Raw genomic sequence first — 60001 nt, 5'->3', positions numbered from 1 at the left:
ACAGCGCGCGGCTAAGCCACGAGGCGTACGTCTTTCAGCATGCTACCGGCGAGCTATTTGTAAACACCATTTACTTCTGCGTGCTTTCTTGATCACTAGCGAGATGGCCCAAAGGGCACGAGGAGGTGCACATTAAAGGTCGTCGCCCCACTCCTTGCGCGGCGCATTCCTGCGGCCTGCCTCGCCAGGTGCACTTTGCCCTATACAGGGCGTGGTCGCCTACGCGCGCGCTTAGCTCGTGAGGGGGTAGGTTTGTACGTCTTGTGCTTTCACCGCGATGTCCGCGCTGAATTTACAAAGCGTACGAAGGTCACTTCACTCGCAGTAGCGGCCGCGTTTGCGAGAGGAGTGCGCTGTTCAAACAGAAAGAAGTCACGACTCTTACACTTGTTAGTTCGGGCTCCTCCTGTGTATACCTCTGCGTTCGTTTTGTACGTCCTCCTTTGTGTTTCAGGGGCGCGCTTTAAGTGTCGAGCTGTGACACTTCATAGTTCGCACTCGTCCCGTGTGTGTACTTTTCGTGCGCCCTTTGTGCTTGAGCGACACGCTGCAAATTTCGAGCTGCTTTCAGTTCTTCGCGTTGCGTTCCAAGTTGTTTCCAACGCATTCATTGTTTCGCCGTTGCGGCGAAACTGTGACTTTTTGTTGGCCATGTTCATAACTGATGTTGAAACGCTTATTCGTCGAAACACTGTATGACAAAGAAAAATGCTTTGTGATCGTCTCTTCATTATTAAGAGCTAAAAAGAAAATCATAGCGTTCAAGTTCCAGCAAAAAACGCTACACAGCCCATCGTCTAAAGCAGTGTTTTGTTCTGGCCAGCGTTGCAGGCAGTCAGCCCCGAGAGTTAAAAGGCTTCTGAAGCAACAGTAATAGAACGTCAATGTACCCATCTATAACTAATTATAGTTGTGCTCCAGTGCGAAGTTTTCCACAAAAGGCGTCTGTGCGGAGTGACGCTACTTGATGTCGCAAAAAAGAAACAAATACAAAAACGCATGTTGTTCACGAAGTTGTAGGGTTTCCCAAAGCGTGCGAAATTTACAAAAAATTCGCGGGAAACTGTGACAGCGTTTTTGAGTGTGCAGATATTATTCGCGTACGCTTTGCATGCACTCACTCTAGCCGCCATCCTGTTTGCTGAGGAAAATGATCTACATCCGTTTATGAATTTAACAGTGCTTTCGCCGATTCGCCTTCAGTTGATCCCGTTACCAATATTGACGGGAAATTCACACACTGATAAGTTGTCCAGTTGGGCGTCTAACGATGCATACTTAAACACATTCGTATACCTTCGCGCAGTCTAGCGCTTATTTTCATTTCTTAGTTAGGACTTGTACCTTACAGAGGTGAGCCTTGCTGTGCGTGCATATAATTGGCTCAATGTAAGGGGACGAATTCATGCCCCTTGATGCGCTGCACATCAAGGGGTTTCCTAACTTTTTCTTCGGAGACAACATCACTTTCAGTGACCAGATTCGTAGTGACAAGGCGCGGTTATCAGGAGATATGGCACATACTCGTTGCCATGCTTGAAGCTTTGATGTCACGTTTGAATTCTGGACCACTATTTATCGAGATGTATACAAAAATCCGCTAAGAGGTGTTTAGAATCTGCATTTCTCCCATGCTTGGTTGTTGCAGAGGTGCTGTTATTGCTTTAATTTTTGTGATGTGCCGCTGATTAGAAAAAAACAAAAGCGATTAGCGAAATCCTCTATAGATGGCAATATGTATTTTAAATATATTCGTGCCATACAGTCGTGGCATGCTCAAGCAACGGCTAGTTGCGACAGTGTACGTTAGCTCGTATGATAAGAGGAGGCGGCATGCAGCAAATGTTGCACATAGACGTGCACGCTAATGCACTTTACAAACATTAGTGATATTCGTTTTCTATATAGAAAGCTGCAACCAAAGGAGAGCCATTTCAAGGTTTTTCAGTACTCGAAAGCAAAAGGTTTTACGCTTCTTTAGCGTTGGCATGAAACAGCCGCAGTGGGCCACAGAAATGTGAAAGCCGAAAACAAAGTCCATGTATAGAACGAAGACGCGAGGGAGTTCATCGGTGCCAAATGTGTCGTAGGATTTCAGAATATGTGCCGCGAAGGAATGAACACCTGCGGCCGTTTCAAACTCCCTTGGAATGAGTGCGTACTGCAAGTGCAGTTGCGAAGTAGCCTCTACAAATTAATTAATCATTTTCAGAAATAGCGAAGTAGCCACTACGCGTCTGTAAGGCAATACGTGCCCCTACGAAGCTCGACACTATTGTGATTCTGTTCCTCCGATAATCATTTATTAAGCCCGTTTGCTTTGTATTAAGTGGGCCTTTGTAATAAGTTGACATCCACCCACTCGTTGCGCAATTCACATGGTGTGACGCCTGGCGTGATTGCACCCTTCTGCCACGCAATGATACATATTCAAGACGGTGGTCTGCAAGGCCAGATAGCGCAAGATATTGAGAAAATATCAACGGAAAAATAGCAAGAAATAAACTAATTGACAGAGGTGATGTTAGATGAGCGTCTTTTCTGTAAATTCCTTTCTCTTCTTGCTGTTTTCGCCACTCATACTTTAAGAATTTTACATATTTTAGCTTGACTTCTTGCCTGACGCGAACCTTGCATAACAAATTTTTCCGGTGAAGTCTCAAGCGCTAGCGTTGCTCTGTGGCCGAATACTTGACCACCACGCACAATGCCTGAGTTCGATTCCGGATGAAACCTAGGTTTTTGTATCATTGGGCGCGATGATACGCTATGATACAGTTGCGACAGGAACCGGCGGTGGCTGTGGATGTCATTGCCTCTCAAATCGGCTGTTGTTTTCAGCTCATAACAGCCTACGCTGTAAAAACGTAAATGTTTATCCCGGTAGGTGAGACAATCAGCTTCTGTGTATATGTTAGCTTCGAAATCTTCCAATGCCAAGGCCTTTTTTTAACACGAAAGCGTTTTATGCCGGGGTACACCAAGATTTCACTGACGCATTTCCATCACGGAAATGACGTAGAAAAAGTGTACACAATCAGATTACAAAGAAATAAGTTCCGTCAACGGGCATCGAACCCACGACAGCTCGGTCCGTCCGCGCTATTCACTGCGCCACTCTCACAGACTCTAGAGGTTCTACAAACGCGCCTTTTATATGTACCACTCTCCCGGTCGGCGGGGTGGTGTTGCCCTCTGGGAGCGGAAAAGTAGAGTAATTCATTATTACTGTAGCTTCCGCGCTTAGTACCTGCAACGCGTTACACCTTCGTCCCATTCGATGCGTTTTCAATAGAAGTGCAATTTTGTCCATGCCTTAACACACTGCTAGGTGGCGACATTAATGCAAGCGTCGTAAAACCGTGGGCCTCGCTCACAGCATCACGCTAATGAAACAAAAAAATGCCCCCACCTCCCCGAAGGGAATCGTGAGTAAATGCGAATGCATTTCTTGCGCCGAGAGTACACGTCGTAGTAATTTTAATGGAGTAAATTAATGACGAGACGAGGAATTGTACCGTAACCATTTATTTACACATTCATCAGCACCTGTTTGTGTTGTCATTGTATCTGACAGCCATAATCTCAGCCTTGTGGTTGCCGTTGGCGTTTCACAGCGGCGTCTCGAGCACACATATCCGGATGTTCTTGAGAGGCGCCCAGCCAGCGAACAGTCGAGAGTGAGGCGCGAGCGGACGGGAGAGTGGGGCGCAGGGAGGAGAAAGAGCGAACGGCGAGAGAAGGAGCGGCGAAGCGCTGCACCTTCCCTCTCCTACCCTTTCTCGCACGACATGCTCCGGTTGCTAGCGGCGAGGATAAGCGCGCGTCCCGCAGCTGTTGCTATGGAAGAGGGAGCCCGGTGCTATAGGCTGCTATAGGCGGTTGCTAACGGTTGCTATAGGCGGGGAACCCGGTGTACAGCCAGGTGAGGCAGGCGCGCCTCACCTGGCTGTACACCGGGTTCCCCGCCTACGCGCTCGCCGCGAGAAAAATTGCTGCCGGGCATCCAGAACGGCACGACGCGCTTTGCGTTTCCCTCTAGTGCGTGGTGTTCAATCCCATTTTAACATGCCGCAGGATGGCGACCAAGTTCTGCGTCCAATATGCGATGCTCTGCTGGCTGTCACAACTCGTTCTCTGATTACGCTTTCACCGTTAACTACTACAGCTACCACAAAGGTTTGTTTAATCATTGAACATGGACGTTAGTCGTCGGCATAGAGATGTACCAGCAACCGTCAAAGTGGGTGCATCCACGTTAAACGGTGCTATAGCTGTCAGACATCAATATACATTGTGCAAACTCTCTTATATCAATGTACAGTAAACATTCAGTTACTTCTATACCAGCACGTTTTACTTTCGTGTTATTTCAATTCCTGACGGAGGGATCAAGCATGTTTTCAGCATTTATTTAGTTTTTAAAATTAATATTCAGAACGATACATCATGTTCGGTGTCCGGAAGAACACTCAAATTTCCGCGTTAGATTGGCCTTATATTGCTTACGCAATTAATCATATTTCTTAGCTTCATTATTACTTGTATGGTAATTTTCATCCTATGTGCACTGCAGGCACAAGCCCCCTCGGGATTAACAAAATCCACCCTACAATGAGCGAGCATCACGTAGCTTCCCTTCAGGAGGTGTCCTAACGTAGGATGGACAGCCGCATATAAGGAAAAAAAAGTGCAAAACTCTATTATTGTTTTTGTAGATAATGTAAGTTGTAAATAAAAGATCTAAGGTATTAACACTTTCACTCAGCCAGGCTGGTCTAGTGTCACCCTGCTGAAATACATTTCCAGTACCTGAAAAAAAAATATCAGTCTGAAAGTCACGCACCTACGGTCGTCCGGTAAGGTAACGAAGACGCACATTGCCTACATGATTCTGGCTCTATCCACATGTCAGAATAACCTGAAATTTTCGAATGGTACGGTTAAACGTAGAACATAAGCTTCCGCCCCAGAAGTGCACTTCTCCGGCACTCCACTTTTGGTCATTCAGGCTGGTTTTTAGATGCGCCGCATTGTATAGGAAAAGCTCAGTGAACAGGCGGCGCCACGGAGCAGTACTACTAGCGCCAATATGCGGCGGGAGCTCGAAACGGCGGGTCTGCCACGGAGTGGCGCGGCGTTTTGAGGCGGCGTATTTGAATGCAGCTGCCTGCATAGTTTCGGATGCCGCGAAATGTCAAAAATAGTTCTTTGCGGCTTCAAACCTGTGCAGCGCTTGGAGGAGTACTTCCGTCGGTCTGTGCTACTCAAAGGCGAGAAGTTGTACGATGCCGGACACGTTTATGACGTGAAGGAGACGGACGGCGTTGTTGTAAGCACGCGATGCCATTCTCAACAAGGGAAACAAATATACGTCGTCTCTTTGCGGGTTAGTACAGCACGCTTCCATTTCAATCCAAAAGCAAACATTTGCCGTTTCTTCGCGCCTTGGTGAAATGACTTCGCTTCCATTTGTTAGACAGCGCCGTTGCACAAGATGAGCGGTCGCAGCCGTGTAGGCGACTGCGCCGCACCGCCGTCCTCGCGGGCTGGCAAAGGAATCAAGTAGGACGGTGTTCTGTGGTTCAAACGAACTCGCCCAAAATCGCGCATTTATCACGCTGCATTCGAGCCCTAGCTTGCTGTTCGCTCAATGCAAAAAAAAAAGTCATGCATGCGCGGCTGCTGGCAAATGACCCGCGGGTGCAAATTGCCGCGTTTGAGTCGATCAGTACTGTACAGAAAGTACTTAAATCTCAGCGGCTGTGACGTTTAATACCCCGTGCTGCACTGTATGCACTACGGGGTATTTTGCACGTCGTAAAAATGGATTAAGTCTTTGGTGCAAAATATATGGGCGGTCGCTCTGTATGCGTACTTGGGTAATTCTTCTGATTTCGCGATCAGCAGTGAAATTGTTTTGCGTTATTGTGATTACAGCTGCACGAGGCCGACCGCTATGTCCTCGAAGGCTCATGCGACTGCAGGTACGGCGCAGCTGGCAACTGCAAGCATTGCGCTGCCGTTGCCGTTTATATGAACAGAAAAGAGGAGGCGTCATGCACCTCCCAACCGCAGACGTGGAGAATGCCGTCAAAAAAGGCGCGTTCGAGTGACAGGGCACCCATTCACGAACTTTTCGGCGGTAAGTTGGCGCACGAGGAAAGTGCATATGGTTGCATGCAGACGACAGTTGCTATCTGCGCGTTGCAGAAAAGTAATAGTGACATCAAGGCAAATTTCCCCGCGCACGCGTATGTGTACATCTCCAGGCACGCTGCGAAATCAGTATTGCGTCTGAATAGCACTTATATCAGCTGATAACTTTTAGTAGCAGCCAGGAATTTTTTTCGGCGTGGGGGTGTTCAGCCATACTTTAGGTATGTTCGTGCGTGCGTTTGTATGTGTGCGTGTATGTTCAATCTACACACGCAAAACTGAAAAATTTCGGGGGGGGGTACTCTACCCCTCCCCCACCCCCTGGTTACGCCACTGTGGCCCACCAGTCAGTGCTTGTGCACCTTAATTTTCGAAAAAGACCGGGCTGGCAATTCGGCTGCTTGATCAGACGGTAATGCACGTGCACGGGCCGCGCACGTTTAAGCAAGCGCGGTGAGCCACAAAACAAGCATGTGAACGCCTACCCTCCGAGGCGGCACGCCGGCGGGCACTGCTTCATTCAACTTAGCTCCCCACGGCCGGACTGAAGAAGCGCGAGGGCGTTCCTCGTCCGCGCGCCTGTCCTTTCTTCTCTCGATAAACACCTCCTCCCCCCCCCTCCCACTGCTGGCCGCACCTCAGGCGCGGCCAACGGGTCGTTACTCCTTTTGAAATTAACCACATCCTCCTCTCCCACCTTGATTAAAAAGTTCATTGAATTTTGCTTTGCTCTTAAGCCAATTTAGAGATCACTTTTTTTCAGCAACATGTCTTTTAGCACAGGTTCTTGATTTCGTTTTCAGAAAACACACACCCATATGTCACCGGCAGAGAGCCAGTGGTACATGAACCAGAATTCCTGCTTAAATACTTCCCGGACCTTCAATGTGCTGCAAACGCAATCTTGAAAAAAATTCATGAAGCTGGAAAAGATGCCTCCGCTGCGACACAGGATAACAATGCTGACATTGAAGACGACATTTCCACGCTTAAGAGCCTTTTAAGAGAACCACCACAGAGGCTTCACGCCTTAGCTGTTGTACAGACGCAGCCAAGCTTGATCATGAGAAGAAAGTACGATGATCATCATCTCAGCCCTGAGGAATCCTTATACTACAATGAAAATGTGTGTGCCGACACTTTTCGTCTGTGTGCATTGACGAAAGGTCAGTCAAGTAACTTAAGGTGAGTGCTATGAATCCAAAATAATTATTCATGGTTTACCTGTTGGTACAACATGCACCTTTTCCTATTGTGCGAGTGTCAACAGGTGGCATCAGGAAAGGCGCTTCCGCATTAACTGCTCCACTGCACACACAATTCTCAGAAGTAGGAAGAGCCCCCAGGAATTGGTTCGCACTCTCCTCTATGGACCTAAATTTTTTTCGACAGCCATGGCACATGGTATGTGCTTATCACGTTACAATATTTTTTTTATAGATGCACAACAGCCTTTTTTTTAGGAACAAAAATGGAACCAATAGCGAGGAAAGCGTTTGAAAACAAGCTCAGCACAAAAGTCTATGAGGTAATGATAATTTCAAAAACCACAGGCTGCTGTCACCTGTGCACATGGGCAATTCTTTTCATGTGAAGAAAATATGCTGCAAATCTTATGCTAAAAAAGAATGCTACATTTCAGGCAGGACTTCTGGTTCATCCTAGTCAGCCCTGGCTGTCAGGAAGTCCAGACGGTCTCTTCTCAACAGGTGAAGACACTTGTCTTCTTGAGATAAAGTGCCCTTATGCGAGGAGGGACGAAGAGATCATCAACCACCAAGAAGAAAAGTGTTTTGTGCCTTACCTGAAGTACATAAATGGAAGGCTTACCTTGTCAAAAACACACAGATACTACACACAGGTGCAGCTACTAATGTTCATATGTAATGTCCAAGAGTGTTTTTTTTTTGTGTACACACAGAAGCAGAACATCATTGTGTGCGTGCAGAGGGATGACGGCTTTCTCTCCGAGGCAGTTGGCGCCCTTGAAGATTTCTATTTTGCCTACTTACTGCCAGAATTGTCCAAATGGCAAGGACATTGACATTGCTTGTATGTATGAAAATAGGGGTTGTGACCACCTTCCCATTTTCTTTGTGATATTTTTATAATGTACCATCAGATCTTGTTTCAAGAGGTTTAGTATGAACCATGCAGCATGTTTTGAGTCACGAAAGCTTACTGCGTGAACTCATTGTCGTTCCCAAAGTAGTTTGAGCAAGTACAGCATTTGATGCTTTAAAGTCTGCTTCTAGCGTTTTGATTGTGTACATATGCGCGGTGCCATTTTTCACCAGTCCTTGAGCTAAGATGATAGTCAATTGCAGTGTGTTTGCCACTGATGTAAACCCTATGGGAAGTGAGGGCTAGTCAAGCTTTTTTCCTTACGTTTTTATCCTTACTCCTTGCAAGGTTGTATGAATATGCTTCTTTCAGTAATAAAGAAAACAGTCAAGCAATAACAGCCTGAGAGAGAGTTGAGTCTAATTAATCACGATGATTGTCAGTGCACTAAGTGAACAAAGGATGGGAGAAGTACGACAAGCGACACATCTTTTTCACTCAGTGTTCTGGCCATTTCCATGCCTATCAGTCAACATAATTACTGTATGTTGCACCTTGTTTTCTTTTCGGCATCCTGCAAATTCAGCATAGTACTCAAAGGCATGCCACAAGTTGCTTGCTCCACGTGTCATGATCAGTTTCTTGAAAGGTATTTATTTGTGGCTATAAAACACTTCAAATCGTGACAGAACAATTTACACAGAATAACACAGAGATGCTCATTTACTTCAAAAACACTTCACGAGCGAATTTCATAATTGTAAGCACATCTAGACCAAACAGCAATACACTTCGTAGCAACAGGAAGAATATTTCTCTCGAGCTTACTACCACTCACAGTTAAAAACTATATCTTAATCATAAACAAGCATCAATGATGTGACTAACTCGTACAATAACTCCAACATCACTATGAAAAAAAAAAACAAGAGGCAGAAAATAATTTCTCAACTTACACCATCTTCACAGCTTGATTTGTCCCTGGTTAAAAGATAATACTAGTACAAGAACTTGACCTACTATTCAAAAGGTTTTAATGAGGTTGCGCAGTGCACGCATCCATAACAGCTAAAGTGGGTAGTGCATCAAAGATAGAACATACTTTTGAAATATGAAAAGGCAAACATTATGGTATTCTATAGCCTCCTTTTCTTGTCAAGGAAAGATTTTTAGCAGTACAGATATACGCAATACAGCCCCATGTCTGACAGTGAACGACAGAGCTGAGAGTTTATATTTAACACTTCAAATAAAGCTAACTGAAATGCTCAAATTCAGCTGACTTGAGATGTCTGCAGTTGTCGGCTCTCTTATTATTGGATGCTAAATATTAGCTAGTACACAACAAACATGGAAAACATTGCACATGACAGGAATCAATTCAGTTGGCACACGTGTATTTAAAGCATTGTACAACTTGATCCGTTGAATCATATACTCCATATGCATTGGCACTCTGGCTTGATTTGTCCCTGGTTAAAAGCTAATACTAGTACAAGAGCTTGACCTACTATTCAAAAGGTTTTAATGAGGTTGCACAGCGCACGCATCCATAACACCTAAAGTGGATGGTGCATCAAAGATAGAACATACTTTTGAAATATGAAAAGGCAAACAATATTGTATTCTATAGCCTCCTTTTCTTGTCAAAGAAAAAGTTTTAGCAGTACACATACACGCGATACAGCCCCATGTCTGACAGTGAATAACAGAGCTGAGGGTTTATATTTAACACTTGAAATGAAGCTGACTGAAATACCCAAATTCGGCTGACTTAAGATTCTGCAGTCGTTGGCTCCTTTATTATTGGAGGCTGCATATTAGCCAGTACACAACACACATGGAAAACGTCGGACATGGCAGGAATCAATTCAATGGGCACACGTATATTTAACACATTGTACATCTTGATCCGCTGGATCATACGTTCCACATGAATTCGCACTCTTGCAATGTTATAACTCTGCTCTACATCGGCCTCCGAGAACTAACCCTGGCCTCTGAGAAAAGGAGGCATAACAAGTACAGCCCCTGCCTTCCCGAGATCCGTGGTAATGCCAGGAAACCCCTTATCAGCCATGATCATGTCGCCTGGTTCTACTTCTTTGAGGAAGTCGGAATGCACTGTGATGAAAGCATCAGAACACCTTCCACCATATGCCTTAGAATGAAAACAGACAGCTCCATTCGGTGTGATTGCTACAAGAAATTTCAGCGTGTAGCCACCCTTGTAGTTTGAATAGAGTGCCCTCTGCTGTGCTACAGAAGCTGGCTGCTCTGTGGGAACCTCCGTGCAATCTATAATCATGGTGCAATTTTGGTAGTGTACTTTGAAGCAATTGGGCATTAGAGACCTGATGATGTGTCTGGGTGGAACGAATATCCATTTCTGAGTTGCGGCAGCCAATGTGCGAAGCACGCTATTAAAATGCCTTGCAGCAGTCATTCTGCTTACAGAAAACAAAATGGCAAGTGATGAGTACGTAATGCCCAACTTTAGCTTCATTAAAAAAAGCAGGAGTCTGTCATGCATGGAAACATCACATGAGCGGTCAGCAGCGACAGGCAGCAGCGCAAATAAAACTGCATACATTTCCAATGTGACACCACAGAGATCTCTCATGGCAGAAGAGCATGATTTTACGCTTTCATAGCCACTGAAACAAGAAGTTCTCTGGCTTGGCCCACTGTGGCGTGAAGTGGTTGAGGGGCTGCACTGAACTTCTGCATCACGAACAGTTCTGTGTGACACCTGTGTGCTTGTGTTATGCCCATCTAATGAGCACAAAAACAAAACCAAACCTCCACAGGTGTCATTATCATCAGTCTGACAGGCCTGCATAAAAACAAGATAAAAAACTAATCAAGCAATGAGAGAAATTTATCCATGCAGTAGAAAATATAAATAGCAGGATTCTACAATGCATACAGGAAATCCCAAATTTCAACCCTCTTTCCCAATTATTTTCCTTGACCTAGTGACACAGTGAAAACATACTTACTGCAGCAGTAGCTTAATTACAATAAAAAGGTTCAAACACTGCTTACTGCATTTCGGCTATAAAGGTTTGAGCAAGTGATGACTGATTAAATGTGACAGAACAATATGGAGCCTCAAAATAAAGCCTGAAAATTGAGCTACTATTTGGGTAAGCATTGAATTTCAGAAAGTTGATCATCTTGCACTTTAAAAGTAGTAGTACTCCAAATACATGTTGATCACCAAAGTAATGGCGTTCCTGAATGTCCGTAGTCTCTTAGTGGAACCTTTTCCGCTGTGCATGAATCACAAGTTGCATGTGATATAAGATGCATTATTTTCACTGCCAGGTCATGCACCAAGTGCTTAATAGGAAAACTCATAGGAACAGGTGCAATTCCTTTTTCTTTCCCACCTGAAGCGTTAGCACCCTGCTCGTGCCTTGGTAACCAGCTCATGATATGATGCGACTGCGATTCTTGGGGGTATTTATGGCAGATGCAGTGCTATGCCTTCAGCTGAAGAGCATCTACTCATTCTGTTATTCCCAGTGAAGCGAGATGGAACAGTGGTGCCCAAGCAGTCCAAGAAACACATCATTGTGCGATTCAAAAATAAATGTCAGGTTAATGTATTTGATAAATCTCATAGCCACTTTTTGCCTTGATGCAAAGATGTAATCTACCATGGTAGTGTGGCTGAAGTCATTTTTTACTGAGCTTTTGTAATACGGGTATTTGTTGACTCCTTCATTAGTGAACATGCCAGAGGCAGTGCTGCTGCTACCACTGCACAAGAAAATCTCAATGGTGGGTAGAAAGATCTGCCTCATGTCACATACCCATTTCTGCATGCAATTCAAGGTGAAAACTTAGCTATCTGCCATGATCCATACATTTCAGCAACAATGAATGGTATGGTAATTCCAGCGTATGATACTGCTACAACCTTGCACACAATGAAGACTACTACCAAAATAAAAGAACAATGTTATGTTAGCTGCTGTTGTAATATATTTATTAACAAGTATATCGACTGAAATTAGCCCATAAAGTGCACAGCTGTCACTTTGTGTAAATACAAAAAGCAAATTCACAAGGCCCTACCTGGTCTGCAGTTCGTTCTTGTACCAATGCAGCGGCAGTGCAGAGAAGCTCCAAGCCATTCGCACAAGCACTGGAGGTAGCAGTGTCCTCACTGTCACCAAGATCTGCTTCACTCGTGCGGAGGGAACTTGTGTGTTGAGGATTTGCCGGCCTTGCAGCAGATGCCCTTCTGTTCCATCTAAAAATAAATTACAGTAACAGTAAAGCATATGATGTGCAATTTTACATGGCCTTTGTCAGGCCATCTCGTCTTGTATACCATGTACATCATTAAGGGAAATTGCACACCAACACCCCTTGGTTAGAACTTACCGTTCATATCTTGACAGTGCTCTTTCTGCGTCCACAGGACGGGACTTGTATGCATCTGGAAAAATGGTAGGGTAGTAGCCTGGATGTGCAGCAATGTTGCTCTTTTCGCCGTTGACGAAGTGCTTTGAGCACACCCTTGCTGCATCACTTGGGATCCAAGCAGAGCCGTCACACTCACTGAAAACGCGGTGTAAAGGTTACAAGGCATTAAGAAATAAGGTGCCACTGAGAACAACAAAAAAAGATGCAGCCGAAAAACATTGAAAATTTTTAACACTAAGCAAAACATAGCTTATTAAAGCAAAGAAAAGGGAAAGGTAGGGGGAGAGGCTAGTCAGTGCAAAATCGTGGTTGTATGCGCTTAGTTTTACACAGAGGGAAAGAGCAACAAGCTGATGGACAAAAAAAAAAGTACTTGCGTAGCTTTATTAACAGGGCATTTGTTAGAGCGTTTGCAAACATACAGGCATGCTTCAAAAACCATACCTATATTTTTTCCAAAACGCGGCTTCTTGTAATTATTACGGAGTGGTGAAATTCCAGGAATTTAACCGGCGAAACAAGCGCTGACGAGTGGAATTAGCAGACGACCAGAATGACGTCACTATTTGCTAGACGTACGCTATGCGTGCAATTATCGCAAGCGCAGCACGCACACCCACGAAGCAAAGTAGATACGCTAGCTCATTTTTCTCGTCTCTGGAGAGCATGGCAGTTGCGCTATCTTGGAATTTGGTTTTGCCGCCGCAACTGCTCAGATTTATTTAGTAAAAATTGCCCGCTTTCACTTTTAGGATATGTCAAAGTTGCAATGGTATTTTCGCAGGAAATGCTCCAATTATCCTATCTGACCCGACCGCCTGTCTCCACTCATTAATAATTTAATTTCCTTGATTACTACCGTAATTGACGTCTCTAGTAATCCTAAGATGTCTGTCGGTACAGAAAAAGTAATTATAAAGGCAACAAGCAAATATCACATTTCTCTTATTTTTCACGATTTTCACACACTTCTTAAAACAGTTCGCACGCTCACGAGGACGCGCGTTCAATGCACGTGTGCGTCCAGTGCGCTTTTGTGTTCGATGATTAAAGGCAGTAGAGGTAGTCGAAGCACAATTTGGTACTAATTACACAGATGCGACAGGTACTTACTTCACTCGCCGAACGGCAACAATCCATTTTCTCCGCCGTTCTTTCTCCCACGGCTGGCCGGGAAAACGGAACAATCGGATGCCAGGCTGTCCTTCACGGCTGTGGCAATCTTTGACGCAGCAGTAGCGGCGCTTGTTGGCTTTTGTCCCACTCGAGGTACCGGCGGTACCGGTGCCACGATCACTTGCCATGTGAGCACGGAATTGAGGCACTAACACGAGGCCGCAGGCACTGCTCTCGCTGAATGAAGCTAATTAAACCGCCGCCGCCGCCGTGCGCCACGCCGCTAAGGCCGACCCGCGGGTTTCACGTGGTGGCGACAGATGGCGCAAGCGCGTTCGCAAACTCCACTGAACGGAGCCTATAGCGGATTTCAATCCTGTGTGCGGCGTGACCACCGTTACTGCGCTTGTGCAAACCCTCTCCACACAACTTCTCGCCACGCCCCTTCTCTAGTCACCTCTCTCCCTCTCAACTTTCCACTCTCCCTCTCGCGCGTCTCTATCTTCTGCGACGAGTAGGCAGCAGCGATGCGTCCGGCGTCTTGACGTGGCAAGAGCGGCCGATATCCGCCTCTGCTTCTGTGGCTCTGGACGCGAGGCACTCGTGCTCTCCTTCCCTCGCTGAAGAATCCTACGACGACACCAATGGCATGGACTGCAGAGAGGCAGACGCACATGATCTTGCGACTTTGCGGGAGTGGAATACCTCGGACGCCGGCAGTTCCACGCAGCGGGAGCTGGATGGAGACTGGAAGACAGTCATGATTCTACGCCAGAGGCAAAGGCTCGAGAACGCAAGAAAAAAAAAATACACCATCTCCTGCTCAAGCTAACCATCTGCCCACTGCTTCGCATCCGCACATGGTTCCCTTTAGCGGGAGATGGTGTATTCGCTAAAAGCGTAAGTACAGTACATGGTGTAAATATACGCATTACAGAAATGGAAGCTAAAATTCCTCATTTCAGACTAAACATACTTGGACGGTCTTTTAAGCTTGACTCACAAGAGTAGATCGCGTTAGTGTAATTGCACCCCGTTCGCATCACCTTCCATTTGCTTGCCAAGCTGCGCTCTACCGTGGATACCTCAGCTGTACCGCGATAACAGGATCATATGGGCTCGTAACGTTGTTTGTTTTAAACTCTCTAAGAATGCATCGCTCAAGTGGAATTGCACAGTGACCGCTACGTGGATATTTTTCATTTTTGTAAGTGGGAAAGGACCCAGTACGCGTGCGCAAAGCAGTACGCGCACCAACGCCGCTGCACACTTTTTTGTTGTTGTAGATGATGATCAATGATGCGTGTACGCTCTGTAAATGGTGGTCCTCTAAAGAACCCACTCGTTGCCTAGTGCACGTGTTGTGATGTCTGCTGCGATTTTGCGCTTATGCCACGATATTTTATATGCGACTAGTTGTTGAAGGGTTTTATTTCTCCGAAGCAGTTTCAAGCGCTGGCGTGGTAGATCACGTGACTGACTGCCACGCGGAGTACTTGGGATCGGTGCCGGCTCGAACCTCTGATTTTTATTCCTTGCACCTGCCGCGATTTTTCCCTCAAAACGAACGCCGCCGGCGCTGAAGCTGGCAACGTATTTTCGGCGGCATGGCCCGTTTCGCGCCAACGCATTAAAACACACAGGGTTATTTTATCTATGCATTCACGTAAGATGACTCCAAGTGGAAAGCCATCTTCTTTTTCTCCTCATTCGATGTACTGGTGCCGCCTCGCCACCCTCCGAAATCTTTCTGCACCTAACGTGGTTTTCACTGCCTCCAGGATCAGATACACCTCACCTGATTTTGCACACCCTCAGTGATAGGGTCACCTTTACCAAGCTATGTTGTAATGTGATGTCATCATCATGTGACGTCACAGTAAGGTCATACTGATGTCATAAATACGTCACTAGCTTTGGCGATCTGTGACATCATGACGCCATATTAAGGTGAAGTCATCATGTGATTTTTAGGGGCGAAGTATTTCGTAGCAAACGCAAGGCACTTTCACCGTCTATCTATCTATCTATCTATCTATCTATCTATCTATCTATCTATCTATCTATGTATCTATCTATCTATCTATCTATCTATCTGTCTGTCTGTCTGTCTGTATCTATCTATCTATCTATCTATCTATCTATCTATCTATCTATCTATCTATCTATCTATCTGTCTGTCTGTCTGTCTGTCTGTATGTCTGTCTGTCTGTCTGTGTGTGTGTGTCTGTCTGTCTGTCTGGCTGTCTGTCTCTATCTATCTATCTATCTATCTATCTATCTATCTATCTATCTATCTATCTATCTATCTATCTATCTATTGTTACGACTCTAGTCCGGCGGGCCACGTCAACCGTGGCTCACCCCACAGTAGTACCCGCCAGCCTGTCTTTTGCGGAGAGAAAGGCGCTTTCGTACGAGAGAGAACAGTGGTTTATTTACATATTTAAGGCGGAAGTTGGAACTAGCTGGTATCTTGAATATTATGACATGTTTACTAGCGAAAAAGACGTGGACGAGAAGACGTGTCCTGTATTCCTTCTTCTCGTCCGCGTCGTTTTCGCTAGTAAACATGTCTATTATTATTTACATAGATGCATGAAGAGAGATATCGAGAGGGATGATACAAAAAAGTCTTCGGCCTATATAGCCTCAAGTCAGACCACCATGAGACGCTCTAATACCGGTGTTCGATGCTCCCATCAATTCGTTGAATTGCCGTCCTGGCTTCTGGCCTCCAGAAAGGAGGAAATGAATCACGCAATACACTCGTAGGTCGAGAAGTCAATTAGGGAACACCAGTGCACCACACAATTCACGCGCCACGCCTCAACGAATCCAATCCTGAACGCCAGCGAGGAGGAAGACCGAAATTAGATGGCGGAGCTGTCGTAGACCTCGGGGAATATGGCGACAGCTTACTTCACCTGGTCTTCGTAGCAAACACCCCGAGTACACAGGTTCATCTCAACCCCAGCTTGACGCCCTTATTACAGAACCAGAATTTCGTGCAGCCCTATTGAAATTACGCAATACAGCACCCGGTGATGACCAAATTACCAATGCTGCCATCCGCAATCTTGATGATGCTTCCATATCTCATCTAGTGAACAATTTAGCAAATGTTGGGAAGCTGGTACCCTCTCTGCCTCCTGGAAGCACGCAAAAATAATATTTATCCCCAAACCTCACAAACCCATCACCATCGACAATATTCGCCCCATTTCATTGACATCCTCTCTTGCCAAGGTATTCGAGCACATAATTCTTGCTCGCCTGACGACGTACATGGAAGACAATCACCTTTTCCCCCACAGTATGATTGGATTTCGTGCGCATCTTTCTGCGCAGGATGCCGTGCTCCAAATTACGCACGACGTGCTTGACGGTACCATACCCCACCTCACTAAAGCTATCCTAGCTGTAAACCTCACTAAGGCATTTGGCAGAATTAGACACGATGCCACCTTAAGGCAACTGCAGGCATTGCAGGTAGGTCCCGAAACTTATAACTACGTTCGTGCCTTTCTCTCTGGGCGCACTGCCTCCTTGCACATTGATAACTTGAGGACGGCCAATTATACGCTCGGCGAGGTCGGACCTCCTCAAGGCGCGGTCCTCTCCCTCTTTCTCTTTAATATTGCTCTCATCCCCTTAGCCCACAAACTCGATCTCATCCCACGCTTAAAGCATACCATGTACGCCGATGGCATTACCACATGGAATACTCATGGCTGTGACAGGGAAACTGAGGAAACTCTTCAATTAGCAGCCGACACCATCTCAGCTCACGCGTCATCTATTGGGCTCGAATGCTCACCCTCTAAATCCGCGCTCCTTCTCATGAGACCAAAATCAGGCGCTAACTCGCCCATTGAAATCACTTTAGAGGGAACCGCTATCCCCCTCACCCCCCACTGCGCATACTTGGCCTCTCCTTGCAGGATTCCGGACGAAATGGCCACACCCTAAAAACACTCAAGGTTTCCACGCAATCTGTGTTGCAGCTTTTACGTCTCGTATCCTCCATGCAGAACGGTTTAGACGAAGCGGACAACATGGAATTTGCACATGCTTTCACGCTTAGCCGAATTTTATACGCCACCCCATGTCTCATGCTGAACCCATGGAGGAAGGAAAAATAAGGAGAGGCCCTGACGTCACATTCGTGAAGCCTCCACATCGCAAACACCCGCATCGCCTCCTAGCGAAAGAGCCTCGAAACATTTCGCGATTTCCGTCGTGTCGTTTGCAAGCGCAAGCGCGATTCGAGCTTTTTTCGCGGCGCAGTCGATTGACGCATGCTGCTTCTGGTGTGCGCTCTTTAGGAAAGCTACGCAATGCCCAGCTGTTGCGTATGGTTGCGTATACCCGATGCAAATCGCGTGCACTGCGGAGAGTACCGGGTGTCACTTTTCATGTGTACGTACACGTTCGCTTCATTGCTGATCACTAATGCATGGTATTTGTATGCGAAGCTCTCGGATGTGCGCTCTGTTGCTTCTTACTCATTGTGTCAACTCAGAACACACGTGCACTTTTGTTTTTGGCGTCTGACGCGCCGTACATAACATGCGCCGAAGGCATCGTAGAGGCTGTGTCGCTCAACGAAAGGGCAACAAATTTATGTTGTTGTTATCGGACTACGTGATGTATGTATTGTGCGGTGTGCGCTCGCTGCGTGCTTGTTGTGTGTGTACTGGAATTACAAACTTTACGCGCACGATCGCGTATACAATACAGCGGTGTCCTCTTTTCGACGTGAAGTTGGCGTTGCGCCGAATAGCTACTACGCTCACTCCACATACACGAACAAAGAACCGCTAATCCGGCAACAGATCGGGAAATCGGGCTACGAGAAAGGGAAGGCCTAACGCCCAGCAGAACGCGTAAGTCACTGCTAGGTGAGTTCGAATACGATGATGCAGGGGCTGAACGTTTTTGATCACGGCACGTACCGGTATTCTGTACTGTTGCACAAAAACGCTCCACGAAGAATTTCAGCACGCCGCGCTCGGGCCTGCCACGCACGAACGCCCTTGTAAACGTCTGCTTACAACATTTTACTGCGTGCGAACTGCACAATACGCGCTAAGTTTACGCCGGGACTACAAGTCTGCGCAGAAGCTAACCACCGCGCAGAGCACGCCGCGGGGCGTCTGCTGTTTTGTTTGCCCCATACCGGTTTGTTTGCCCCATAAATCTGACGTCACTTCCGCCACACATTTCGCAATGCATTGAAATAGGATAGGGCCTCTCCTTAGTATTCCTTCCTCCATGGCTGAACCGCACAGAAACTGAACGCGGGGATGCCGGGATCCACCTCGCAACTAAGGCAGCCCTGAACCTTCCTTGCAGCACAAGCACAACCAAACTTCTTGAACTGGGCATGCATAATGACCTTCCTGAGCTAGTTGAGACACATCTTCAGGCGAGCGCCACTGGCCGCCATATTCTCGCTTCCATTCGCACAAACATACCCACTAATCAGCCAACCTTTATACCCATTCATCGACACATTCATGCCTCTCTAGTCGACACTCATGCCTTTCATCGGCATGAATGGCATGACACTCATGCCATTAATCGAAACTCATGCCTCGCGCAAATGCCCTTCACAAGAGTTACGGACAAGCTCACGATGCTATTTGGGTAGACGCTGCTTGTACAGCACAAGAAGCTGTAGCAGTTGCCCACAACCCTACTCTACCACATACCCTGATTCACCGCCTTCCTTTGGGCTCTACAGCTGAGGAGGCCGAGGAGACTGCCATCGCCCTAGCCCTTGCCCAATCAGACGCACAGTACATTTTCACTGACACAAAAACTGCTCTGTACGACTACGCCAGGGGCAGGATACACCCCGCTGCCCGGCAGTTGCTGAACACCCCCACGCAAAATTTACCATGCATGGTAGAGCTCCAGTGGGTGCTGGCTCAATCAGGGAACCCTGGAGACGAGGCTGCCTATAAATTGGCCCGAGGATTAATATGCCGGGCACAGAACAGCTTCTATTCGGGCTTCTCGAAGGAGCGGGCGCACAATTTTGCCGAGCTCACACAAATACCCCGTTTGAACCGTCGGACGTACCCTCCCCCAAATTCCTACCCCACCCACTCCCAACAAATCCTACGTGCCACGGTATACGTGTATGCACCACAACTTATTGACAGTTTATATCTACCCTGTAATGGCGAGAACAGACTCGTAATTTAAACGCAAGAACGTTAAGATAAACATCAGCAGCGTTGACCAGACGAACGAAAAATAAAAATGGGCGAAGCAATGAATGCGATAGCAAGGAATTGGATTGTGACACGAAAAACGAGAAGCAGCTCGATACTTCCAGCGGGACGCTGAAGCCAAAAGAAGAACGCCAGAAAAGAACGCACAGGCACGTACAGGGCAAGGGTGAACTAACAACTGCCGCAGTTGTTACGTCTTTATGCTTGAGTAACGCGCTGCAAGTGTCCACAATGGAGAATCGCATGCTCTTATTGTAGCGAAGCGTTGGAAGTCTATGTAATGGGTCGCCCTCTCGGGCGCTCTCTAGTGGGTCGTCCCCTTCGGCTCTTCTCTGACAGCACGCTCCTCGCGCTCAGAGTCCGCGCTCTGTCTTGACTGTCGCCGTTGTGCTTCGTCGACTAGTGGCGTCAATAAACGCCTTTATAATTTGGTGGAGAGTGCTGCGCCGTCCAACCAGCTTCGGTCCGTTCGATGCCCCTGGCGCTTCGATCCCGTACCGTGCCCTCTACCATGCCTCAAGACGCCGCCCAGCAAACGCTTCCCCCTGTACCGACACCATGCTCCGGTTCCCCCCGCATCCGCGACCCTCCTATATTCACCGGCGCGGATGGCACTGATGTGGAGGACTGGCTCGCGATATACGAGCGCGTGAGCGTACCCAACAAATGGGACGAGGCAGGAAAGCTGAGCAACCTGGTTTTCTACCTCGCGTGTGTGGCCAGCCTGTGGTACAACAACCACGCAACCGATTTCCTCACGTGGTCTGATTTCAAGACTGCCATCATCAACGTGTTTGGCCGATCTGCCGTACGTAAACTGCAAGCCGAACAGCGTTTACGTGAACGAGCTCAGCAGACCGGTGAGTCGTTTACCAGCTACATCGAAGACGTCCTCGACTTGTGCAAGAAGGCCGACGTAACCATGTCTGAGTCTGACAAGATCCGACACGTTATGAAAGGCATCGACGACGATGCCTTCACCATGCTGCTCGCCAAGAACCCTCGTACCGTGACAGAGGTGATCACGCTCTGTCAAAGCTACGAGGAGCTGCGCCGGCAGCGGTTGCTGACCCGTCGACCTCCATCACGCGACGCCGACCTCGCTGGCTTGTCGGCCATTTCTGATCACTCGGGCTTGCTCGCCGAGGTCAGGTCACTTGTACGCGAGGAAATTGCCCGCCAGCTTTCTCTACTGGCCTTGCCTCAGTCGAAGCATGTTGAACAGCCGTCGACCACACTGTTGCCTCCCTTACGCCGCGCTATTCAACAGGAAATCGCGGAGGTCATGCCGGAATACCACGAGCCACCTCCGGCGCTTGCGCCACTCAGTTACGCGCAAGTTGTAGCCAGGCCACCCCCAGCGCTCCCTGTGTCTGCCCCACATCCTTACGCCGGCGAATGTGCCAGCTGCGTACGCCGACGTCATTCCTAGGCCACGACTGCAGCCCACCATGCAGTCCTATCAGCCGCCGCCCCGTCCACCGCGTCTTGGGCCATGGATGGGACCCACCTCGGCGAACCGATGGCGCACTTCCGACAACCGCCCCATCTGCTTTGCGTGCGGTTGCGCCGGTCACGTCGCCCGCTATTGCAATCGCGTGCAGTCGCCTCCAGTCGCCTCAACCATGCCAAGCCAGTCGAGCCGCCCGTAGATTCACCGCAGCCTATGTCACCGCCGTCTCGCCCAGCTCCCTCTACCCGCCGTTCACCGTCACCACGACGCCGCTCACTGTCCCCGATGCGGCCACGTCTGGTCCCACGCGACCAGGAAAACTAGTCGTCGCAGTCCACGAGGCAAGGGCTGCGACGCGATCGAACTGCGAAAGCCCTCATCGAAGCCCATCGAACGTGATAGACGTGTTTGTAGACGGTGTTCGTGCATCTGCCCTTATCGACACTGGAGCCGCTGTATCCGTTATGGACGCAAAGCTTAGCCGAATACTGCGCAAAGTGACGACGCCACTTTCCGGGCTCTCCCTCCGTACAGCCAGCGCCCAACGTATTCACCCTACAGCGGTGTGCACAGCCCGCGTCATGATTAAGGACGCTATGTACGCCGTCGAACTGATCATAATTCCTGCCTGCTCTCACGACGTCATCCTCGGATGGGATTTTCTCTCCCGCCACGACGCCGTCATTCATTGCGCACCAGCCGAAATAGAGCTGTCACCATTCTCTAATTTGACGCCGGAAGACAGTCCATCGGCTGCGAGAAAGCTACTCGTGAAAGACGACATCAAATTGCCTGCAAACTCGTCAACGGCGGTGTCCGTCTACTGCACCAGTCTATCCGACACCGTTGCACTCCTCTCGCCATATGACCGTATTTGCACGAGGAAAGGCTTGCTGGTGCCTTTCGCGACCGTTCAAGTCACTCAGGGAAGCACCTCTATTTTTGTAATCAACCCCTCCCCGTACAGTGTTACGTTGGTGCGAGGGGAATGTCTCGGCAGCGTGGAACCCCTCGAAGACGCACAAGTTATGGACGAACCCGATGACACGCACTGCCACAGTTCCAGTACGCTCAGTGCTGTTTCGATGTCTGGTTCATCACCCGCTGACGTGTTTGGTTCCACCATAGCTGACAACCTTACGCGGGTCCAGCGTCCCCAGCTTCTGGACCTGTTGGAAGAATTTCGCTCTTCTTTCGATGTCGCTCAAACGCCTCTCGGCCGCACGTCGGCCGACACGCACGGCATCGATACTGGCGCCCACCTGCCACTGAGGCAACGTCCATATCGCGTATCTCCCACAGAACGCCGTGTAATCACCGAGCAAGTCGACGACATGCTTCGACGCGATGTTATTCGACCCTCCAACAGCCCCTGGGCGTCTCCTGTCGTTCTTGTTGCGAAGAAGGACGGTTCTGTGCGGTTCTGTGTCGACTACAGACGACTCAACAAGATCACTCGTAAAGACGTGTATCCACTGCCGCGAATAGACGATGCGATTGACAGCCTGCAAGGCGCCGAATTCTTTTCATCTCTCGATTTGCGCTCAGGGTACTGGCAAGTACCTATGGCTGACGACGCTCGACCGAAGACTGCCTTTGTCACGCCCGACGGCCTGTTCGAATTCAACGTCATGCCGTTTGGGCTGTGTAATGCGCCCGCCACCTTTGAGCGCATGATGGATACCGTTCTGCGCAGGGACGTAGCCAGGGGGGGGGGTTTGGGGGTTCAAACCCCCCCCGAAATTTTTCAGTTTTGCTTGCGTATATATACACGCGCACATACAAACGCACGCACGAACATACATAAAGTGTGGTTGAACCCCCCCCGAAAAAAATTTATGGCTACGGCCCTGGTTCTGCGCAACCTGAAATGGCACACGTGCTTGTGCTACCTCGACGACGTCGTCGTTTTTGCTCCGGACTTTTCCACCCATCTTCAACGCCTACGGCATGTTTTGACGCGTTTGAGCGACGCCGGTCTGCAACTGAACCTAAAGAAGTGCCGATTTGCAGCACGGCAGCTGACAATCCTCGGCTACGTCTTGTCCAAGGACGGAATTCTCCCCGATCCAGGCAAACTTCGCGCCGTGACCGAGTTCCCGAAACCTACGTCCGTCAAAGAACTGCGCAGTTTCGTAGGACTGTGTTCCTACTTTCGGCGCTTCATTCGAAATTTCGCGACTATCATATCGCCTCTGACGAAGCTCCTCGGAAGTAACGGGCCCCTCCATTCATGGTCGTCCGAGTGCGACGACGTTTTCGAAAAGAACTGAAGCAAGGTGTGTGACCGGGCTAGTTGGTATTCCATATTGACGTGAACAGCGCGTGTAATACACAAGGACGAAGAAACGACGAGGACTAGCGCTGGCTTCCAACTGAAATTTATTAACACAAACATAGAAAAACGAGAACAAGTAGGCACACGTGATCAACGCTCATTTGAATTGCGCATGACGGCAGGCATGGAGAGGGAATCGTTCTTCGTCCTTGTGTATTACACGCGCTGTTCACGTCAATACAGCTTTCGAAAAGCTCCGCCGTTTGTTGACGTCGCCTCCCATACTACGCCACTACGACCCTACGGCTCCTACAGAGGTACACACAGACGCTAGCGGTGTTGGCCTTGGCGCTGTCCTTGCGCAGCGCAAACCAGGGTTCCCTGAATATGTCGTGGCGTATGCAAGTCGTACGCTTACTAAAGCCGAGGCCAATTACACCGTCACCGAAAAGGAATGCCTGGCGATCATCTCGGCCCTTACGAAATTCCGACCTTATTTGTATGGTCGCCCATTTGATGTGATCACCGACCATCATGCACTATGCTGGTTGTCGTCACTGAAGGGTCCCTCAGGTCGCCTCGCCCGCTGGGCACTTCGCCTACAGGACTACGATATCCGCGTGCTGTACCGCAATGGACGCCAGCATGCTGACGCCGACGCACTCTCGTGCTCCCCCTTGCCTGACGACAATACCCATAGCTCAGTGTCTCACAGTGCCGTTTCTTCTATCGACATTCACACCATCGCTACTGAACAGCGCAAGGATCACTGGATCGCCTCATTGATAGACTTGCTGACTGATCCATCGGCAACACCATCCACTCGCGCGTTGCGTCGTCAAGCCCACCATTTCGCCGTTCGCGACGACCTCCTCCACCGACGCAATTACGGCGACGGCCGCCAGTGGCTACTCGTAATACCCCGCAGTCTGCGTTCTGACATATGCGAATCGTTCCACTCTGATCCGCAGTGCGCACACTCTGGGGTATCGAAAACCTACCACCGCATTCGGCAACGGTACTTTTGGCGAGGGATGTACCGCTACGTGCAGAAGTTCGTTCGCTCCTGCATCGATTGTCAGCGCCGCAAAACATCAACGCACCTGTCGCCGGCAGTTCTGCAACCTCTGCCTTGCCCTGACCGTCCGTTCGGGCGCGTTGGCATAGACTTGTATGGACCACTTCCTCTAACCTCGGCTGGTAACCGCTGGGCCATCGTCGCTGTTGACCACCTTACGCGATACACCGAAACTGCCGCCCTCCCAGCGGCTACAGCGCGCGATGTTGCTTCCTTCCTGCTGCACCGATTCATGCTGCGCCACGGTCCACCCCAGGAGCTGCTCAGCGATCGAGGTCATGTCTTCTTGTCGGAAGTCGTCGAAGCCATCCTGAAAGAGTGCAACGTTGTTCACCGGAAAACTACTGCTTACCACCCGCAGACGAATGGCCTCACCGAACGCTTTAACCGCACGCTCGGCGACATGCTCTCGATGTACGTCGCCGCCGATCACACCAATTGGGATGTCATTCTGCCTTTCGTCACCTACGCCTATAATACCGCCCCTCAGAGCACTACTGGTTTCTCCCCCTTTTTCTTATTGTACGGCAGACACCCGTCGCACACAATCGACACAATCCTTCCATACAAGCCGGATCCGTCTCAGTGTGCGCCTATTTCTGCCACAGCCAGACTTGCTGAGGAGTGTCGGGAGCTTGCCAAGACGTTTACTACGCATCACCAAGAGCGGCAAAAGAGCATTCGCGGTGACAACACCACTTCTGCGCCCACGTTCCGCCCTGGAGCACTCGTATGGCTCTCAGTCCCTACCACTGCACCTGGCCTCTCTTCCCAACTGCTGCCCAAGTACGACGGCCCCTACCGTGTCGTCGAACGCACATCCCCGGTCAACTACCTGATCGAGCCCATTGAACCATCTTCGGACATGCGCCGTCGAGGGCGCGACATTGTCAACGTGGAGCGCCTGAAGCCCTATCATGACCCGCTCATAGCGACAAGCAGTTAGGTCGCCAGGCGGCTCCCTTTATATATATTTCTTTTCCTTTTATATATTTCTATATATTTCTTTTCCTTTTAAACATTATGTATTTCTTTTCCTTTTAAACTGCGGCGCGTGGAGCGACCTCCTGCGTTTCCTGCCACACGGGGACTTCTGATGCAAGGTGTATTTTAGATGCAAAATCGTCTTATGCTCGGGGCAATGTTTGTTCTGCGGCGTCCGCACACATGCCGCGCATGCGCCAACTCGCGCATGCGCCAACGCGAGGAGGTGGGAAGAGGTGGGGTGGAAGACGTGGCGTGAGAGCCGCCTCCGCTTTTCAGTATCGAAGCTTGGGCGTGTTTGTTAGACATCGGAGGGTATACAGCGCAAGAGAAGGCGAGGACAAGGAAAGGCGACGCGCACAGTGCTCTGTGTGCGTCGCCCTTTCTTGTCTTTGTCTTCTCTTGGGCTGTATAGTATCCGATGCCTCCGCTCTGTTTCTCCTCTCCCCTTTTTCTCTATCCGCCACTGCTGTGCGCTCGTATATAATGCGGCGCGCGCTCGCTCCCGTTGCACTCTCCTTCGCAACGGCACTATGGACGTTCGCGAAGCTCAACGTAAACGGCAACGCACTCTGCTTCGCAGCGGCGCTATGGAAGCTCGCGAAGCTGAACGTAAACGGCAACGCCGGCAAGCGAATCTCGAAGCTGCGAGGCTGCGAAAGCGCGCGTTCGCTCTGCTTCCGTCATTCTCTTTCTGTGCAATGGTGTGCGAAACGCCATGAACAACGTCAACGTCGGTGCTAGTTGCAGCGGCAGCGCCACCGCCGCGGAGCAGAGGAAGGCTCGGGATGCCGAACGTAAACGTCAGCGTCGGCAAGTGGTAATTCAAACGCCTCGACAGCCACAGTCTGATAAGTCACATAAGAGAAGCGGAAACTCGATGCGCACCGCCCGCGATGCTTTCGCATTCCACCATGGTTGCCCGTAGGGGAGAGTATGTGAATTTTTTCAGGGACTTTAGGTGTGCCCGGTGTGCGTTTTTTTCTCCCACATAACGAGTGGGTATATAAAAGGGCCACGTTGTCCTGCACGTCCCAAGGGCAGTTTTCAAACTGAAAGAAAATTGGGAGCGTTGCAACTGCAAGTGTCGACAATTGAGAATCAGACGCTCTGAGATATTTATTTTTCTTTTAAACTGCGGCGCGTGGACTGGCCCCATGCGTCTCATGCCACACGGGGGCATCTGATGTAAGGTGTGCCCGGTGTTCTTTCTATTTTTCTTCCACATCACGAGTGGGTACAGAAAAGGGCCACTTTGTCGTACGCGACTCAAGCACAGTTTTCAAATCGAAAAAACTTAGAAGCGTTGCGTGATAGAAAACATGCTCAAGTTTCTCCGAGATTTGCTTACCACCAACGGTAAATGGTGTATATAAATAGCTCGCCGTTATTTTGCGGGCGCATGCGTGGGGCGTGGATGAGTTGTCCAATGCAGCGGGCTGGGGAGCTAGGGGTTGATGGTACGAATCCCTGGTGTTGTGCTTGCGAATTTTTTCTTCTGCTTTATTTTTCTTTAGGCCTTCTTATATATATATCTTATATATATATATATTGTAAAGGACGAGATAGAGACAACACCCGTTCCTGGGCCAAGCTGTTCTATTCTCCCGTCGTCTTTCTCTACCTCGCTCTAGCTGCGCGCGCGCCAGGGCCTCGGTGCCGCTCTTCGTCATCACACTCGGCCATGACTGCGAGCGCGCGGAACAGTCGACAATGTCTCTGGTGGGCGGTGTTGGCTGCATCGCGGTGGTCGGTACCGACCACGTTGCAAGTTGGTTGGGAGACCTGCCAGAAGTGCCTCTGGTGGGCGACACTCGTTGAATAGCGGTGGTCGCTCCTGACCACACTGCAACGTGGACTGGGGATCTGCGAGAAGCGTCTCCGGTGGGCGACACTGGCTTCCTCGCGCTGGTCGGTCTAGGCCACGCGGGGACTTGGCTTGAGAAGGTGCCTCAGCGTGCTCCGGCGGGCGACCCTGGTTGATATAATGTGGTCGTATGTAGTCCGCACGTTTATCCCGTCGCAGTTGGGAGACCCGGGCAGGACGTGGTGGGCCCTGTAACGCCACTTGCTTTACCGAACGAGGCCATCTGCGCTTTTTGCAGTGGTTCGAGGGGCATCTAGGTGTCTCACTAGACGTCTGTGGCAACGGGAACCTCAGTTCCCCCGTTGACCTGCGGCGCCGCTTGTGCGTTTGCAGCGTTTTCGCTGTGGAGCACCACCCCGCCGTTCTGAAGCCAGCTTTTCTTGAAGACGCGCTGCTCGCAGCCGGGGCATCCTCGCAAGAAGCCGTTCCAACAGCAGAAGACTTGTGCTTCACAGGCAGGTCAATCTCCGCCGTGTCAGACACATTGACGGCTTCTGGAGAGACGTCTCGCAGCAAGTTGGAAACATTCTCACGTTCTGCCAGTGCATGATGTGAGGTACGCAGATACGTCTGGTCCCAGAGGATCTCGTTTGAATCGACAGACAAGTACGGCTCATTGCATGACGGAGCGTCCAGTACAGCAAGTGCCGGTGCCTCCAAGTGCTCAAGCGATGACGAGCATGGGGTGGCTTTTCCGACAGCTGTGGACAGAAAATGATCTCGGTCACTGACACGGATGTTATGGCGTTGGATACCGACGCCGAGTCTGTGACCTGAGGTGGTAGGCCTGGTTTCAATTGTGTGTTTGTCCCAGGGCAGGTTGAGACACTCTCTGCAGGTAAGCTGCAATGAGCAGTTGCAGCCTCGAGGTGGTGCCCCTTCAGAGCTCCATCCTCGGTAGCGGTGAGGTTGGACTGGGTAGTGGCAGCGAGATGGTGGTCAATCGGTCCAAAGGCAGCTATGAGCCTGGTGCTCCACTCGGCCCAGGATTGCTGCCTCACGCCTTCGTACCTGTGCCACGCCGCGGCACCATTTCGAAGGCGGTCTATGGCCACTGACCACTTCTGCTGCTCCGTCCAGCACTCGCGAGCTCCCATTGCGTTCACGGTCGCCACCCAGTTGTCGGCGTCGTTCTGAAAACCGTGGAACTCCGGTAATTGGCAGATAGCCGGCGACGGTGGTGCGCCAGGCGAAAATCGGGAGTATGCCGACGCCAAGGAGTCCAGTTGGGATGCGAGCTGCGTCAGGGCACACCGGAGCTCTCTGCGGCTCTGGACTGAGCTGGACTCAAAGCCTTGTGAGGCAGCTGCAGCAAACATGGCATTCATTTCGCACAATAATGGTATAGCGGCAGGATACAACTCGGTGCACCGCGCTATCCAGGTGTTAGTCTCGACGCGGAGTTCTGCGATGGTACACAACAGCTCCGCGGCGCTGTCGGATGAGGCGCACAGAGAGCGAGGATTCACGTCCACGGAGTATGCGGTGGTAGCAGTACTCCCGACGGCAACATCCACGTCCAAGGAAGCCTGAACGGCGTACCTTTGATGCTCACTCGTTGCAAGAGTCCTGGGCATGGGATGCGTGTCACGGGCAGCGTACGCGACGTTCCCAGACGACAGGAGCCCGTGCACATTCTCAGACGAAAGTGGTTGCACGGTTCCTGCAAGTTCGTACGCTGGAACCACCGAAGAGGCATGGACGCCGTCCGCGGATGATTCGATGAGTAGCGGCAGCAGCGGTCGAGTCGTGGAGTCCATGATAGAGGAAGCGTGGACGGCGTTCCTTGGATGGATAGACCCGCGCTGCCGATGACCCTAGAGGACACGTGGCTTCCGCTTCAAGGTTCGATTGACGTCGGAGGCTGCGCCATTGTAAAGGACGAGATAGAGACAACACCCGTTCCTGGGCCAAGCTGTTCTATTCTCCCGTCGTCTTTCTCTACCTCGCTCTAGCTGCCCGCGCGCCAGGGCCTCGGTGCCGCTCTTCGTCATCACAATATATATATATATATATATATATATATATATATATATATATATATATATATATATATATATATATATATATATATATATATATATATATATATATATATATATATATGGGACATGACGGCGCCGGCAGAAATCAGCCGAGAGTGCTCAGTTAATTGTATCGCAATAAAAAATTCCCCGATTATTACGACACTGCGTAATGCGAATATGAGTGCAGCAATTTAGGTGTTTTGATGTTGCGATAAGCTGAGGTAATCAATTTGAGAGAGACAGCTATACATTGCAGTTGCATACCATGCTGTGAGTAGCGTGAGTAACGCGTACAGTCTCGTGCAGCCCATTTTAACATCTACCACCGCAGACAGAGCGCAGCGCGACTGCCTCGCTAACCGGGAGGCCACGGAAGGGAGCTCGCAGGCACGTTCCACAACAGCCGCCGCAGACAGGCCTCCATTCATGATGTGTTTGAAGTTTTGGCTATCGTAACTTGTAGCATTGTAACATTTGTTGCACATTGCCAGAGAAACTGCCAGCGCTCGAGCGCTACGCGCACTACTGTGTGCATTGCAGGCGTCGCGAACCAAGCAAAACGCCAGCAGCCCAATTGCGACAAGCGAAGCCAGCCGCAGTGCACCTGCCTGCCCTGCATGCGCACGAACTCCGATCGAGGGGCCAGCGCACGTGACGGAGGAAGAAAGCGACGTTAGAAGCCAGTGGCTCGTGATATCGACAGGCTATGCGTTCGCTCTCTTTCTTCTTCGTTCGTGCTGTATCGGTTGCGCCAAGGGCGACACCGCTCAACACAGGAACGGGCGCCAAAGAGCCTTGCACTAAAATTGGGATCTCAGCAAGAATCGGACCCAAGCATTCTGCGCGTAAGTACCACAGTGCCACAGTCTACCACAGCGCCACGCCTGGTCTAGAAACTGCTTCGATAAAAGATGTGCTGCTATGATACACCGGCATTATTTCGGGTCAACGTCAGTTGTGGGGCCAGGGCTGGCTCCGCTTTAATAGCAGCCTAATGAAGATTAGATTTGTATTCGTATGATTCAGCAAGCTATGTTCAGCGTTGCTCGACCCTGGAGGAATACGCTGAAGAAAGCAACTTATCATATTCACATCATTGCCCCGTAATGTGCACTTCATTTCACGAGGGGGGGGGGGTTGTATGTCTTGTGCTTTCACCGCGATGTCCGCACTGAAGTTACAGACCGTACGAAGGGCACTTCGGTCGCTTCAGCGGCCGCGTTTGCTAAAGGAGCGCGCTGTTCAAACAGAAAGAAGTCACAACTGTGGCCATTGTGAGTTCGTGCCTGTCCGGTGCATATCTGTGCGTTCGTTACGTGCGTCCTTCTTTGTATTTGAGCAGCGCGCTTTAAGTGTCAAGCTGTGACACCTGAGAGTTCGCACTCGTCCTCTGTGTGCTCTTTTCGTGCGTTCTTTGCACTTGAGTGACACGCTGGAAATTTCGAGCTGCTTTCCGTTCTTCGCGTTACATTGCAATTCGTTTCTATCGCATTCATTGCTTCGTCGTCCCGGCGAAACTGTGACTTTTTATTGGCCATGTTCATGATTGATGATGAAACATTTATTCGTCGCATCACTGTATGAGAACAAAAAAAATGCTTGATGGTCGTGTATTCATTATCAAGAGCTAGAAAAATGTAGTGCCTTAGCTCGGCTATGCCAGGATAATGTAGCGTTAGCAAAGGTTCAGCCGATTGTTGTTAGCTTTCATGATTGTCTAGGATTAGTTTGATTATCATGATTACTGCTGCTCGAATGACACACACATGGTGTACGTATTATGTGGCACATGTGTATTTATTCTGCCGGGCAACTTCTTCGGGATCCGATGAGTGAAGCTTCTCCGCTCTTCTGTGCCGTTGAGCAGCATTTGCGCTCTCTTTTTCCATGGCTAAACCACACTGGCAAACGTCAGTCACAGGCGCTATGAAGCGGCTCCAGCGCAGTGTGAGACGGCGACTGCACAGCGAAGGCGAATAGCTGCGCTCGCGCCGGCGCCAGTACCCCTACCTCGGTTACGACGTCACTCTACTGGAAAGCGCAGACCGGCGGCAGTGAGTCGCACGCGGCAGCGGTGGAGTGCGCGGGAGGTGCCGACTCCGATGTGCCAGCTGTATGACACCACTGATCCTCGCGCATGCGCAGCACGGCTCTTGGGGAGCCACGCGAAACTGGCTCGGCTAGGCCAGTGTAGCTACGCTACAAAAAGCGTTCAAGTTCCAGCAAGAAACGGTCGACAGCCCGTCCTCTTAAGCAGTGTTTTGTTATGGGAAGCGTTGCGGACAGTCAGCTCCGAGAGTTGAAAGGTATCCTGAAGCCACAATAATAGAATGTCAAGGTAGCCATCTGTAATTAATTATAGTTTTGCTCCAGTGCGAAGTTTTCTATAAAAGACGTCTCTGCAACGTGACGCTAGTTCATGTCGCAAAAAATTAAAAAAAAAACGCAGGTCTTTCACCGAGTTGTACGATTTTTCTAAGCGTGCGAAGTGTACTAAAAATTCGCGGCAAAGGTTGACAGCCTTTTTGAGTGTGCAGATATTCTTCATGTAGGCGTTCCATGCACTCACTTTCACTTCCATCCTGACTGCAGAGAAAAATTTTCTACATCGGAGTATGAATTAAACAGTGCATTCTCCAATTCGCCTTCAGTTTATGCCATTACCAATACTGAAGCAAAGTTTGAGATTGGGCTAGTTGGCAGTTTCGAAAAAAAAAGAAAGCTTTCGAAGGGGTTTCGAAGGGCTTTTGCCGCCATCCGGGCTCTGCTAAGCAAAGCTGGTCGCTGTTCTGGGTCAGAGCTGAATGGGACCTCACCCTATTTTACGATCGTAGCATTCTGCTTGGCTGATATTTTCAGATTCTGTTGGGCCGCAATGTGGTATAACTCCATTGACAAAAATACGTATATCAACCTCGCAACGCACGACTTAAAGCAACAAAAAGAAAAATAAAGGCTGATGCCTTCGTCATAGGAATCTGTGCAACACGAAAGTTGAACGTGTCTTCACAGAAGTAGTGCTTATTGTGTAGCGATATATGAGAGCTTGTACAATGTCTAATTTTGTTTTGCAGCTACAGCACCGTTTCACGTGGATGCACCCGCGCTTACGCCCAGTGGCAAATCTCCATCGCGAAGACTAACGCCCATGCATGATTTCGATTTAACCGTTGTTGTAGCTGAACCTTTACACCTGGACGCAGCGCTTCGTAAATCCCGCGCAAAGATGACACCAGCAAGCACAAAATAAACAATGGTACTTGATATGCGTTTCTTTAAAGCGTCGTCAATTAGGGAGAGTAGCATTCGGGTGACTTGCATTGTTCTGTCTTGTGTGGGAAAGTGTTTGTGTACGATACCTCAGTCGAGGTCTGTCAAGTAACGTCTGTATGTGTCGTGGGAGTCCTGCCGATACTGGGCATTTTCTTTTGACGCGTATCCTACTTAACCTACGTGAATAGCTTCCCAAAAGCATTCGGTTATTGGCTTACGTCCACAAAGTTCGCCAATGTTTTATGCGCAACTTGTTTCCACCTTGGGTGAACACCACGTTTCTTCAAGCAAATAGTCATATGGATGTTTCCTACTAAAAACATGCAGTGAAATACAGGCAGCAGAATTCGCGCAGCCAGCTCCAACATTCGATTAACACGAATCAAATGCAAGGCTAAAAATTTCCACCGTGCAGAGAGCATAACTCATTCATATCACAAACGCACCGAGAAAGTCGTGTAAGGGAAAATTGCATTTTAATACACTACTAGTGTCAGCTCTCTATTTCATTGGTACTTTTAGTCTCTGAATTCAAAGGGAAATAGAGAACAGAGGAAATAAGATGCATTGCATTAATATAAATGATCAGTGAACTATGTGGAGAAATGGCGTGCACGTGTTTTAATATTCCGCGCTTGGATGAACAACGCGAGACTCGTTCTTGTCCAACGTGATTGGACCGGGTTATGTACAGGTCTACAAAACCACATTCTTTTTAGGAAGAAAAATACATCAGGGTTCTGGTTCCTATTGTAGATTTGAACTTTTTCGTTTGTGCGTTTCAGCGGCTTTCGCTCAACTAGTCTTCGTCTTCGCACTCCACTTTCCATTCTGCCAACCGCAAGAGCCGAGGCATCCTGGGGAGGGCAGGTAGCGGGATAACAACTCTCAAGCACTCTAATTAACCCACTTCCTTTTCTCGCGCGGAACTCGGTCATCACGCTTCTAAACGTTGAAACTGCGCTTACGGTTTTGTTTGAGACGGCAGTGCCCAGCAGTGCGTTTTTCAATCAAGTATTTAAGGGTCCTTGTCAGTGTCGTCTGTTCTGGACTAACACTCATTAATTCTTTTTAATAAGTTTTTATGCACCCATTTATTTTTCTTTTGAGCAAAATGTATTAAGTAAACAAGGGCAAGGTCCACACGCCATAAGGCCGTCGCGATGGAAAATTAACTCTCACTTTTCATATTTATTTCACCTCATTTCAAGTTTCCGTTAACTGCGCCTTACATTGTGGAAATGCGTGAAGCTGTTGACGCGGAACGCATTGCTCAATGTTTTTGGAAATCAAGAGCAATAGCTCATGACGTGGCCGTAAGCACGTCAGAGTTACGGTGTTGCGCGTCGGTATACCCCGACAGAATGTTGAAAGCTTTCAGCACAAACTAAACGCTTTCTGGCTGCATATTATTTCTCATGAAGAAGTGAAAATACGGCCGTGTGATACGCTTCGCGAAGCGCGTAGTGAGAGAGCGTATTTATTCGGAGAGCCGACCTCCTCTTGGCAGCCTCGTTTAGTTTTCGGCGATTCTGAAAACTGACGAGCAATCACGGGTGAAACGGTAGGCGGTGTTTCGCAGTTTACGGACTATAGTCTAAACTATTCTTCCAAGCGTTTAGTTTAAAGCTTTCGCACTATGCTGTTGTTACTACGCATAAATTGTTTTCGCCATAATCATTACTGATGATAAAACATTTATTCGTCGATCTAGCATGACAAGGAAAAAATGCTTGGTAGTCCTGCATTCAGCGTCAAGAGCTATAAAAGTAAAGATAGCGTTCATGTTCTAGCAAGAAGCGCTACACAGCCGATCGTCCTACGCAGTGTTCTGTTCTGGCAAGCGTTGCAGACAGTCAGCCCCGAGAGGTGACAGGCATCCTGAAGCCATAATAATAGAACGTCAGTGTAGTCGCCTATTAATAGTTATACTTGTGCTCCAGTACGCAGTTTTTTTTTATAAAAGACGTCTCTGCGGCGGGATGCTCATTCATGTTGCAAGAAAGGAAGAAATAAAAAAAAATGTCTTTCACCCAGTTCCACGGTTTTTCTAAGCGTGCGAAATTTACTTAAATTCGCGAGAAAGCGCGACCGCGTTTTTGAGTATGCAGATATTCTTCACGTACGCTTCGCATGTGCTCACTCTAACCGCCATCCTTTCTGCAGCGGAAAATACTGTTCATTCGGTTTATGAATTTAACAGTGCGTTCTTCAATTCGCCTTCAGTTGATGTCGTTACCAATACTGGCACCAAATTTACACTCAAATAAGCTGTTCACTTGGGCGTCCTACGACGCATATTTAAAAACATTCGTACACCTTAGCAGAGTCTAGCGCTTATTTTCATTTCTTAGTTAGGACTTGTACGTGAAAGAGGTGAACTGTGCTATTCGTGCGTAAAAGTGGCTCAATGGGAGAGGACAAGTTCTTGCCCCTTGCTGCGCTACCAACAAGGTTCGTTGGTAAAAACCTTAGAGATAGTGCTCCAAAGCTTTCGCGGACCAGGCCTTAGGTCTCTCACGTGGGGACGTCGAGGCCTTGCCTCACCGCCGCCTCGCGGGCCTGCTGGGCAGCCCGATGTTGGTTCAACGTTCACCCTGTTGTCATTCACCACGCTGCATTTTGTCTGCTCAGGACACACAGGCGTCTAACTACGTTGCATGGCAAACAAACGAAACGTTCGCTCACCTCCCTCCCACGGATGTCATAGCGCCTCGTCAGGCAATCCACACTCCTACTCCGAGCAGTCGACGCGCTGGAAATGTTTGATAGCAACAAGGTAGTCACTTCGAGCATACGCTGGCGGTGCAAGCAGCTGCATGGCATGCGAGCAGCAGTTGTTGAAATTGTCGAGCATTGAACGCGCAGACATGCAGATATATGTATGCTTACAGCTTACGAACGATGCTTGCTTGAATAAAGGTTCATTCACCTTCAGTTGATGCCATTACCAATACTGGCGCCAAACTTCCACTCAAATGAGCTGTCCACTTGGGCGTCTAACGATGCATATTTAAACACATTCGTACACCTTAGCACAGTCTAGCGCTTATTTTCATTTCTTAGTTAGGACTTGTACGCCACAGAGGTGAACCTTGCTGTTCTTGCATAAAAGTGGCTCATTGGGAGAGGTGAAGTTCTTGCCCCTTGATGCGCTGCCAACAAGGTTGGTTGGTAACAACTTTATTGATAGTCCTGCAAAGCTTTTTACTGATAGTCCTGCAAAGCTTTCGCGGACGGGTCTTACGTCTCCCACGTGGAGACGTCGAGGCCTTGCCTCACCGCCGCCTCTCGGGCCTGCTGGACAGCCCAATGTTGGTCGCCGAGGCTGGGGCTGCGCAAGGCAGCGGCCCACGGCGGCGGAACAGTTCCGGAGTTAGCACCTTTCGGGTTTTTGTAACAGTCCCAGAGCATGTGAGTTAACGTGGCGACCTCAGTGTGGCAGACCTTGTATATATTTGTCGGGTGTGTATTCGGGTAGAGTCTGTTACACTGAGCAGGGTTGGGTGACGTGCGCGTCTGCAGTTGTCTGAAGGCCGACGCCTGCGTCCTGTTCAGATTGTAGCTGGGCAGGGGAAAGGTTTGGCGGGCCTGGCAGAGGGCCTCGGTAATTCAGTTTTATACATAGAAAGCGGCAACAAAAGTAGAGCGATTTTGAGATTTGTGAATACTCGAAAGCAAAATTTTACGTTCCTTTGCATTGGTCTGAAACTGCCGCAGTGGGACGTATAAAATGCGAAGGCCGAAAACGATGTCCACGAATAATTTGATGACGGGCGCTGCACGAAATCCGATGATCTCCCTCGCGGAAATACCCATGTTTCACGAGAACCCTTCCCATTTTGTGTCGTCTTCCGAGCGAACAATGTACGCCAGGCTCGGTCGTACATTGTAAAGCTTCGCCTTGTAAGAATTACAAACGGGCGGCCGGCTTGTGCCAACTTTGCTACAATGGTTTCTGATCACTAAGGTCACTTGCATCACGCCTTTGTCTTGAAAAGATCCAGGATAAAGTACGAAGAGCGATTCTGTTGGCAGAAGGACGGGCCATAAGAAGCCCTGCGACCCGTTTTAGTTCACCAATGAATCAGAACTTCGAGTTGCATCACGTCATTTCTGTGCATCAAACTCATGAATAGACTATATTCAGCTGGCAGGGGTTTTACTTATTTGTTCTATTCATGTTGGCGAGGTGGATGTTGAGTTTATTTAAGACAATATCAAGGCACCCCTTCTGGATTATTTGAAATGGAAAACGAAGGCAAGATTGTTTCATCAGCACCATTAATGCCGAAAACAATAAGGGAAAACAAAACATGGAGCACGGGGCGCATTCTACTCAACTATCACAGGATTTTGTTTGCCGGATATTTTCGGATTATGTTGGGAAACCATGTGGCATAACGTGGTCGCCTGGGGACAGTATGAACATTGCTGATTTTACGCCATTGACTCTATTTTAGATAACGCATGTGAATTAAGAAACGCCAAACTTTGTATCTAATGGCATCTTCGGCTGGCGGCACTCGTGGCGTATTCTGCGCACTCGTGCGGTGCCGTACGTTGGTCTGGGCACCACGCGTGCGGTGCCGCATGTTCGGCTGGGCAGGCCACGACACGAGTGCACGCCACCGCGGAGATCGACGGTGGAGCCAGTGGAGCGTGGTGAAATCCCGTCGTGCAGCGCGCTCTAGCAGACGACAGTGCGGCAGCAGACGACGTAGCAGGAGGGCCGCGCAGTTGAGAGGGCATTTTTCGCAGACGGTCAGGATGGATCCCGCGTCTTGCAAAAAGCTAATTGTGCTGCTAGAATCGAGTAGCTCATCGGATAGCGAAGACGACACAATCATCGCTACCATACAAGAGCATCGACGCGAGCGGCCAAAGGTGGACAACTTCGTCGCTGATGTTGTGGCGTCGTTCGATGATGAAGAGGCACAAAGCAGTTGGGCCAGGTTCGACGTTTGATCCTGTAACGTTTGTTTTCCTTATTTATTTCCAGTTCTGAAGACACTTCAGACTGAGTCGCAGTACGTGCGAATTGCTGACGAGGCAGTTCGTTGCTTCACCCCAATACCCCAAGAACCACTCACATGGCGGGACGTCACAGAAGAGTGCCGAAGAACACATTTTAGCTTTCCTTTGGTGAGAGCGCGCTTGCATTAGAATGCTCAAACGTTGTCGAAAACAATTATAATAAGCTACGAAAAAATGTAGTCACGAGAACATTTTCAGTTGAGATCTGGATGTGACTACTTGTTACTGGTATGCTGGGAACAAGGCCACATATCGATCTGTAGCCCAGCTATTTGGGATGTCAGAGAGCACGCTCCATGAAGTTGTGGACCGGGTCGCGGACTTTCTCGAGGCTGTTGCTCCTAAGTACCTGAAGATGCCGCTCACAGAAGAGGAGAAACAGCAGACGTGTGTCTGCTTTGAGGCGGTATGTATACATGTATTCTCTGCATGAACGATTGTGCAAGGGCCAGCGTACGGTCAGCCCACGTAAGCGACGCTGACGCGCATGCCAATTGCAGTATCTAAAGGCAAGAGCTCATCGCGGTTTTATTAACGGTCAGCAAAATTAAAGGGCAGCGCTCGCCTCAACAGTTTTCACGTTGGAAATTTAGACAATATCACATACGCATGGTCTAAGCTATCAATGATTACTGTTCCCTGTTGTATTTTATTTCAGATAGCGGGATTCCCGAAAGTCCTTGGCGCAATGGACGGGACACACATTCGGACCCGGTGCCCTAACAAAAAAGTCAGGGCCAGCTTCGTCGACAGGCACGACACCCCGACGTACACATTGCAGGTAATCTGCAATGAAGATAGATGATTTTTAGATGTATTTTGCAGACCGCCGGGTCGTTGTCATGACTCAAACGTCTATGACTTATCTTTCGTGAGCGCCAAGCTGCCTGTAATCTGCGAGGCTGGCCGCTTCCACATAATTGCAGACGCGGCGTGCCCACTGCGTGAGTACATCATGACGCCGTACCGCGACCACGGACATATGACCGGCGAGAAAAAGCGATTTAACTACAGGCTTTGGAGTTCTCAAGAGTAGGTTTCGGCAACTTTTGTACCTCGAGTTTCACACACCAGAGAGGTTAACAAAATTCATGCTTGCATGCTGCGTGCATATGTATTATGAATGGGGAACAGGATATGAATGACGAGTCGGGGACCGATGACAGCTCCGACGAGGAAAACACGCAAGATAGCACCGCCACCACTCGGTTGCTGAGGCAACTCGAGGAAGTGAAAAGGCGCACCTTGGCGCGATCTTTTAACTGAATATTACTTATGTTGTTAATTATAGTAGACCTTAGGGCCATGTTTACTGCTCGAGTATAGCAAAATGTTCGAGGCCCGCGTATTTAGATTTAGGCGGTGCACGTTAAAGAACCCCAGGTGGTCGAAATATCCGGAGCCCTCCCCTACGGCGTCTCTCATAATCATTCGTGGTTTTGGGCGTTAAACCCCAGATACTATTGTTATTGTTATCACTTCCTTGTTTCTTTTTGATACTTATGTGTACTTTTTAGTTTTGTATAATGTTGTTCTGGTAAATTAACGTTTTCTATTTCAATATTCATTGTTCTCTATTGAATGCATTTTTTATTTTTGTTCGCAGTTTTTACTTTTGCTGCTGCTACTTACCTTTTATGTACCATACTATTGATAGGAGGTCCCCCTGACAGTGTCTCACTTTGGGACCTCCAGATGCTGTATGTATTATGTGAGCTCGTTTTGTAGACGTTAAAAACGAATAAACAATGAAACAACAACGAATTATCTCTTCCTTAAAAGTTTCGGAGGTCAGGAAACCGGTAGGCGACAACAAGTGCCACGGATGATACCGAAATCACGATCTGCTAGACGATGCAAAAACGCATGTAAGTTGACACGTTCTTTCCGCTGAAGTTGCAACGAGCGGACGCAGCTAGACGAACCCACAAAAAAAAAAAACCTCTATTACGCTTTCCCTCAACGAGCAGGAAAATAAACTACTTTTTTTCCTGACTATGTGCAATCTCTCGCATCTGTCAATACATCTTAATTTTTTTTGGAAAACAACTGCCCGATGAGGGCCATCTTTTCTTGATGTCTTCGCTCCCTAGCCTCCTATCTGCCCTTGTGGATCATCCACAGAAAGTTGGCGAGCGACTGAGTGGTTCTCGGTCGCTTTGAAGCTGACGGTGAAGCTGCGACGTCCCTCTCTTGAGCAGCACCCGACCAGGGGTCAACGGCAGACGCTTGTGCGTTCGCTTGGCCAGCGGAGGCGCTGACTTGGCTCATATGAGGCGGGTTCCGCTCTACGCGCCCGACACCTCTCATTACTTCAGGGAACACGCCGTAATCTACGGCGGCGAGCTTGCTCATTTCATCGGCATAGGGGACTTCTACGGGGCTAACCCCAGACTGTCTGTTGTGCTTTCGGGCATTGCCATAGCGTTTCTTCACCGTCTTCAAGCGGTTTTCGCACTGCAGTGGGGTCCTCTCGATGCCGCTTTCATGGCGCAGTTCTGCGGCGATGGCTGTCCACATGGTCTTCTTGTCTTTGAATTTTTTCACCGGTCCAACTTCTGGCATGCAGTTTGTGAATTTCTCCAGCATCTTCCGCGTTTCACCCTCACTCCATAAGGTTGTATCCTTCGACTGGGCTTCTGCAGTTGGGTCCCCTGCAAAGGATGTAGCGATACACCTTAAGTCTTGACGTAGTTTTCTTCTCTGAACAATGAAGACGTTTCACTCGCACAGACATATGCACGCGTTTATTTATTTATTTATTTATTTATTTATTTATTTATTTATTTATTTATTTAGTTATTGATCGCGTACATGTGTGACATTCTTGTGAGCATGAGATGCCTACAACTTCATTATTCTCTATGAACGTTGATCTCTTGAAACAAACCCCAAAACAGCATCTGATCAATGAGAAAGCATTGCGCAGCTTACCATTTGCAAAACTCTCCGCCGGTCCCTCGGTGCTTTCATCACCACCCGCTTGTAATGAAGCAACGAAACCAGGAACTCGTGATGGATCTAATATTTCGTGCAAAGAGGAAAAAAGTCCAAACGCAAATAGAAACACTTGAGATCCGCAAAAGTCGAAGCATGCGCATGTTATCTCCGACACAGAAACATGTCAACTAAAATGTTATGCTTACCTCCCTGCAGGTTTTCCAACTGTTCATTTGTCAGTTGACATCTAAAACATTTGCCGCCGACATATAGCTCCACCGTGTTCATTGCTACGGGATAGAAATTCAGGTTTCCGTAATGCGAAGGGGCAATGTCGTCTGCTAAATGTCGTCTGCTAAGACGCGCAGCATAGGGGGCGCCAGCAAATCGGACATTCGTCTGGCATCGCGCGGGGCGCGGAACTCGTGTCGTGCTTGACGTAATTTCCGGCGTACTGGCACGGTGCCCGTGTGGCTCAGCCGAAGATCCCATAACTTGAGAGCAGGCGCTTGTACAGCCTGCGTCTATTCAGCCAAATGTGGTGCAGGATTTCAGAATATGTGCCGCGAGGACAGGAACAGCTGCGGCCGTTTCAAATTCCCTTGGAATGAGTGCGTGCTGCAGGTACAGTTGCGAAGTAGCCACTACGCCTTAATTATTCATTTTGAGAATGAGCGAAGTAGCCACTACGCGTCCGTAAGGCAATGCGCGCACCTACGCAGCTGCGCGCTTTTGCGATTCTGTTGCTCTGTTGGTGATTACGTCCGATGTCTTTGTACTAGGTGCGCCTTTTATCCACCGACTCGTTGCGCAATTCGCATGGTGTGACGCCTGGCGTGATTGTACCCTTCTGCCACTGAATGTTACCTATTCAGGACGGTGGACTGCTTGGCCAGATGGCGCAACATATTGTGAAAATCTGAGCGGAAAAAAAAGGCAAGAACAGAAAGTAATTGACAGAGAAGACGCTCAACGAGCGTCTTTTCTCCGAGTTCTTTTCTGTTCTTGCTCTTTTTCCTACTCACACTTTCACAATGCTTCATACGTTAGCTTGACTTTTCGCCTGGCGCGAAACCTGCATAACGAATTTTGCCGTTGAAGTTTCAAGTACAGGCGTTGGTCTGTGGCCGAATACGTGAATACCTCGGCAGTTGCCGGGGTTCAATACCGGATGAAACCCAGTTTTTTGCATCATTGCTCGCGATAGTTGCGGTGAGAACCGGCTGTGGCGGTGGCGGCGGGTGTCATTGCCTCTAAAATGGGCTGTTGTGTTAAGGTCATAACAGCTTACGCTGCAAAAAAAGTTAATGTTTATCGCCATGGGTAAGATATTCGGCTTTTGTGTTTATGGTCATTGCTTCGAAATCTTTCATGCCCAAGGAAGAGCGGCAGCATGAGCTAGTTGGTGATTTATATTTGACATATTTGCACAGCGCTACGTAAACGAGGACGTAGCGCTGTGCAAATATGTACAGGAGCACCTGCCAGCGCCTGTGTTGTGTCCTTTCTTACGTCCTCGTTTACGTAGCGCTGTGCAAATATGTCGACCATGGCCAACGCTTTTTTATAATTTATTTCGTTGCAAATTATTTATAAAGATACGTCATGTTGGTTGTCCAGAAGGACATACAGATTTCCGCGTTACGTTGGCCTAATATTGCTTACGCAATGAACCCTATTTCTTAGCTTCGTTATTACTTGCATGGTAATTTTCATCTTATGTTATGTGCACTGCAGGCACAAGCCCCCTCGGATAGCAAAAATCTACCCTATAATGTGCGAGCATGAATTGTCAACAAAGGACCATCAAACGTAGCTGCCCTTCAGGAGCTGTCGTAACGTAGGCTGGACAGCCGCATTGAAGGAAAAAAGTGCAAACCAGTATTATTCTTTTTGTAGATAATGTAAATATTAAATAAAAGATGTAAGGTATTAACACTTTGACTCAGCCAGACTGGTCCAGTGTCACCCTGCTAAAAAGCATTTTGAGTACCTGAAAGAATATCAGTCTGGAAGCTCGCGCACATACGATGGTCCTGTAAGGTAACGGACGCACATTGCACGCATGATTCTGGCTCCATCGACAGTCAACGAGATTCTGGCTCCATCGACAGCTGTTCAAGTGGCGCAGTGCTCTCCCATAAATGAGCACAATCTCAGTTAAATATAAGAACAAACACCAGCTTATGCACCAGATGTGTACTTCACCAGCACTTCAATTTTGCTCATGCAAGCTGGTTTTCGCTCAAAGCGTTCGTACTTTGGCTGGTGCTAATATCAACCTAACGGAAGCTAAATTCCTCATTTAAGACTAAAGAAAGCTAGGGAGTTGCTTAAGCTTCACCTACAAGAGTGGAATGCGTTAGCGTAATCGGACCCCGTTCACATCACCTTTCATTTGCTTGCCAAGTTCCGCTCCACCGCGGACACAGCTGCACCGCGACAACACGAACATCTGGGCTGTATACGCCGCTGCATACGTGTTGAAGTTGTAGGTGATCGTGACCATAATTTATGCATGAACGTTCTGTAAATGGTGGTTCATTGAAGAACCCGCTCGTTGCGCAGTGCACATATTGTGATGCCTGCTGCGATTTTGCGTTTGTGCCACGGTATGCAAAGTATAAACAGGACTGCTGGCGCTACAAGACGCTTTTAAACGGTTTTATTTTTCTGTAGCAGTTTCAAGCACTGGCGTGGTAGAACACCTGCCTGCCACGCGGAGTACCTGGGTTTGGCGCTAGAGCCCTGATTTTTATTCTTTGCATGCACAGAACGCCGCCTACGCTGAAATTGACAAGGTATTTCCGGCAGCAGGACATGTTTTGCGCCATCGCATTAAAACACATAGGGTTCCTTATGAATTTGGCGAAGACGGCTCGACGTCCAAAGCCTTCTTCGTTTAACACGAAAGTGTTTGATGCCGTGGTCCACCAGGACTTCTCTGACGTATTTTCATCATGGATATGACGATAAACAGCAGCGCACACCGGGTTAAGACAGATACAGAAAACACGAAAAAAGCGCTTGTGTCATCCCTTTTTTCGTCTTTTGTGTATCTGTCTTAACCCGGTGTGCGCTGCCGTTTATCGTGAATATGACCAACCAACTAGCCCACAAGTACGTTTTAAGGAAATAGATATGACCTGGTAATACGCACACTAAGGAATGATAGAGAAAAAAAAAACAGGAAGAAAAAGTCCCGCTGCAGGGAATCGAACACAAGACCTATCGGTACGCGACGATGGGCGCCTGGCGCTCTTTCAAGCATGCTACAAACGCAAATGCACCAGGTTCCACAAACACGCCTTATATATCACTCTATATTTCTCTCGCACGGTGCTCTCTGTTGGCGGGGCTAGGCGGGGCAGTGCGGTGCCGACATCTGTGAGTGGTCAAGTGAATTAGTGCGTTATGACCCTAACGATGGCCGATAGAGAGCGATTTTGCGAGGATGTAGTTTGAGCGTCTCGATTCCAGCGAGGAGGCCACGCTAGCATCGAGGAGTCGCCCTAGATGCAGTTACGTTCTTTGCCTTTCGCGTCGTGTTAGTCTGTGACGGCTCGTTGTCGGAGTAATGCTGCTTCCACATGCACCAGCGGCGTTTCTCCCCCGTCTACTGCTTCGAGTTTGATAGCACCGACTAACAAAACTGCTGCAGTAAACGCCCCAGCAAGGTAACGATGTCGGCACACAAATGTCGTGCCTTCGTGGAGCGAGTCAGAGGCCAGCGGGACGTGGAACGCCTTCGCGCGTTTGTGGCTCAAGCTACGAATGTTGGCCTCCCATGTCGCTGAAGTGCAGTATGGTATAAAGTCCCTGAAAAATATAAAGTAGCGCCAACTGCGTTCCTTCGCCTCTGCCTCCTCTCCTAGCAGCTGCAGCAACGCCTCTAGGGTGTCCTCCGGGAAACTACAGATTTTACCCGCTGTAGTGAAAACCTCTTCTCGCTGCTGTTGTACCGGTGGTTGGTGCCACTGGCACAGCAGGTCGGCATCCTGAAGCATTCAGAACCACCGTACTCAAGCGCGGTCGACCACGCACCGTGCACCGATCAAGTAAACAACCCAGACGAGGACTAACAAGATGGCGCTCGGACAACCTTCTAAAAAGCTAGTGCGCCACTCTAGCGATTTCTTAGCGCCGCCGAGTTTGCAGTGGGGCTGCCATCAGGAGCGATTACTTTTCCGTACTAAAAGATTATGTACCGTGAAATGTTATGCTATCGGACACCATGAAAAGACGCCACTTACTTGGGTATACATTACATTGCCGTATTTATCGCTATTAGGAGCTGGCTCGCCAGTTTCTTAAGCTGGGGCAAAGTTCCGCGCCGTAACCTGCATCAATCCATTCAAAGCGTCGTGGAACGCGAAGAGGAACGCTAGGCGCGTCATGTGTTTCCTCTAGCCTGGCCGTTAATTCTCACAGGGCGAGCGCGGAACGCGGTCGACAGCCAGGCGAGCTTCGAATAGCTATTTTTTGGGCCACTTTGTCGTGCGCGTCTCGAGGGCAGTTTTCATATTGAAAGAACGTTAGGAGCGTTGCGTCTGCAAGTGTCGACAATGGAGAATCAGACGCTCTTAGATGCTTCTTGTATATATATATCTCATCAATATCTATACAATTGTAAATTGTGTGTATAGGTCATCAAAAATGTAAATTAATCAAACCTTGTGCATATATGCATATATAACGTTTGTCACGTCTTCACATGATGATAGATGATTGTACGGAAGACTCACGGGTTTTACCGATCATCGCCGAGCCAGCTCCTCAATCATCATTCACTTCGTAGATATGGCGTGATTTTTTTCATACCATATATTTCGCGGACTTCTACAACTGCGTCACTTAGAACTGCAGCGCCATCGGGCGCTCTGGCGGAAGAATTGCACAAGGCTCTCTGTCCGGCTAAGAGCCATGCTGTGCGAGCTTCGCAGCTCAACTAACTTCAACTGCAATCTACAAAGCGCACGAGTGAGGAGGTTCCTGTACACTGACACGAATGGTGCTACTTTAGTTATTTTTCAGGGACTTTAGTGTGGTAGTGTATGCACGAGCACAGACGTAGGTTACCACAATATTCAGGAGTGCACAAGGTGCCGTGTCTTTCCTCAACGACGCTTTGAATAAGTACATACAGAGTACCAGTGTTTATTATGTGCTTGTTGATGCCACCTTCGCGCGGGATTTACGATATGCTGTGTCCAGGTAATATCCTAAATACTTGAGCTACTACAATGGTGAAATCATGATCATGTGCATTAGTCGTCGCGATGGAGATGTGCCACTAGGCGTCAACGTAGGTGCATCCACGTCAAACGGTTCTGTAGTTGCCAAACACCAATAAACGTTCTATCAACTCTCGTAAATCAGTGCACAGTAAACAATGAACTACTTCTGTGAAGACACATTTCGCATTCGTGTTATATCGATCCCAATAACACAGAGATCAGCCATGTTTTTTTCTCTCTCAATCGATGTATTGATCCTGCCCCGCCACCCTTCGAAAGCTTTCTGCATCTAACGTGGTGTTGCACTGCATTCATCATCGGAGGCACCTCGCCTGATTTTAAGAGCGGAGCACTTTAGGCTTTTCGTTTCGTTGGGGTTTGCGAACATGTAATTGTCGTCATCATAAACCGGTATTTTCGCAGGGTCTGTATTTCTTGATTGCACGAAAGCCTCTGATACCATTAGTCATAATATTTTATTACGTAAATTAAAATCCTTGGGTATCACTGGTCCATCCTTGACCTTCGTCAAAAATTACCTTCTTGACCGTCAACAATCAGTCTGCAATTCTAATGTTAAAATGATTATTCAAGGGGTCCCAATGGTTCTATTCTTGGACGCTCACTGTTTTGAATCTATATTATTGATTTGCCTGACTGCCTTGATGATTCTAAAGTTATTCTTTACGCTGACGATATGACCATTTCCATCTCGCATAAATCATTGCCTACTCTGATCAATATGCTGAACAAGGAACTGACTAATGTCGTTGAATGGTGTCGCTTACACAACGTAATTTTAAACCCGCTCAAAGCTCAGTTCATGGTATTTAAAACATCACAAAAAATGCTACCTTTCATACCACAAGTATCCTTTGACAATCATTTCATTCCTGCGTCTAACTGTGTTTGTTTTTGGGCGTAAAATTAGACCCTTATTTGAAGTTCACCAATCATATTCTTTACGTCAAACAAAAAACAGCTTTTGGTATAAGATCACTCATCAAATCACGTCGTTTTTTTCACTTGAAGCCTCTTTTGTCTTTATACTTTGCCTTCATACATAGTCACATCACCTATGGCATCACATCATGGGGAAATACATATAACACTCATATTTCTTACCTACAGCACATTCAGAATCAGGCCATTCGCACTATTGCCAACATTTCATTTTATTCTAATTCTACCCCACTCCTTCAGGCTAAGTGTATTCTTACTATGTCTGGCTTATTTAATTTTCACTTAATCATAATGTTATTTACACAAATTAACAAACAGCTTGTGCTTGATTTAATCGATGCTAGTTTACCCACTAAAACCAATAGCACTAGATTCACCCAAAGTCGCAACTTCCTTTTACCTAAATGTAACACCAACTATAGCAAAATGACGTCCGCCTTCGAGGTCAATAAAATGTGGAATAACCTGCCCTCTACACTAAAATCATCATCCTTTCATGCATTCAAACATGAACTTAAAAACTTCATCTTACATAACTAGGTTGACAACGAGAATTATTTCTTGTGTAAACGGACCCTCGTCTGCATACTACTATCTACGAATTTTGTATTTTGAATGAATAAACTGAATAAACTGAACTGAACTGTTATGCGTTCGCTTCGCCTACTTCAACTTCTCCTTCGCTCTCATAACAGGTATACCGATTTGTCCGGCGTCGAATGCAAAAGCTATGATGGGCGAGTCTGCTGCGTGGCTAAAAATGACGTAACATCATGTAAAACTAGTCACGTCATAAGGGGTCTTGCATCCAAAAACGACGATATGATTATGAGGGAAGCATCGAATTGCAGCTGGACCCGCCACGGTGGTCTAGTGGTTATGGCGCTCGACTGTGAACCCGAACGTTCCGGAATCGAATCCCGGCTGCGGTGGCTGCATTTTCGATGTAGGCGAAAATGTTTTAGGCCCGTGTACTTAGATTCATGTGCACGTTAAAGAAACCCAGGTCGTCGAAATTTCCGTAGCCCTCCACAATGGCGACTCTAATAATGATATCATGGTTTTGGAACGTTAAATCCCAGGTATTAATATGAATTGCAGCTGCCAAGGCCGCGATTCAGTCCCGCGAACTTCAGCTCAGCAGTCGAGCACCATAACAACTATACCACCGTGTCGGGTAGAAGGCCATCACTAGGGGCTGTTTTGGCGTGCCTTAGTAACAGATCTATGTCACAACAGACAATCTTAAACTCCTTTCGCATCGGAATGGCGGATACCTCCAAGTGCTACTCCTGCGGAACCGAAAAGAGAATTGAACACGTCCTGTGCAGCTGCACTCCCTATGGCACTCAGCGACGCCCGCTCCGCATGCTTCTGAATCTACTGGACTCGAGGCCATTTTCTGCAGTCATGATCCTAAGACCATGGCCGTTTGCGTCGCGGGCGCAGAAGGTAGCGAAAGCGTTACTGAAATATTTAGGTCAACAGATCTGTGCGACCGCCTGTAGACTTGTTGAGCTCTCTAAGTGTGCTTGTGGTTGTGTTCCTCTCTATTCTATTCTGTGTCTCTTTTGCCGTTTTAATCCTTTCCCCAGTACAGGGTAGCAACTGGACATACGTCTGGTTAACCTCCCTGCCTTTCGCTGCTTCTCTCTCTAGCTCTTAAAATGCCGACCAGAACTCTCGTCTCAGGAGAAGTCTATGAAGACTTTATAAATTTTCTTGTGGAGTAGAGACCTACTAGAGGATAATGGTCCGTTCCTCACCTTCACTTTTGTTTACTGGGCATCGTCTGTTCAAAAAGTATCCAGCCACCAATAAATAACGGGATATTTTCTTGGGTGAAGATATGGAGAGGACATTCAGGCGAAGGCATGCATTTTTTTGCGCCCACAGAGAGTGCCAGCTGCTGACAGCAGGGCCATGAGTGAGTACGTGTGGTGAGCGCTATTCGGATTCTGGTAAGCTGCAAAATGACGGGACAATACTAGCAGCCATATTGCAACAAATTTTGTGAAGAGCTTGGCGCTACACAAGTGGAATCCAATCGCAAGACGCATGTCGCTTTCAGTGACGACGCCATGAGCACCTCCGCGATCAAAGAGTGGCACAACCACTGTAAGGATGAGCAAACATCAGTGGACAGCGAACCGCGTTCAGGCAGATGATCAACAAGCCGATAAGGGAATGTCATTGGGCAAGCATGGGCATTCTTCACAAGGTTCCGTTTCCTCACAGTCCAGGAACTCGCAAAAGAGGTATGCGTAAGCATTGGATCTGTATATGCAATCTTTTGTGAATTTGTGAGGAAGAAACTACCGGATCTGTGGGCAACAAAGACCTTGCAGCTCTGTCATATTAACGCATCCGACTATTCTGCCCAGCTAATTACGCTTTCTGCAGTGAACGAGACATTCCTCTATTTCGTCAGGCTCTCTAATTCCCCGACATGGCTTTGTAAGTTTTTTCTAGTTCTTCTCAAGCTGAAAATTGCGCTTAAAAGAAAGCGAGCAGAGTTTATGCGAAATGAGAGGGCCGGCTGATTATTCTTCTCAAAAGAGAGCGCTTGAGGAATGTCTTCTACCATGACGGAAGCTCTAAAAGTGTTGTGTACATCGCCGAGAATACTAATATGAAGGGTTTTAGGGTTTCGTAACTTCTATAGAAGAATTGCATTTCTACTGACTACAGATGCGATACTTTTTGAATACATCTCGTATGCCTGTGTTCACGCTTGCTTCTCTCCATTTTGATATCTTTCTTTCCTCTTCCCCTTCCACTCAGTCAAGGGTAGCAAACCAGATGTAATTGCGTTTATCCTCCATGCATTTCCTTCTTTTGCAGGGGCGTAGCCAGGGGGGGGGGGGTTTAGGCATGCATTTTTCCGGGGGAGGGACCGACGGGGGGAGGGGCGCACGGGCCTGTGCACCCCTCCCCCTCCCCCCCCGAATTTTTTTTGCCATGGCATACAGAGCTCAAATTGACACTCGATCACATCTGCCTGCCCGCCCCCCCACTTCAGGTCAAGGAGGTGCCAAAAAAAAAATTCCCGCTACCCCCCTGTTCTTGTGTCTATCTCTCTCTCTCTCTGCCTCTCTCTCTCCTTCAAGAAGAATTCTTCACTGATCGTTGCTGATAGATTGTCGACCCGGGATGCGTCTTCGGTGTGAGGCAATGGTAAATGTTTTGGCTCATCTCATGAACAACGATGTGCGCAAAGCCGCATGGGAGTACCACGCCAAGTCCTATTACTCACACCAAACGCTTCGCCGCCGTTTCCGTTGATATCACACGCGAAACCTCTTTAGGAGCTTACGTATCGCATGCTTTGTTCTGCCAGGTGTACCGCAGCAACGGAAGCACGGCTTTCCGATCTTTCGCAGTCCGTGCTGCGCGTGCTTCGTGTTTTCTTCGCGCTTCCTTGTGCGGTTTTAATACACTGTCTATATATGTACGCTAGGAAATGCGAACCTTTGCGCAAGATGTCACATGAAAGGTGCTTCTCTGAACACACGCCCTGGCGCATTGAAATAATTCATGTACATGACTGCTTATAGAACGTGACAATCGCGGTGAGCGAGAGTGAAAGCGTCGCCTTTGCTAACAGAGGCAGCTAACAAAACATTCGCATATTCAAGGAGACTTGGAGTTGGCATGCACTACAGTGATGATCAAGCGCGATTATTATTAAAATGTGGTCAACCCGTCAATATCAATGAAGAGCAGAGATCTTGTGACAGTACCATGATATACGTTTCAGGCAATCCTCTTTTTGGCCACCTTCTATGCAGCTTAGGCACAGGTTGCCTGATTAAAACACCTCAATCATTTTTCTCCTGCTCGTGCACTTTCATTGACTGTGTGATTCGTGCTTATTAAACTATGTGTTATATGATAATAAATACCAGTCTTCTATTTGTTACAGGGCTATTCGCCACTTTGTTCACCTTCAAATGTGGGATCAGCTAAGGAAACGTGGATACTGACAAAATGTGAAGTTTACAAAGCAGAGAAGCTGCTGAAGGTGGCAAAGGAGTGCGCGGAGAATTCACATTGCTCCTCGCGGCGAAGAGCCTATGGAAAAATGATATACAAACCGCTCGCCATACGCCACGTTAAGTCAGCTTTATGTACTTTTCGCAAAACCCATAGAAATGTCTGAAATATTCGCTTAAAAGCAGCTGGCTGGTACGTATGGGCATATTATATATGAATGCTACATGATATTATCAGACAATCACGCAGTAAATGTAAATGTATGCATACGCACAAATACAATAATACCAAGAGCACATATCAAGAGCCGGAACGCGGTTTTCACGAGAGATGGAAATTGTAATGCTTAAACATCTGCGTAATTGAATTAAGAGAGGATACTTGTCTGATACACATGGCGCTACTCATGAATAACAATACCTGTCAGTCACGTGCCCTTCTTAATTATCGTTTTAGTGGCAGACCACATTTCAACGACACAATGCTTGTGGTCGAAGGTGTGCTGTATGATTCATTCAAGGTCGAACCCAATTCCAACGGACATTGTTTTGTGCTTTTCTTGCGATGAGGGAAGCGTACATCTCTTGCCACGGACACCGCAACTGTCGTGGTCTAAGGAGACATGTTCCAGAATTGTTCTAAAGCTCAACCATGTGTATTAAAGAAAGGGCAGGTCATACGACGTCCTCCGTAAAAGTTCTCATCACTCCGTGTACATATTTGTACGCTTCATAATAAAGCCGCAGAAAGAAGTTAGAAAGATTAGGAATGCACAGAAAGAACCACTAAAGGAAGAGCCACGCTTCTCTTGCTAGACGACACTTGGCTGAGCCGATCATGCACGTAGCGAGTGGTCCGAAATGCGTCGCAGGAAGAAGATCGAAATAAATAAGAGGCTCATACCCTTTTTTAGACACACCTGGGTTGGTGGAGCACGGGTAGAGCGGTTTTAGTGAATGAACCCCCTGAAAATAATAGGTGATCAGAGTCGTGCTTCTCCTTAAGTATAGTCATGTGTGAGGCATATCATAACTGCTGGTACTTTGCGCACAAGCAGGACGCCATCTACGCCATCTTCGACGTGTTTGTATCAGCGACAATGAGCAACCTAAAATACCGACCATGTACCCAAATGCGTCATTTCTGTCATGTACTGTAGGTAATCGCACTTTTGCCTTCAAGCAGGTGGTCTTGCCGAAAACTACCAGATGGCCGGCGTCAATGTAGCTATCGCAATGAAAGAGATCCATTTGAACTGGTGGTCTCAATTACCTTCAATACAAATCTTTTCCACGTTATCGTATGCGGACAACTAAATCTTTCGGAACGCATCTGTGTGTTTCTTTTAAATGCGAAGGTACTTTGAGCGTTTCTATCTACATATCTATCTACCTATCTAGCCGCCTGCGTCTGGGGGTTCTACTCATTGCCTCGTTAGCTCGGTATAGACCAAAATTAGCAGCTTTGGCGAATGTGCATGTCTGGTCATGATATAAATAGCGTGAAAATACTGTCTCGTATGTCGTGACAACCTTTCCTCCAGACACGTGCGGCAGATACCCGTATACCATGGGCCACGGTAACCCAAGCATTCTGCGCGGCAGTCAAACATTCTGCCACAGAGCCACAACATATTTTGAAACTGCTCTGGCAAAAGACCTTATGCAGGCGTAATGCCGGTGCAACCTCAATTGTGGTAGCAGTGCTGGCTGTCTAATTGTATACCAAAGCATTAAACATTACATATGTTTTCCTGTGATACAGGCCCCATGCGGATTAACGTCAATTGTGGTTCCAGTGTTGGTTCCGCTTTTATAGGAGTCTATTAAACATTACACTTGTGATTCAATGATTCAGCAAACTATATTGAAGCGTTGCTAGACACCGAAGAAATACGCTAATGAAAGTTACTTATGATATTCCCATTATCGCACCGTAAAATGTACTTCGTTTCGATAATACTGACGCCTGTGCTCTAAAGTGAGTGCTGACGTTACGTCAGACAATCAGTTACAATTTACACGCCCAGTGTAGTCGACGTGCCTGGTAAAGTCCCGATGTGCGCACAACCATAGCGCTTAAAATATCACGCCAATCCACCGCGTAACGTTTGGCTCAAAGCTAAATATGCAGCATAGACAACGACTCGCTCATTGCTTCGCATGAAACCGATTGGATCTCTGGAATTGTTTCCTCTTCGATGAATACTTATCAGCTTATGAACAATCGCTAAAACTCGCTTACAAACTTTGAAGGGTGCCTGCTTCAACCCATCAGCGCCATGGCTAAGGGGGCTGGAAAGCGCAAAATCGATGCCCGAAAACCAGAAACAGCAAAGCGACGAAAACCCCTCACGGAATAAGGTTTCTCGCCATGCAACAAAAAAAAATATATGGGACATGAAAAAGAAAGAAATAGCTATTTGGCTTTTCTTTATGCTACGTAATCTAGAACGAATTACCGTATTTACTGGAATCTAGGCCGCCCTCGTTGCAGGCCGACCCCCGAAACTCGCAAGGCCCAAAAAAAAAAAGAACTTACCTCGAATACACGCCGAATGCAGGCCGTTGCTTCTGAAGTACCGTTGGTGCAGGCGTTTGACGAGCACGTGTATAGGGCACGACTACACTGCACGATCGCTTCCAGAAAACTGTCCAACTCCGCGCCAGCGCCTCTGCCAACTCCGCGTTATGCGACAGGAGGAGAAAGGGTGTCAAAGTACGTGGCATTCGCCGGCGACGTAATCACGTGTCCCGATCCACGTCTGCCCGCCTTTGCCAGCGGAAATCTCGCCGGCTCGACGCTCTTGCTGCACGAACGTGGGAGTGCGAGATTTCGGAACAACGGACAGTACGAAGCCATGGGGACCACCACTCTGCCGCTGAGCCTGAGGGACCTCATAACCATGCAGCTACCGTAGGATGTTGCGAAGATTAGCCTCGGACGCGCATGCAGAGCCGTCTCCATACGGTAGCCTGATATCGGCGCATGGTGAGCCGCCATGCCGCTGGCGCGGCAGGGCATTTACGTAGGTGGCGGCTGCTGTCAAATCATGGTACTCCAATCTAAGCCCACCCCACCACTTTCGCACATCGTTTTTTCGAAAAAATAACACATCGGCTTAGGTTCGAATACATACGGTACTTATGGCAGTATACATACGGTACAATGACACAACGCGTTGGTTCATCCCGCGTCTGCAGAATCTCGTTTGCCGACGCCATCATGATTGCTGAGAGAGTATAGGGGGACAGGCCAGAGCGTTTTACCCAGCCCCTTACACAGACACGAACGCGCTAGCGCGTGCGAGTACGCATGGGCGTTACGCCAAGCTAGGATAGCATACGGCAGTCCGGGCCCTTAAGTGCTCTGCACGTATCATCATCAAGGCAGTCGAAGAACATGAGGAAGAAGACGTTTCCGTGGCCCGAGCGCGCGCTCGAAATGTTACAAAGGTAGTAGAAAGCGGGTGGTCGCCAGTGGAACTACAGAGACAGCCCCGAGCAAAAGCTGCTTCGCATCTAACAGAGGTAGAGCGTTAAAGATGTTAAGGCTCGCTTACTTGCAGCATCGAGGTTATCATTTTCAAAGCTATTATCACCACAGCACACATCGATGGTGAGCGTCAAAGCAAGTGGAGGAGATGCGCACTCGCAGGAACAACCAAACTCTGAATATCTCAAAAAATACATTATTTCCCGCTAAAGGGGACCATGAGGCGATGCGAACCCGGAGCACATGCACGATCGCGTTCCGTTGGCTTTCGTTGGGCATGCTACCGACCTCGCGTCGTGGAACGCGAAGAGGAGCGCTACGCGCGTCTTGTCTTCCCTCTAGCCTGGCTGTTAATTCTCACAGGGCGAGCGGGGAACGCGATCGACAGGCTTGCGAGAGGGGGGCAGCGTAGGAGAGAAGAGAGAGGGGGAGGGGACGCGCATGCGCTGGTGCTCATCGCGGCGTTGCGCAGGAGAGAATTTCGGCATGTCTAGCCCGCGCTTCAGAGGAAGAGTGGAAAGGGGGAGGGGAAGTGGAGAGGGGAGATGGAGAGGGGGAGGGGAGAGGAGAAGATAACAGGAGGAATGGTGAGGGGGAGTAGAAAGGAGCTGTGTGGAGAGGGTATGCGGATGTTCAGTAAGGGTGGTCACGCCGCACATCACCACCGGATTGAACTCCACCATAAGATACTTCGCATCTAAAATATGCCGCAATCGGGGTGACTGTACATCCCGACAGTGCGCTTGGCCACGCGATCCCGTGGCGCATCGCATACTGAGGCGACAGTACTGTATTGCGGCCCTGCGGTAAGCCGGCCCGCTTGTCTAGGAAATTAGTACGCTATTCATCTATTATAGGAAAGTGGTGGTCGATTTACAGCACTGCGTGCTCTAATGTGCGACATACAACCGCAAAGCGACGGCGGCCCTAGCTACACTGTCAATGAAGTCGAATGAATTGGAGCGCCAACATTCCGGTCTTCAGTTTCAGCACTAGCTGTGACGCAAGTTTCTTACATATTATTTTTCTAAAATTTTGCGCGTATTATGAAAGTACTCAAAACTACCGCAAGGAACGCAGCTATTTTCCGTAATAAACGCAGAACCATAAGCAAAATTCACGATTGTTACGGGCGGGCGCAGCTACTGTGATGGGACTACCACCCCAAACTCAGAACGCTGGCGCCCGTGACCTGTTGCTTACTCAGAGCATTTTGCGTTAACAAACGGCAGGTGGGGTTCAAGTGCACAACGGCGAAGATTGCGCTGCGGATCCCCTTGCTTTGTGTTCTTTCTGCGAGCATTAGCCCACATACTAGAACCCTAATGTGGGGTCATTAAAAAAATTAAGGCGGCTTCGCACTATTGGTGCCAAGCCTGAAGGCAGAGCACAGCTGGGTATCTTCCTTGTTTCTATTTATTGTTCTAATTCTTTCTGGTTTCTTTTTCTCTTTTTCGCTCTCTATCTTTTTTAACCTTCCTCTCTATTTCTCGCTTCCTCTTTATTTCTAGCTTTGCTCTCTCGATCTCTGTGTTTCCTTCTCTGTCGTTGTTTGTTTCTTTATATTTCTCTCTTTCTCTCTTGCTCTCTATTTTTTTTTCTGTCTCTTTTCTTGTGTCTGTTTCTTTCTAGCTCGCTCTGTCTATTTCTTCCTATCTCTTTCTATATTTATTTCTTTCCTCCTGGCCTCACGTCCCTTTCTCACCCCCTTGCTATACTATACTATTCAAGGCTTTTATTATCTCTCTTTCTGTTTCTTTCTACCTCTTTCTTTCTCTATCTCCGTCTGTCTTTCTTTTTGTTGGGATAACTGTTGCCTTCTTCATTTTTAGTGGACCAGCCGTGAGTAGTTCGATTTACCCAATTTCTGGGTCACAAACCCGTTTATGATAATGAGCAGTGAGATTTACCCGTTTATGATGATGATAGTTTTTTGCTTCGCCGGACAAGGAATGATTTGCTAAACAGCTTCGCTGTTTATGGAAGGCGAGAGGGATGGTTTCAGATAACAACAAAATCGGTTACCCTTGCCCTATCTAGAAAATAGGTTCCAGCGAAGCTTTGCGAATGCGTGCCTAACGTACTGCTCTTCTTTCTTTATTCATTTCTTTCTTTCGCATGACGCAATTCTTCCTCCTAACGTAAGCGTTAATTTTATTACAGGTGGCACCCGCAACGGTAGGCCAGTGGTCACGGTGCTCGACTACTTACCCGAAGGTCGCGCGATCGAATCCCTGCCGCGGCGGCCTTATTTTCGATGGAGGCGAGAACGCTTGAGGCTCGGGTGCTTAGATTATGTGCATGTTTAAGAATCCCAGTTGATAGAAATTTCCGGAGTCCTCCACTACGGCGTCTCTCATAATCATATCGTAGTTTTAAGCACCAACAGGTATTATTAAGGATGGTTGTCTTCGGGACGCTGTTTTCGGACTGAATCAGAATGGCGTCTTTCATGTTCTTTCCAGCGTTCGTCAGCCTCTTGAACGGCCCAACGAAAGGACCATCAGGCGATCATGGAAACGCGGGTTCGGAATTCAATTTTTAGGTGCGAGGCAGCTTACGGCGCAGTTCAATCCGGTGTGCGGCGTGACCACCCTTACTGCGCATGCGCAAACCCTCTCTCCCTCTCTCCTCCTTTACGCAGGTGTTCGGCCGCGTTCTCTCCTCTCCTGTCCCGGGCTGCAGTCGCGCCGCAGCCTCTCCCCCACACGTGATGCGCCAGCGCATGCACGTCCTTCCCGCTCTCTCTCCTCTGCTACGCTCCGCCCCTCTCGCGTGCCTCATTCCCTCCTGCGAAGGCAGCAGCGGTGTCTCCGGCGTCTCGACGTGGCACGAGTGGCCGATGGCCGCCTCAGCTTCTGTGGCTCTAGACGCGGGGCACTGGTGATCTCCTTCCCTCGCTGAAGAATCCACGACGACACCGGACGATATTAATGGCATGGACTGCAGAGAGGCAGGCACGCATGATCTTGCGACTTTGAGGGAGTCGAATTCCACGGACGCCGGCAGTTCCACTGACCGAGAGCTGGATGGAGACTGGAAGACAGTGCCGATTCTACGCCAGAGGAAGGCGCAGGCTCGAGAACGCATTAAAAAAATTACACCATCTCCCACTCAAGCTAACCATCTCCCCGCTGCTTCGCATCCGCACATGGTTCCCTTTAGCGGGAGATGGTCTAATTTTTTCGAAGCCGGAATGTTCTTGAAATGTGCAATTCTTCATATCAACTTTACGCGTATTTGATCAGATCGCTTTTAGTACGCCAGCACGAAATACTTCATTGAAGCGGCCACAGCAAGATTACTGCTTCGCAGTTGTTTTAGATGTGAAGCATCTTACAGCGGAGTTCAATCCGGTGGTAGTGGTGTGCGGCGTGACCACCCTTACTGCGCATGCGCATACCCTCTCCACACGCATCCTCTCCACTCCTCCTCTCCACTGCCCCTATCCCCTTTCCCGCTCTCCGCTCACCATCTCTCCTCTTCCCCACTCCTCCTCGCCACTTTCCATCACTCCTCCTCTCCCCACCTCCTCTCCACTTCCCCTCTCCCCTTCCCCTTTCCAATCTTACTCTGAAACGCAGGCTAGACATGCCGAAATTCTCTCCTGCGCAACGCCGCGATGAGCACCAGGGCATGGGCGTCCCCTCCCCTACGCTGCCGCCCTCTCGCGCGCCTGTCGACCGCGTTCCCCTCTCGCCCTGTGAGAATTAACGGACAGGCTAGAGAGAAGACAACACGCGCGTAGCGTTCCTCTTCGCGTTGCACGACGCGAGGTCGGTAGCATGCCCAACGAACGCCACGGAACGCGATCGTGCAAGTGCTCCGGCTTCATATCGCCTCATGGTCCCCTTTAGCGGGAAATGGTGCAATTTTTTGCATCTTCGGCACAACGAATTCTGATGCTTTGGTTCAGTTCGCATTCAAGAAAAGTGTGCGCTTGGCCTAATGGTCGAGGCACTCGCTGTTGAACCAGATGGACCGGGGTTCGAACCCTATCCTCGGAAATAAAATTCATTTAATATTATTTCTTTGATGCGCACCAGCTGTAGCTGAGGAGGGTTTATTGGTGAGCAGGATTTTTGCAACCCCACCCTTCCGAACTTACCTCGTCGGTCAATAGAGAGTTTTAGCAAGGTACGGAAATACGGTACGCAAATACGGTAAGGTACCTTACCGTATGTGCGTACCGTATTTCCGTACCCCGCGTCTTTGCTAGTTTTAGCTACGGGAGTTGCTCGATGCGTACGGTAACGCGATGATGATGATAGTGGCCAGCCCAGGTTTTTGCAGAGTGGAATAGTTACGTGCCGCCCACGAAATAAATGTTTTTCCCTGAGATAGTTATGCAAAGACTGCACAACTTTTTCATTTTGCGGTATTTTAAATCGCGGCAATGAGAGCATAGATCTTTAATAGAAACCAACCCAGCCAAGCCAAGTTCAAGCGATCAATGGCGGAATGGCGGTTAGCACTGTTAAAGTGAGCTAGTCGCCGGACCTCGTTGATTGAGACCTCTTTGATAAACATCTTTGTGGGCGCAGCTAAAATGGCCTACAGCGTGGTGAACGACGTGCTCTTACTGGAGACGCTGTCATGCGCCGAAATCGATGACATGCTTGTGCTCCAATGTGCGCCAGCGTTACGTCGCAACTTATTGGAGCGCGGTTTGCTAGATTTGGATGCGATGGACAGCGATGTGTTCCATCGCTTGTTCCGATTTAGGAAGATGGACCTCCCTGACCTCTTGTCATCTCTGCTAATACCCGAAGAGTTCGTCAGTGCCCAGCGTGTCCGGGTGCCAGGCAACGAAGCGCTCTGCATGACACTTCGACGCCTGTCGTATCCGAACCGCTTGTGCGAGCTCGAGCTCCTGTTCAACCGGCACAGCTCTGTCATTTCCAGCGTGGTATCCACAGTGTTAGCACACATGGAGTACCACTTCAACCATCTGCTGGCAGACCTGACAAAACACCGGTGGTTGAACTTGATCGCCATTGAGAACTTCTCGGAGGTGAGTTGTACTCGTAAGACGGTAAACACGATAAATGTGTCAGATGTGGGCAACTTCATTGAAATGCGCACGACACTCCCTAAGAGTGTCGAGCGCATTTCAGTCGAAGTGAAGTTTGCGAATAGAGGTAGGCTTGTCTACGTACGCCTATTCCCAAATTAACTTGCTATAAATAGCAATAACAGGTGCATGAATGTGAAGGCCTTGTAAATGTACTACTGTGTAGACTAGAACATGAAGAGTAAATGCATACTTCTTGCTGTCCGTTTGTCTCCTTTAGCCGATTAGTGAACTTGCAAGCTCTAAGATTGCAATGTAGATCTTTATTTCCTCTT

General features: G+C 48.5%; 1 pseudogene; it reads right to left on the bottom strand.

Moving 5' to 3' along the window:
• Positions 1–9904: 9904 nt before the first annotated feature.
• On the bottom strand, positions 9905–14002 carry LOC119378116 (uncharacterized; annotated as a pseudogene).
• Positions 14003–60001: the final 45999 nt, after the last annotated feature.

This window comes from Rhipicephalus sanguineus, unplaced genomic scaffold (assembly GCF_013339695.2).
Source record: "Rhipicephalus sanguineus isolate Rsan-2018 unplaced genomic scaffold, BIME_Rsan_1.4 Seq696, whole genome shotgun sequence".
NCBI lineage: Eukaryota > Metazoa > Arthropoda > Arachnida > Ixodida > Ixodidae > Rhipicephalus > Rhipicephalus sanguineus.
Note: the sequence above shows the minus strand (reverse complement) of the source record. Positions and strands in the feature narration are given on the sequence as shown.